General features: G+C 41.6%; 1 protein-coding gene across 1 annotated transcript; it reads right to left on the bottom strand.

Moving 5' to 3' along the window:
• Positions 1–35,597: 35,597 nt before the first annotated feature.
• Positions 35,598–64,349, bottom strand: LOC124775558 (glutathione S-transferase-like). The gene is made up of 5 exons (XM_047250388.1): positions 64,217–64,349; positions 40,477–40,624; positions 37,002–37,169; positions 36,439–36,581; positions 35,598–35,916 (listed from the first exon to the last, which is right to left on the bottom strand). Exons 2-5 carry the CDS (start codon positions 40,610–40,612, stop codon positions 35,749–35,751), a joined length of 615 nt encoding a protein of 204 aa, XP_047106344.1. The 5' UTR covers positions 40,613–40,624; positions 64,217–64,349; the 3' UTR covers positions 35,598–35,748.
• Between the last annotated feature and the right edge of the window lie 7,740 nt (positions 64,350–72,089).

Below are 72,089 nucleotides of genomic sequence, written 5' to 3'. Positions count from 1 at the left end.
TGTTTCTTTAAGAAAAATGAATTCAGTTCTTTACGTTTCAAATACACAGTCCCTGAATTTTCATAACATTTGTCAATTAGTCACTGACATTACTCATTATTTGTAGTGTAATAATCATAATTACATTGAAATGTCTTCGCATAGCAAATTATTTTGTATGACAAATTTTATAGCATATCTTTTCTGTAGCACAGTCTATCACCCACACTATGGTCTTTCTTAATGCAATAATATCACTTTCTGTTTCCCTGAACTACTTTCCCTGTGTTGCTTCGCACTGGCACTCTACCCTTCCTCCATGTGTGCAAGGTCCTTCATAATAATTCCTTTTTGTAGTGTCCGTTTCGTTTACATTTGAAACGAGTCATGCCTATTACTCTGGAGCACAGTACACCACAGTTACCCAGTAGATTACACTTTGGCTGTTTACATTCGTACAGTGAATGCGATCATTGACCTCTTTACAATTCCATTTTTACGTGCTGGGATTTATTTTCGTCACTTTCGTCGTCCAAACCACACATTCTGCACCTGTACGACCTGGTTTGTCGCAGCCATTGCAAAAATTTGTGAACAGTTTTGCCATCATAGCACGTATCCTTCCTACCACCCTATTTCTCCTACATTTACTTGCTACACTCAGGGGCTAAAGAAACTGTTACACCTCTCTAAAATCGTGTGGTGCCCAAGCGAGCACGCAGAAGTGCCGCAACACGACGTGGCATGGACTCGACTAATGTTTGAAGTAATGCTTGAGGGAACTGACTCCATGAATCCTGCAGGGCTGCCACAAATCCGTAAGCGTACGAGGGGGTAGAAGTCTCTTCTGAACAGCACGTTGGAAGGCATCCCAGATGTGCTCGATAGTGTTCTGGGGAGTTTGGTAGCCAGCAGAAGTGTTTAAACTCAGAAGAGTTTTCTTGGAACAATTCTGGGCGTATGAGGTGTCGCATTGTCCTGCTAGAATTGCCCACGTCCGTCGGAATACACAAAGGACATTAACGGATGCAGGTAGTCAGACAGGATGCTTACGTATGTGCCACCTGACAGAGTCGTATCTACACGTATCAGGGGTCCCATATCAGTCCAACTGCACACGTCCCACACCATTCCCGAGCCTTCACCAGCTTGAACAGTCCCCTGCTGACATGCAGGGTCCATGGATTCGTGAGGTTGTCTCCATACCCGTACACGTCCATCCACTCGATACAATCTGAGACGAGACTCGACCTAAGAGGCAACAGTTTCCAGTCATCAATGGTCCAATGCCAGTGTTGACAGGCCCAGGCGAGGCGTAAAGCTTTATGTCATGCAGTCATCAAGGGTACACGAGTAGGCTTCGGCTCTGAAAGACCGTATCGTTGATGTTTCGTTGAATGGTTCGCACGCTGACATTTGTTGATGGCCCAGCATTGAAATCTGCAGCAATCTGTGGAAGGGTTGCACTTCTGTCACGTTGAACGATTCTCTTCCGTTGTCATTGGTCTCATTCTTACATGGTCTTTATCCAGCTGCAGTGATTTTGGAGACTTAATGTTTTACTGGATTCCTAATATTCACGGTACACTCGTGAAACGGTCGTATGGGAAGATCACCAAGTATTAATCTAATCTAATCTAATCTATCGCTACCTCGGTGATGCTGTGTCCCATTGATCGTGAGCCGACTATAACACCACGTTCAAAGTCACTTAAATCTTGATAACCTGCCATTGTAGCAGCAGCAACAGATCTAGCAACTGCACCCTGCACTTGTTGTCTCATATAGGTGTTGCCGACCACAGCGCCATATTCTGCCTGTTTACATATCTCTGTACTTGAATACACATGCCTATAACAGTTTCTTTGGCGCCTCAGTTTATATGCCTCACAAGCCATACGTAAAATATCTCAAGCCTTTACTGTCCTTAGATGATCTTACCGATCCGTTTGCACACTGAATCCTTTTTCTGGGGCTACTTCCCAGTTTCTCATTGATGACAGTGTACATTCTTCCTGCACTGCTAATGCCGTCACTGCAGCTAACCCGGTTTTATCACCATGACTTTTAACTATCGTTTGAATTCTACAGTTATTTAACCCTTGCATAAAATACGCTTTTCCGAAAAATCTACCAGCTCTATAGCACATTTCTGGTTCTCTCTACTTGCAGACATGTTTACAGTTCCCAAAAGTGTCTCTGCATTTCGTGAATCTTATCTGTTCATAACGAGATTGGTACCCCATGGCCTTGTCTCGCCTGAAATATTCTGCAAGCATAATAGTCTACTGTTCTCTGCCCAAACGCACTTTACTTCTTTCCAGATGCCTGTTCCCTTGCGTACTTGCAGTTTCGATCGGGCTTCATCCATAATGTTTGCTTTAATAAATTTAAACAGATTAACAAATATAAACTGGTTACAGTAATTCAAAAACGGACCTTACGTTTTTAGTAAATTTCCTTACATCCCTTATGTTACCATCAAAAGATTTCCCTCAATACACCATGCCTCTCGTGAATGTACATTACAACGTATTGCCAAAATTAATTCGGTTGGAGAGCCAATTTAATACCTTACAGTTAACAATTTAGGATTACACTTACAACTGTTACAAGTTGCTTCAGGTATGTACTGCCTTATTATGGTGTTCTGAGGCAAGTCTTCTGCACTGTGTCGACCTCGTCACTTTCTCTGTTCCTGCTGCTACTGAGACCATGCCCCATAACCTCGAAATCGTGGGCCTCTGGCTGCCAGGAACGCCTTTGTGCCTGCAATCTGCAGTGTGTCGGCCTTTTCCCTGCTTGGCTGTGTTGACCCCGTCGTTCACCCTTGATTCAACCTCTTGATCTTCAACTACTCAGGCACACCCTTGTGGCTGTGTCTGCAATGCGTCTCCCTTGTCATTCCTTGGCTCTGCCGACCCCATCACTTGCCTTGATACCACCTCTGCAACCACTGCCCACTACCAGATGCGACTCCATTTCGAACTCTGCTGTTGTGGCACAGAATTCTACAAGGCTGAAAGCTGTGAATCACCACAACTTCCTGCCTTTTTCCACAGTCGCTGTAGCAACCTGAGTTAGTAGATTAGCTACCAAATGCCTTTGTAAAAACCTTTTTCCTACCCCAACCCAGTAGCAAAAATTATTTCTTTATGTCACATATCATGCATGAGATTGGGCACCAAGGTATATGAGAAGGCAATTAGCCAGCTGCCCTATTTGAGGGGAGTCTTGACCTGACTATAATTTTAAATCCTTTATTACAAAAGTTAAGGATTGGAAAGTGACGAGAAAAGTTTTACAACTTCTAAATTTATTCAGAAAAGAAGAAGTTGTACGCACGAAAAGTCTTAGTACAGAGACAGTGACTCGCCAGCACCGTTCCATCTGTTTTGAAATGAGACAGTCAGTATTACACTACTGGCCATTAAAATTATGACACCAAGAAGAAATGCAGATGATAAACGGGTATTCATTGGACAAATATATTATACTAGAACTGACATGTGATTACATTTTCACGAAATTTGGTTGGATACATCCTGGGAAATCAGTACCCAGAACAACCACCTCTGGCCGTAATAACGGCCTTGATACGCCTGGACATTGAGTCAAACAGAGCCTGGATGGCGTGTACAGGTACAGCTGCCCATGCAGCTTCGACACGATACCACAGTTCATCAAGAGTAGTGGCTGGCGTATTGTGACGAGCCGGTTGCTCGGCCACCATTGCCCAGACGTTTTCAATTGGTGAGAGATCTGGAGAATGTGCTGGCCAGGGCAGCAGTCGAACATTTTCTGTATCCAGGGTTTCGCAGTGATCGAATGAAGGGTAGAGCCACGGGTCGTAACACATCTGAAATGTAACGTCCACTGTTCAAAGTGCCGTCAATGTGAACAAGAGGTGACCTAGATGTGTAACCAACGGCACCCCATAACATCACGCCGGGTGATACGCCAGTATGGCGATGACGAATACACGCTTCCAATGTGCGTTCACCGCGATGTCGCTGCTGTTTGTGATGCAGCGTCAAGAGCAACTGCAGCGATGGTCACCGAGTGGATAGTCCATGCTGCTGCAAACGTTGTCGAACTGTTCGTTCAGATGGTTGTTGTCTTGCAAACGTCCCCATCTGTTGACTCAGTGCTCGAGACGTGGTTGCACGATCCGTTACAGCCATGCGGGTAAGATATCTGCCATCTCGACTGCTAGTGATACGACGCCATTGGAATCCAGTACTGCGTTCCGTATTACCCTTCTGAATCCACCGATTCCATATTCTGCTAACAGTCATTGGATCTCGACCAACGCGAGCAGCAATGTCGCTATACGATAAACCGCAGTCGCGATAGGCTACAATCCGACCTTTATCAAAGTCGGAAACGTGATGTTACGCATTTCTCCTCCTTACACGAGGCATCACAACAACGTTTCACCGGGCAACGCCGGTCAACTGCTGTTCGTTAATGAGAAATCGGTTGGAAACTTTCCTCATGTCAGCACGTTGTAGGTGCCGCCCCCGGCACCAACCTTGTGTGAATGCTCTGAAAAGTTAATCATTTGCATATCACAGCATCTTCTTCCTGTCGGTTAAATTTAGCGTCTGTAGCAGTCATCTTCGTGGTGTAGCAATTTTAATTGCCAGTAGTGTAATTGAGCCCACTCCCACTGTATGACACATAGTGTTCCCCAGCTATTTGCCTATTATTTCACTTATTTCACTGACTTCTGCTACTGCCCTGACTTTCTTCCTCGTGGCGTCCTGCCTCCGACTTTTGTTTAGCTTTCCACTTTTAGCGCGCCTGTCCCTGATGTAACGTGACGCCGAAGGCCTCTCGCCACCTCAGTGGCTCTAATTGTGCACTGCTCTTCAGTAGTTTTCCAGAGGCTGGGTAGAGGGAGAGAGGCGTCTCTTCCTCTACGGCCACACAATGCATACTGAGCCTGCCACTGGCATTTCATGACGTCCAGGTGTCCCTATGAAAGACCCTCTCTCTCTCTCTCTCTCTCTGTCCTTCTCCTCCCACACTTTCTGTCAAGCCAGGAAATGGTGGCCTCAATGTTATCATCGGTATGTGTACTGAGTATACTTGGAGCTATGCCTGTCAAGGATACTCTGTAATGGCCTTTGGTCACTCTGTATTCATAGCTTATAGCGTTATCGCTGTACATGGCCACCCGACGTGCTGGTATCTAGCTGAGCCATTAGTTGCTCTGTGCCTTTTCCTTGCTACTCCCTAAGACTTGATGTTATTTTCGTTTTGTTACTATTTTTCTACAAGACTTGGCTGTTTTCTGTGGGTACGACAGTCACCTTTACCTCTACCGCTACAATTTATCATGCAACATAGCTGCTTTACCGTAATTATCTTAATGAGCATAATGTATGACCCAACCCCAACTGTAAAAAATAGTGGTTCCAGTTTCCTTGGCGTTGCAATCGCCTGCCTTCACCACCCACCCAGGCTTGCTAACCATCAGATGGACCTGTCACTCATGTTCCGTATGCCTTAATGAAATTTCGATCATCATGAAGTATCAGTAGAGATTAGTCACCTCCAGAGATAATAAAAAAAAGACTCACAAGCTGTAATACAAGAATTATGAGCCCTTTCCTCTCTATCTCATTCCTCATTATTATTATTATTATTATTAATATTATTATTATTATTATTATTACCCTATGTATATATGTATTTTCATTTACTATTATTTTTCCGTCAGCACAATGACTCCCTGGGTTTAACAGAGGTGCGAAGGAAGCAAAGCAGCTCAGAAGACTTGTACTTTGTGTGGAGCAAGTTCTTTTGGGCAAAACACGTCAGCAAAGGATTTTACTGTTTCAAGAAACGTCGTTGTTTCTGTCATGACTCATTTCCTGCATTCAGGAAGTCTCTATAACTGACATATCTGATGACTTACAAACATTTAGCCACAGTACGCCATTTGCATTCAATAGACAAAGTTCAGAAGTCGCGTGCAGGAGTACAACAGGCTGTAACTGAAAAAGACAAAAATCAAAGGGATTAAATTACTGCATTTAACTTAAACGTCATCATTTCGCTCTTTGAGAATTTCCAAGTGGTATTGTTACTGGTGTCTAGTTATGACGCCTTTATGTTAACTTCGTAAGAGGAAATTGATGACTGAGCCATAAGGAAAGACATCTCCTCGAGCAAAGGACATTGTTAATATAATATTTTGCAGCTGCTGGCACAATAAGGATGTTGTGCACTACAAAACCCTCCCCAGGACCGTGTCTATCGCAGCTGGTATTTGTTCCCAACGCCTAAGAACTGTAATTTAACTTATTACCCTAGTAACCTTACGAAGAAAGACTATTTTAATAAAACAGAAAGTACTCTAAAATTAGCGTGGTTTGATGCGGCCCGCCACGAATTCCTCTCCTGTGCCAACCTCTTCATCTCAGAGTAGCCCTTGCAACCTACGTCCTCAATTATTTGCTGGATGTATTCCAATCTCCGTTTTCTTCTACAGTTTTTGCCCTCTGCAGCTCCCTCTAGTACCATGGAAGTCATTCCCTCATGTCTTAACAGAAGTCCTACCATCCTGTCCCTTCTCCTTTTCAGTGTTTTCCACACATTCCTTTCCTCTGCGATTCTGCGCAGAACCTCCTCGTTCCTTACCTTATCAGTCCACCTAATTTTCAACATTTGACTGTAGCAACACATCTCAAATGCTTCGATTCTCTTCTCTTCCGGTTTTCCCACAGTCCATGTTTCACTACCATACAATGCTGTACTCCATACGTACATTCTCAGAAATAAAATTAAGACCGATGTTTGACATTAGTAGCCTTCTTGCCATTGCTGTTTTGCCATTGCTAGTGTGCTTTTGATGTCCATCTTGCTCCGGCCGTCACTGGTTATATTTTACTGCCTAGGTAGCAGAATTCCTTAACTTCATCTGTGACCATCAGTCCTGATGTTAAGTTTCTCGCTGTTCTCATTTCTACTACTATCTCATTACCTTCGTCTTTCCTCGATTTATTCTCAGTCCACACTCTGTACTCATTAGACTGTTCATTCCGTTCAGCAGATCATGTAATTCTTCTTCACTTTCACTCAGGATAGCGATGTCATCAGCGAATCGTATCATTGATATCCTTTCACCCTGAATTTTAATTCCACTCGTGAACCTTTCTTTTATTTCCATCATTGCTCTCTCGATGTACAGATTGAACACTAGAGGTGAAAGACTACATCCTTGTCTTACACCGTTTTTAATACGAGCACTTCGTTCTTGGTCGACCACTCTTATTATTCCCTCTTGGCTGTTGTACATACTGTGTAGGACCCGTACCTCCCTATACCTTACACCTACTTTTCTCAGAATTTCGGACATCGTGCACCAGTTTACATTGTCGAACGCTTTTTCCAGCTCGAGAAAACCTATGAACGTATCTTGATTTTTCTTTAGTCTTGCTTCCATTATTAAACGCTACGTCAGAATTGCTTGTCTCGTACCTTTATCTTTCCTAAAGGCAACTGATCGTCATTTAGCGCATCTTCAATTTTTCTGTATATTATTCTTGTAAGCAAGTTCGATGCATGAGCTGTTAAGCTGATTGTGCGATAATTCTCTCATTTGTCAGCTCTTGCCGTCTTCGGAATTGTGTGGATGATGCTTTTCCGAAAGTCAGATGGTATGTCACCAGACTCAAATATTACACACACGAACGTGAATAGTCGTTTTGTTGTCACTTCCCCCAATGATTTTACAAATTCTGATGGAATTTTAATGTTATCTATACCTTCTGCCTTATTTGATCTTAAGTCCTCCAAAACCCTTTTAAATTATGATTCTAATACTGGATCTCCTATCTCTTCTAAATCGACTCCTGTTTCTTCTTCTATCAAATGAGACAAATCTTCACCCTCATAGAGGATTTCGATGTATTCTTTCCACCTATCCGCTCTCTCCTCTGCATTTAACAGTGGAATTCCCGATGCATTCTTAATTTTATCACGCTTGCTTTTAATGTCACCTAAGGTTGTTTCGACTTTCCTATGCGCCGAGGCTGTTCTTCTTACAGTCATTTCTGATTCGATGTCTTCACATTTTTCCTACAGACACTTCGTCTCAGCTTTCCTGCAATGCCTATTTATTTCATTCCTCGGCGACTTGCATTTCTCTATTCCTGAGTTTCCCGGAAAATTTTTGTACTTCCTCCTTTCATCTATCAGTTGAAATATTCATCTGTTACCCATGGTTTTTTTCGCATTTACCTTCTTTGTACCCACGTTTTCCTTCCCAACTTCTGTGATGGCCCTTTTTAGAGATGTCCATTCCTCTTCAACTGCACTGCCTACTGAGCTATTCCTTATGGCTGCATCTATAGCCTTAGAGAACTTCAGCCATACCTCGTCATTCCTTAGTACTTCCGTATCCCACTTCTTTGCAGTCTACTCTTCATCACTACCATATTGTGATCTGAGTCTATGTCTGCTCCTGGGTACGCCTTACAATTCAGTATCTGATTTCGGAATCTCTGTCTGACCATGATGTAATCTAACTGAAATCTTCCCGTATCACCCGGCCTTTTCCAAGTATACCTCCTCCTCTTGTGATTCTTGAACAGAGTATTCTGTATTACTAGCTGAAACTTGTTACATAACTCAATTATTCTTTTTCCTCTCTCATTCCTTGTTCCAAGCCCATATTCTCCTGTAGCCTTTTCTTCTACTCCTTCCCTACAGCCCCCATGACTATAATATTTTCATTTCCCATTACATATTCTATTACCCTTTCAATATCCTCAAACACTTTCTCTATCTCTTCATCTCCAGATTGTGACATCGGCATGTGTACCTGAACTATCGTTGTTGGTGTTGGTTTGCTGTCGATTCTGATAAGAATAACCCTATCGCTGAACTGTTCACAGTAACACTCTCTCTGCCCTACGTTCCTATTTATAACGAATCCTACTCCCTTTTTACCATTTTCTCCTGCTGTTGAGATTACCCTATACTCATCTGACAAGAAATCCTTCTTTCCACTTCACTTCACTGACCCCTACTATATCTAGATTGAGCCTTTGCATTTCCCTTTTCAAATTTTGTAGTTTCACTACCACGTTGAAGCTTCTGACATTCCACGCCCCCACTCGTAGAATGCTATCCTTCCGTTGATTAATCAGTCTTTTTTCTCATGGTAATCTCCCCATTGGCAGTTCCCTCCCGGAGATCCGAATGGGGGGACTATTCCGGAATCTTCTGCCAATGGAGAAATCATCACATGTCCTGTGGATACACGCTGTGTGTCTTTAATGCAGTGGTTTCCATTGCATTCTGCATCATCATGCTGTTGATAATTGCTGATTCTTCCGCCTTTAGGGGCAGTTTCCCACCCCTCGGGCAAGAGAGTGCCCTGAACCTCTGTCCATTCCTCCGCCCTCTTTGACAAGGCCACTGGTGGTGTGAGGAGTGACTTCTTATGCCGGAAGTCGAATGTTAATCGAAATTTAAGCGGCGGCGGGATTCCAACCCGGAACCGAAGATGCTTTGATTATGAATGAAAACGCTACCCCTAGATCACATGTGCCCAAAACAACACGAATGAATAAGATATTTACTCATTCTGGACTTCGAAACGGTCTGTGTTTACTTGCCCATGACCAGACTGTTACTCATACTGGAGAGTGCTACTTAACGATAAGTTGTCTTAGCACACAACTGGTTTGTTCACTGTTCGCCGCTGGAGTGGCAGTTGGGAGTATTTGAGGAGAAACAGTGCCAGTGAGTGGCCAGAAATCAATTGCCAGCAGTGTCTTCTGTTGGCGTGGAGCTGCGGCTCGTATTTGTCGTGATTGAAACCATGACGTGCACGGATTGCGGAAAATGTTTCTTCAGTTGTTGTGGTGCGACATCGTGTAATACACTTTTTGGAAGCCAGTTGTTCACCTACATTTATGGCATCCCAAACTTCTTCTGCATCCATTACACACTAGATGAGTGGTTTATGACATTACACTACTGCACTGCTTAATCTGACACCTTGTAAGCTAGGTGAAAACGTTAATTTTCCAATGCTCTATTGCTTATTATGCACGAAATATTCTGGCAGCAGAATTCCAAACGAACATGTAGTGAACGACGGTAATTCAGCTCCAGTCCTGTAAGTCCTTCGTTTGTCGCTGGGTTGTCAAGCACTTTTCAGACAGCATTTTATATACGACTGTTTCTGTAATGGGAGTTCAGTGGCATCCTTCCTTTAGGCATTGTCTTATGATGTGGCTAAAACATCTGAAGTATATGAGTTTCGAAGTGAAACGTCTATTGATTCAAACAGCTAATGGGTCGTGCTTTTATAACAGTGGAAGCAATACTGCAACAAACTTACTACTTAAGCATCTGTAACTTATGGAACCTGCGTAATGACTGTAATTTCAGTTGCATAGCAGACGGTAACTCGCCTAAGCAGTTATCTGCAGAATTAACATATTTTCTATGAGAATTAATTCTGTGTCTGCTTAGTACTAATCAGACAGGTGCTTCGCGTATTGGCCTGAGTAGATTGACGTGTTTCCCTTCGAACGTTAAGCGTTTTTGGTTTCATTGCCTACTTGTTCCTGTTGGAAATATGGGGTGGTGTAGCAGTGAAGGCGTTCGTAGTCACACTGCAGTGCATACATACCTTGTGGAGTAGGATTATATGAGCAGAGCCTTATAAGAGCTGCTGGTCATAAGAAGGGAAGACAACACCACAGTAAATATATTTAAGTAGTCAGCGCTAGATTAAGTGCACCAACACGTATGTCATGCAAAGCCGTTGACACCGCATGATGCCACTTCATTCTTTGAGCACCCGTACCAGTCTGATTGCACAGCTGTCACTGTCATCTGTTAGCGATCCTTACAACATAACTGCTGCTGATGCTATCCAAGAAACATGAAAAGCGCCTTAGAGATGAGAATTTACGTTTTCAGTGTGCCTAGATTCTTGCATCTGATCTTTATAAATTCCCGGCAGTTTCACACTAACGGGCTCTTTTGGCTATGATATTATACATATGGGAACTGTCTAAGCGTAATTACTGGACCACTCGACTGCTGTTAGTAGTACTCCATCCCAGGATGAGTATGACTCAGAAAGTGACGTTAATTTGATTTGCAGTCCATCTCTTGTAGACTTACTGAAAGCTGTCCGGATGATTTGACAACTGAGGTGCCACGTGCATGAATTCTGTAAAGTGTTGTGACGACTGTGAGTCAGTGTTGAATGCACCACACATTTGCAAAAATGCTCAGTGCAGTAAAGGGCAGGGGGGGGTGGGGGGGGGGGGTGGAGGCGGGTGCGGTACTCTCGATCCTTACATGCCCCCATACCATAATGAGTACACTAACACAAGCTTCGTTCACAAGAAAAACTCGATGTCCGCAAATACATAAATAAGATTTAGTGAGCGATAGCTACGCATGAAAGAAAAGAAACTCTTGGGTTTCCTAATGTTTCCAGTCAGGACTGCAATTAGAATATGGTATCATATTAAGCTTGACGACCCTAAAATGTTTATTTTGTGCCTTCATACTAAAATAAATCCTGTGATACGAGAGAAGGTAATAAATTGTATGCTTCACAGAAAACTTTTTACTTGCATACTACTATCGAATGCAGAAAAGCTCTTTCTTTGTGTGTGTTACTAAATTCTGATGTTACCTCATCTTACTCTGCGAGTATATTCTGATGACTAATGACATGATACTGGTTCCACATGCTTCATCGAATTTGGGAATAGAGTTACACTTTGGCTAGGCGAAAAATGTGCTATAGTGATGTCGGCACACTGCGTTCACAGCCAAAATGATGTGTTCCTGTTTGTATATGAGCGTGTGTGAAGTGTCAGTCGGTGAGCCAATACAAACAAATTGGGTATTGTTTATCGCTGCACTTGTCGCGAGTCTCGATATCCACAGCGCGCTATCTTTCCTAAATATATTACAGACGTAATACAGCCCTCAGGAATTTAATAGGCGTAATGTGGAGGGCACAGGTTGGGTAGATATTAATTTTGTAGCTTCCCACTGCAATAAAATACTTCACAGTGATATTTACAGTCATTTGTATTGTCTCAGTAATTTTGCCTCATAATATTTATTTATGCAATATTGTACCTGGGCTATTTTCCTTCTTGTTAAATACCTGATAAACCATTAATTTGTATTGAATAAATTTATGTTCCTCCTGTCAGCAGTAAATGGTCTTCTGTTTAAGTGAGGATGTTGATAACGTTGCCGCAGGCACTCTAAACCCACAGAATGTAATCAGTGCATTACACCACATTTGTTTCATTCATCATGGCAGCACACTGGAATCACGAGGCTAGAGTTCGAATTGTCTCACTGATAGAGGTCGGGAGTTAATGCCTGCCCAAGTGGGTAAGAGAAACGGCATACCAAAAGTGACAACGAGGCGTTAGTGGAGAGATGTCGTCACTGGCCTCATGCGGCGTAAAGGTCGATTCCCACTATAGGACCGATTCCCACTATAGTCGTCAGCCCAACGCGCGGCAACGGCAGCGGCAAGCGTTTTATAAGGCCGGTTCCCACTAGGGCTGCTGCGCGTCAAAACCGCGCGTCAGTGGTGTGGTTGCCATGGAAACGCCATCAACGACGCGGCACAGCAGGGTCTGCGTCTCGGTTTGCCCATCTCGAACCGCTGCCGCTGCCACATGCCACGCTCCAGGTCCGCGCCACCAATCACAGAACGCGCTGAGCGTGACGCCAGGTACGGAACCCCTGGCCACACGAACTTCCGGCGAACTGCTGACGCGGACGCGGTGGCAGCTATGAAATGATTATTATCTGATTTCAAGGAAACTATTCGATGGAAAAATTTGATTCTTGTGTATATTATAGCCTGATATCTTCTCTCGATAAAGGGCCGAATTTCTTTTCGTTATTCGTCGTGGTTACTTGCTGTATCGCTTTTACGTAAACTATTACACGAAATTTTAATGAGTGTGCAGAGGTAAAAGCGAATTGTGTGGACTTTGTGTACAGTTCATTTTAAGTAATACACTATTGCGTATGAAATCCAGTCAACCAATCTAAATTGTTTTTAAAGCTGAGAGCAGAACAATAGGTATCACCGTTCTCGAGATATTGAATGATATGTCGGCAGATGGGCTGTGCGGTGAGAGCGCACGGGTTGCTTGCGATGCGATCGATACTTCGTCCTGCTCGTTGCATACCATGTGATTGTATCGACTGCAAATTTCGTAAACGGTTCAAGAAATCGAAACGTATTTTTTTGCAAATGATAACTTGTAAAAAGCCATGTATTTCCTCGCATGATAAATATCCAAAATCTATTTATCTACTGAGATATGAAAGTAAGTACAGTTTTTCAGAATGAATAGATAAATTTTTTTAAACGGCATTTAATAGCATGTGGAATGAGAATTACAGTGACATGGAACACGTTAATATTTACAATATTCTTTATAGACCAGTCATAATAATTGCTGTCACAATTACCACTTTAGGCATTATAATCCAATTGCCGATTCCATATTTGGTTGCCAAAATACTGTATTTATTTTTTGTTTAACTTGCTTTCCCTGACAAAAACGGTAATTGAAAGTAGTTTCTTACGACGTTCGTGCATCCTATAATATGCCTGAGAATGGTCACATGATATCTGAAGTCAGCAGAAAACCCTCCACTGCCCTAAAAACGTATGCCAGCACATGTAAAAGTGCATTACAATACATTTGCCACTGATGGCACCTACACAGTTTGAGAACTGCCAGCGCATTTTAAAGTCATTAACACATAACCAGTCAATGGTTGTTATTTCATGAAGGAATACATGACTTATGGAAAATACTACAAAAGGGAGAGTGACCATAACAGTAATTAAACGTCGTCATTTGCTGACAGTCGCCATAAGAATACTGCATTCATGTTGTAACTTTTCCCTAACATAAGACTGTTTCCAGAGACTAATAGAGATGTATACACAAATACATTGCTGAAGATTAGATACGAGGAGTGTGTAACTACAGAAGAGGTACGGAATTAAATAGAGGAGGAAGAGGAAATTATGGCTCAACTTGACTACAAGAGGGGTTAGTTGACAGGACATATTATGAGACGTTAAACAATCGTCAGTTTGGTAATGGAGGCTAAATGGTAGAGTGAGACCAAGGGTTACCAACGGTAAGCAGATTAGAATGGATGTAGGATGCAGCTGTTACGCAGAGATGAAGAGGCCTGCAGAGGATAGACTACTGTAGAACACTGTATCAACACACAGACGAATTGTATTTCTTGTTAATGCAGCCCAAAAGCAAATAAGATCATTCTTGAATGAGATTTTCACTCTGCAGCGGAGTGTGCGCTGATATGAAACTTCCTGGCAGATTAAAACTGTGTGCCGGACCGAAACTTGAACTCGGGACCTTTGCCTTTTTAACATCATTCTTCGTTAGATAGGTCAGTTGGGCGTTTATTGCCAGAAAATTTGTTTAATGTAGCCTCTAGCATTAATCAAATGCACCAGGCGTTTCAGTGGGTCCTGCCCCATACCTCAGTGGCTGTCCGTCATTTGCTACCGCTAGTGTCTGCCACTTCCAGATGTGAACGCCAATTCCGCAAGCCATGGCGTCAAAGCGGAAAATGCTTGCCACTGCCGTTGCCACATGCCGTGCTGCAGCACTGTAGTGGGAACGGGCCTTTCCTCTTGATGTGGCGGGTCGCAGAACTGGTGTTCCCATCTCGAAGCGGCAGATGCTAGCAGTAGCCAATGATAGACTGCCACTGAGGTATGGGGTGGGCCCCACCGAGACACCTGGTGCATTTGATTAACTGTACTGTGAACCTACATAAAGGAAAGATGAAGTTGGGTGAAGACATACCAATTTTTAATTTTCTTTTTGGTGTAAACTTTCACATATTTCATTATTCATGTTTTCTTATTTCACCATAAATAAATTTTATGATTACCACCCACGATTGTTGACTACCTCATTTAGAAACCCGATCGCCCCAGAGTAGAAACTTATTGTTACTTCCATAAAAGCTTTTAGTATTGCAAATTGCAGTACCTAAACGCAGTTTACTATAATGGTAGTACAAACCTGTTATCTGACAGTCATTTATTTATAATTAAAAATGTCTGACAGTGATCCTCAATACTTTCTATGTTAAGATTATATATTTTAACCACTGTGTGAGTGTTAGCTATTGAAATTACCAATGAAGTAGTATCACAACACTCAGCTCCATCTCTAAACTGCCATTAACATTATCATTACCAAGATAAACATAACGCTAACACTCATACCACAGTGATACAAGTTTACATGCCTACCTACACCACTGATGATGAACAGATTGAAACAATGTGTACGATAAAAGTGGCTACTCAGATAGTTAAGCGAGACAAACGTTTAAAATGTGATGAGAGACTGGAATATAGTTCCAAGTATACGAAGAGAAAATAGTAAGAAAACATAGGCTTGGGGGAAGGGACGAAAGGGGAAGCCACCTGAGAGAATTCCGCACAGACCATAATGTAATCATCGCCAACACTTTGCTTAAGAATCATGAAAGAATAATACATATTTGGAACAGAGTTTTCGAAACCAGATTTTAAAATGTAAGCCATTTGCCGGTGCAGACGCATACCGAGGATAATTTATTGGTTATGAACTGCAGTTCGCAACTAACGTGACAGTAAACGGTAGCAGATTAAGAACATAGAACCTGAATAAGTTAAGGCGCAAAGTTTTTCCATAATCTTAAAGGTACCATTAGGCAACGACTGACTGAAACAGAGGAAGGAATCCATTAGAATACGAATGGATATCTTTGAGAGAAGAAGTGGCGAAAGCAGCAGAAGATGTAAATGGGAAAAAGGTACAGTAGAAATCCTTGAATAAAACATGATATATTTAATTTAATTGACAGGAGAAAATATAAAATGCAGCAAATAAAGCAGATGTCTAAAAATGACGATGACAGAGAGTCCAAAATCGCAATAGCCGACATTAAATAAGAAAGAAGAAAGAAAACTTTGATCAACGGAGAAGCAGCTGTCTCATTTGGGAAGACTAGAAGGTGGAAGGGACATGTGGAGAGGAGATGGGGAGGGGCTATACTAACTAACATGAGCACAATGTTAGATTCCTGTGAAATGCCTGAACACAAGAGACAATACTGATCCTACCACTAAGCTAAGTAGACAGACTGAAGAAAGGCAAGCCTGCGTTTATAGCATTTGCATAGTTACAGAAAGGTTTTGACAATATTTACTGAAAAACACTCTTTGAAGCTCTGTAGGTGTCAGTGATAAAACACAGGGACACAAGATTATCTACAACTTGTACAGAAACCAAACTGCAGTTCTAAGACTTCAGTGACTTATGAGGGAAGCAGTAATTGAAAAGGCAGAAGTAGAAAGGGTATAAAATACAAACTGTCAATAGCACGAAAAGCGTTTCCGCAAAAGAAAATTTGTTCACATTGAATATATAAAAAAATAGAAAAATAAAACGAGTGTATGGCATCGTTGGCAGGGAGGCACCATCCGGGGAAGTTCGGCCACCAATTACGTGTCTTCATTTCGATCGATGGCACATTGGGTGACCTTATTTCAGTCGACGGAACATTGGGTGACTTGCCGATGGGTAGGGCAGGGGTCGACACCCGAGGCCTGGCCATCCCACCGCCATGCCCAAGCAACGTTTTCTAGGATCGAAGGATCAGGGAGAGGATGTAGTGGGATTGTCGATGTTGTTTTATTTATTTATTTGTTCAATTTTTACAATTTTTAAATTCATTTTTTATTTTTATTTTTTAAATTGTATTTATGGATTAATTTTTGTTTCATTAAAAATGTTACCATATCCGAGTATCTGAGTCGTCTTCTCGTCTTCTCTGATCCGTAGAGGATCAATATGCTGGAGGATTCTTCTTAATTTTCAGTGTCTCATACCCGGAACACACCAGTGAGCGGGAGGATACACAAATAATGAACCTAAATAATTTTCGAAACACTTTCTGTACTTCAGGTGGCGGCTGAAAGCTGCATGTGTCATCATCAGTAGGGACCAAATGTCGAGCATGCCTTTGTGAGCATCGCAAAATATGTAGAAAAGGACCATGCCTTTTAGCCAGTTAATGGCGTTCATCCTGGACGATGGAAAGTATACACTGTCAGGGCGCAATATATCATCAGGGGAGATAGACTCCAGCAATCGCTGCAAGAATAATGCCAGCATGCGCTACATCAGTATTCAGCACTCACTGGTCGTGGCACAAGTCAGGCTGTGTGCATCCGAGTCAATGACTGAGTACCGAGCGAGGTGGCGCAGTGGTTAGACACTGGACTCGCATTCGGGAGGACGACGGTTTAATCCCGCGTCCGGCCATCCTGGTTTAGGTTTTCCATGATTTCCCTAAATCGCTCCAGGCAAATGCCGGGATGGTTCCTTTCAAAGGGCACGGCCGACTTCCTTCCCCGTCCTTCCCTAATCCGATGAGACCGATGATCTCGCTGTCTGGTCTCCTTCCCCAACCAAACAACAACAACAATGACTGAGTATGTCGGACACAAGGGATCGTCTGTCAGATGAATGGAATGTAGCCTCTGACGAGTAACGGACTTCCCATTCACAACCACGTACCACAATGAACGCAACGTCTTAGGTAGAAAAGGCGTGTGTACCGCTTGCCACACCATGTTCCAGGCATGTTCAGGATGTCTTTGTTGCATGGATATGCTCATCAGAACACGTTATGTCAACACCTATCTTGTCTCCAAACTGAACTATTTTGCGCATGTCCTTCCCTGCTCTTGATAGAGGCGATAATAGTCTTTCATGCTGAGTATCTATGTCGTCAGAAGGTCTGACCGTCAGTAGCTGAGGTCAATAAAGAACTCTCTGGTGGGGGCGAGTGCCGGTGAAATGTGTCCTACAGAAACTGGGGGATGCAGAGAGTGTGGTGCCACTTCAGCTATCAGGGTGCCCATCAGCGTGCGTGGGCAGAGGTCCACGTGCAAAGCATGGTGTTGAGATAAAGCGATCTTGCACGGTTATAGACATGAATTAAACCAATACCGCCCGCCCACTGCAGCAGTGTCAGGATGACATATCGGACTTTAAAAACAGGGTCGGCGCTCATGAAATGTCCATATGCTGCTTGAAATCTGATGGCCATCGCAATCGGCAAGGGAAGGACATGCGCAAAATAGTTCAGTTTGGAGACAAGATAGGTGTTGACATAACGTGTTCTGATGAGCATATCAATGCAACACAATTTGGTGTCTCGTATCAGAGCATGTTTCTGGTGTAGGAGCCGGCGGTATGTAGTTGCTGCCGTGTGGCGAACATGGCTATAGAACAGCACTCCTCAACATTTGAGTGCGGGCAACTTCTCAAAGGGTACCGCCATTGCGTGGGAAAGCCCCCTCCGACATCCATGTATTTTCTCTTCTTCACGTTGATGATGTTCCCAGCGACTGCCCCATACTGGTGTAGCCACTGAATTGCCATACGCATCTCATTCTCTGTTCTGGTCAGGAACACCACATCATCTGCGAATGCACCACAACAAAATGTCACGTCCGTCAGGGAAATGCCTGTTAATCACTGCCGTAGACCATGTAAAGATGGTTCAAGCACTGCCGCAAATATTATAACCGACAAGTGGCACACTTGTCGCACTGACCATCCAACAACAATGTGACCAGACTGGTAACTGTCGACCACAACGCGAGAGCGTGCTCCATGGACCAGTCAAAGGACAACCTGTGCAGACTCTGGAGAGAGGCCCATGTGTTCCAAAACTGCGTGTAGGAAGCTGTGGTCGACGCGGTCGAACGAGTGATCAAAATCGACGGCGACAAGGGCACCTCATATTTTGCAGGCTGCCATAAAAGCAATTACGTCGTGGTATGCTCCTAACGCTGTAGAATGTTGCTGACACCACCTAAACTTGTCTGATCGGTGTAGACGGCTTTCCCGATAGCGGTGTGGAGACGCATGCAGAGGATACGAGCGGAGATCTTGTAGTTGTTGTTGAGGAATGTGAGTGGGTGAAAGTCCTGCCACCTACAACCACCATTTGGTTTCGATACTGGGATCAAGATGCCGTCTGTGGATTCTGTGGGGACAGTGAAATCAGGGCAGATCAGGTCTTGAAACATTTGGAGCCACTTGTCACCCATAAAGTCATAAAAACTGCGGTAGAATTCCAGGGGCCAACCGTCTGGCCCAGGCAATTTGTTTAGTGCTCCACACGCCAAGACCCATAACAGCTCGTCGGATGTAATGGGCAACAGCAGAGTATCATCCGGTACCACGTCCCTAGGGGCGCGAAAATCGTGCAACAGCTCGTCATAATCATGTACATTTCGCGTATCCTCCATGTACAAGGTACCATAGTGTCAGGCGAACGTGTGCGCCATGTTCATTTGCGTCACTGCGCGGCCGCTCTCCTCCGTGTTTACTGCCGTAATGAGCTGACGTTCGCAGTGGCGCCTCTCATGAACAATGTGATATACTGATGCCGTTTAGTTGCGGATGCAGTCTTGCACTTGCACACGGATGCGGGTACCTTTTGCTGCTCTGCCCTGATGCGAAGTAGATGAGCTTTGATGAGTTGCACAGGCATCTGACGTTCGGGAGATGGCGGTTGCGTCGCCAGCTCACGTAACGCTGTATAGTAAAATTCCGATGTCATCGTTTGCCAGTTCAATCTGTCACGCCCATAGGCCATCAGGGTCTTCCGGACTGCAGGTTTGACACATCCCAGCCACCACAGAAACGAGGAAGCATACATGGGCAGGCGCCTGAAACAACAACGCCACGTGTCAGTAACTGCTTGCCAGCACACTTCCTCGTGAAGGAGGGTAACATTCAGCGTCCACGGGCCTCTGCTGCGTGTTGTGAGTTGTCGGGGTAAGGTGATATTGCAGATATAAGCGAGATGATCCGTGAAGGCCATTGGACAGAGTTCTGCATCACGGGTTGCTGTGCGGAGGGCATGCAAGACGTATATCCGAACCAGACGACTGATTGAGTGTCCGGTAAAGTGCGTATATCCGCGATGGTTCCCAGGATATAACAGCCATGTGTCGTGAAGCGCGAGGTCACGTACCAGTGCTTGTAGAACCGGGCATGGGATGTAATGCCATATCTGGTCCTTGGCCCGCAAAGCACTGTTAAAGTCGCTGCCCACTATGTAATGGTCCAGATTTCCTTGCAAAAGTAGGGCTACCTCCTCCGAATAGAAGACATGCCTGTCACCACAGTGCGAAGTAAAGGTGGGAGCATACACCTTAATGAGGTGGACTGCGCCAAGTGTGAGAACGATGCCTCGCCCGTTCAGCAAGTATGTCACGTCTGTCACTTCCATACCATCTCAGAGAAGGATGGCCGTTCCTCCTGCGCCATCACCAGAGGGTAGGCTGTAGGTGGGTAGTCATGTAAGTCTAAATGCAGCTCAGGACGGACCTCCTGGAGAAGAGCAATGTCCAAGTCTGCCACTCTGGTCATGTCGTGTAACATGCAGGTCTTGACAGTGGAGTGGACATTATTGACATTGACTGTTCCCAAATGGTGTGATTGAGACATATTAAGTGGTGGAGGCAGTGTGCAAGTCCATGGTGAGCTCACACCACACAGCCATCCAGCAGCATGATGTAAATTACTGTGCCGTATGATCCCCTGACTGGCAGAGCCCTCTAGGCTCAATCCCAGCGATGGGCTCTGTAGGAGGTATAGATGTGTGCTGTGCATCATCAGCCTCCATGTCGTCTGCCCTATCACCAAGATAGGATTGGGAAGTCAGTGGTGGCTGTTTACGTTCACAGGAGCCCACATTTTGGGAGTCGACCCGATGCACCTCGTTTTCAGGGCCACCAGATGTAGGAGAGTATTCCTTATCGTTAGGCACGTTCTGGTGAATGAGGCTGCTGGAATCCATTGCAACTGTAGGCAGATCAACGGAGTCAATGTCTTCCACCATTCTCACATCCCTGTCCCATTCTTCAGGTGACAATCGCCTCTTCTTGTGTTGCTTGCTTGGGTGATTTTGGCTTGCGGGTCCGAGACATCCATTGGAGGGTGGGGCTAGACACGGTCTCAGTCATTGAGAATCCCTTCGTCCTGATGACGGCTGGGTGCCCGCGACGTCGTGGTGGGCAGAGGCTGCAGGAACCTCTAGACCGTTTGGCTGCTGTGACGTCGTCGTCGGCGGCGGTAGCGTCGCTAACTCTCCAATGGAGCTCGCAGCGGCTTGAGGTGATAGCAGGTTTTGATCATCTGTCACATCATGTCGTACCACCCCCACATACGTTAGTAGGAGAGAGGTCATCGTTGATCGTTGGGGGAAGTTCATTGCAAGACACCTCAATGAGGCCATGCTGCAGACACTCAGTTCTAACATGGCCCTCCTGGCCGCAGCCTGAGCAGGTCCTCAGTGGCCATCATATATAACAATTACGTCACAGCCACCAACTAAAACATATGATGGAACATGCTTCTTAAGTTCTATGCACACTTGTCGTACCCCATTAATGACAGGCTACGTTTCAAATGTATTCCATTTCTCCTCTGTGTGGCTCAGAACTGTGTCACATGGCTGCAGCGCATCAACGACAAGGTTGACATTAACTTCGAACGGTAGTTCAAAGATGCGCACAGTACACAGCCCCAGACCAGCATGGCCAACTGCTACCACGCTCACATTACTGTCTGTGTGGCAGAAACAAAAGCTGTTTGCAGATTGTTGGAGTAGTCTGTTGCTGGTTGCTTCGTCAATCAGTTTGAGGTACACTGTGCTAGATACAATAGACAAATGAATGCCTATGAGTTCTTGCGGTTCTATGTGCATGATGTCTCGAAGAAACTGTTCGATTACATGGGCCTTCAGTCTCGGGTATGATGCGTTGAACGTTAGTTCGATTGTAGCTTGTAGATATGAGAATGCTATGTCGGGTTGGTACCAGTACTATAAGGCAATGCAACGACGCAACCGCCCACTAGCGAGTAAACAAACAACAGCTGTGGAGCGCTGCTCGGCGCGCCGAGCCCGTCCACATGGTATCAAGGCCGATAGCCGACTGGGCTAAGGAGGCGGACACATCGAATATAAATTTTAATGGTTGAATAGTGTTTCACAAAGGTATTTGTGTTGAGTGTAGCCTTGTATGTAAGTGAAACCTGCGGAATGAACAGTTCTGTCAAAAAGACAATGGCACTTTCAAAACGTGGTGATAAATAAGAATACTGAAGATTAGATACGAAGATCGTATAACTAAAGAGGAGGTACAGAATTACATAGAGGAGGAAGAGGAAATTATGGCATAACTTGTTTACAAGAGGAGTTAGTTGACTTTGGTAATGGAGGCTAGATTGTAGAGAGAGACCAAGCCTAGCCAATGGTAAGCAGATTAGAATGGATGTAGGATGCAGTAGTTATGTAGAGATGAAGAGGCCTACACAGGATAGACTGCTGTGGAGCACTGTATCAACACACAGACGAATTGTATTTCTTGTTAATGCAGTCCAACAGTAAATAACATCACTTTTCATTAGGCTAGTCAGTTGCTTATTTATTACCAGAATATTTGTTTAATATAGCCTCTAGCACATATACTTGTGATGTATTAGTTTATGCATCTGTTAGTGCCTGCAAACAGCCTTATGTTAAGGAAAAGTTACAACTTGAATACAGTTTTCTTATGGCCACTGTCAGCAAATGATAAAGTTTAATTACTGTTTTGGCCACTCTGCCTTTTGTATCATTTTCCGTAAGAAAGGTGTTCCTTCACGAAACAACAACCAATGACTAGTTACGTTTTATCCATGACTTTCGATGCACTGGTAGTTCTCAACCTGTGTAGAAGTCATCGGTGGGAAACGTATTGTAAGGCAGTTTTACGTGTGGTGCCATACGTTTTTTGTGCAGTGGACGCTTTTCCGCTGATTTCAGATATCATGTGACCAATCTCACACACATTAAATGATGCGCTAACTATTTTTAATTACCTCTTGTGTCAGGGAAAGCAGGTTAATCAAAAAGTAAATAAAGTACTTTGGCAACCAAATATCGAATCGGCAATCGGATTAAAACGCCTAAAGTGATAACTGTGAAACCAGTTATTATGACAGGTCCTTCAGAACTATTTGCAAGACTGGGATCAGTGAGACTTTATGGATATTGAAAACGATTCATATAATATTATATTTGGTACTTTACGCAAAACAAGGATAATGGAATGTAGTCTAATTAAGTTGGGTGATGCTGAGGGAATTAGATTAGGAAATGAGGCACTTAAAGTAGTAAAGGAGTTTTGCTATTTGGGGAGCAAAATAACTGATGATGGTCGAAGTAGAGAGGATATAAAATGTAGGCTGGCAATGGCAAGGAAAGCGTTTCTGAAGAAGAGAAATTTGTTAACATCCAGTATTGATTTAAGTGTCAGGAAGTCATTTCTGAAAGTATTCGTATGGAGTGTAGCCATGTATGGAAGTGAAACATGGACGATAAATAGTTTGGACAAGAAGAGAATAGAAGCTTTCGAAATGTGGTGCTACAGAAGAATGCTGAAGATTAGATGGGTAGATCACATAACTAATGAGGAAGTATTGAATAGGATTGGGGAGAAGAGAAGTTTGTGGCACAACTTGACCAGAAGAAGGGATCGGTTGGTAGGACATGTTCTGAGGCATCAAGGGATCACCAATTTAGTATTGGAGGGCAGCGTGGAGGGTAAAAATCGTAGAGGGAGACCAAGAGATGAATACACTAAGCAGATTCAGAAGGATGTAGGTTGCAGTAGGTACTGGGAGATGAAAAAGCTTGCACAGGATAGAGTGGCATGGAGAGCTGCATCAAACCAGTCTCAGGACTGAAGACCACAACAACAACAACTTTACGCAAAGTTGTTTGACCCAAAGATTCGATCAGGGATGTAAAATCTTTCAGTAAAAGAAATCGAGTTATCAAAGGCTATACATCCTGACTGTAAAGACATGCTGGAAAGAGTAATTGGCAATCTGGTGTTATTACATGTAATTATAAAGTATTCTAAACATTGCAAATAAACAAAATGACTTAAGGCAAAACGAAATAATTAATTAGAGGTTATTTACGTGGCCATCACCTGCAGCAAGCACAGAAATATTCGTTTTGTAAATAACAAAAGCGATTATGTTTCTGTGATGTATTTTACTTGTTCTAGATGCTTTTTGCCTCTTACTTTAAGATACTTCTAGTGGAATCTTTGTGATATTTGTAGATTATGGAACAGTTCATGTCTTATTTTTTACGCAAAAAAGTAATTACTTACAGTTAATTGAATTTTTGGCAGGTATCTGCGTTTCCTCTCATTTGGTCGCAGGCTGTAGCTTGCACTATAAAATCACTTACTAGACATATGCACATTTTCATGTTACAAACTTTTTTTCTTCACAATTTTCATGTTCTTTGCGCTAATTGGTGTGGAGCACCATTCTTCTTCTGTCATGAGCTGCGGATATTTTACCAAAAAGTGGTTTAGGGTCGTAACTAGTGTGTGTTCAATTTATGTCTCTTCTTATTTTGTTTATGTACACGTTTCCAACCTAGTGAAGTAGATGCTGGAAACTAAAGTCTGTTCATTCTGTTCCCTTTATATCTGTTTATGTGCGTGTGTAGTTAGTCAGGGTGAATTGTAGAAAGTTGAATGCAGATGTAATATCTGCCAGAGTGTAGTTGAGAGTTTTCGTGTTTTGGTTTAAATATTTTATGGAGGGTTTCATATAAGAGTGAGGACAAAGGGGTTGGGTGCTAGTATTCTGCTAATAATCATCCTTTGAAATGTTATTCTACTATTTTTTCTATTAATGTAAGCAGTGCATTTACTCTTACATGAACTCCTCCAAAAAAACTTTTAAACCAAAACTTATATCAGTTGAACACCAAACCTTTCAACCACTCTTTGACAACTATTGTCTTCATTTTCAACTTTCTATAACTCCCACTGACTAGCCACACATACATATAGATATAAGGAGAACAGAAATAAACAAACGTTAGTTTTCAGCATATAATTCGTTAGGTTGGCAAAATGTACATAAAAAACCAAACAGGAAGAGACATGAAGTGAACACATTGTAGTTACAACTTTAAATTAGTTATCGGTAACATGTTTATAGCCAGCGGCAGAAGAAAAAAGGAGCGAACATAAAAATGTGGTAACCAGATGAGAGGAAACGCAGATGTCCGCCAAAAACTCTATTAACTGTAAGTAATCACTTATTCACGTAAAAAAATAAGATTTGAACTGTTTTGTCATCTGCAAGTATGACATATGAAAACAAAATTGAATCATTCTAGAGTCCACCGAAGATGGCTTAAAGTAAAAGGCGAAACGCATCTTGAACAAATAAAGTACACTGCAGCAAGAAAAAAGCGTTTGTTACTTAACAAAGGAAATAATCAAAAGCTGTAGATACTTGGCAAATTACGTCTTATGACGTATCAGCAAATTTGTTTCAGTTTAACTTCTGTAGGTCAATATAGAATATTGTAAATATTAACATTTTCCATATCACTGTAATTCTCATTTCACATGCTATTAAATGCTGTTTAAAAAAATTCGTTGATCCATTCAGAAAAACTATGGTTACTTACACATCTCGGTAGGTAAACAGATTTTGGATATTTATCATGCGACGAAATACATTACTCTTTACAAGTTATCATTTGCAAAAAACCGCACAGCGATTTCTTGAACTGTTTACGAAATTTGGGGCCGATACAGTTACATGGTTTATGACGAGTAGGGCGAAGTATCGGCCGCATCACGAGGGACTCGCGCACAGCCACCACACAACCCGACCGCCGACATATCATTCAATATCTCGAGAATGGTGGTACCTATCGTTCTGCTCTCAACTTTAAAAAGAATTTCGATATGTTGACTAAATTTGATACGCAGTAATGTATTACCTAAAATGAACTGTACGCAGAGTCCAAGCAATGTGCTTTTACCTCTGCACGCTCATTAAAATTTCGTGTAATGGTTTACATAAATACGATACAGCAAGTAATCACGACGAATAACGAAAAGAAATTCAGTCCTTTATCGAGAGAAGATATCAGGCTGTAAGACGCAGAAGAATCAAATTTTTTCACAGAGTAGTTTCCCTGAAATCGAATGATAAGTATTTCATAGCTGCCGCCGCGTCTGCGCCAGCGCTTTGGCGAAAGTTCATATGGCGCGGGGTTGTGACCCTGACGTCACGCTCAACGCGTTCTGAGATTGACGGCGCGGACCTACGGCGGGGCACGAGGCATGGGCAAACCACAACGCAAAGCCGGCTGTGCCGCGCCGCTACCGGCATTTCCATGGCAACGTAGGTCCTGCTGCGCGGCATCCCGAGTGAGAACCGGCCTTAAAAGTGAGAGCAGAGTAACGACCGACATCTGTCTGCTCAGCAACCTACACACACATCTGTTCCTCAGTTGACGGTCCATGGGAGAGATTTCTATTTCCTGGCAATGCAAGAACTTGATAGACAGTGGATATTTACGCTGAAGAGCTGCTATAAAGCAATGTTTGACTATGTATCAGAAGATCAACCACATGGCTTTTTCGGAAGAATACATTGCTTTTGACTGAAGCAGAGTCGAATTATTCTGACAAAAAAATATTTTCTTTCATGAGTAATGTCCCAGTTCAGGTGAGCAATCAATAAACTGATAGTATACAGTATCATATATGCAAGCCTTTTATGTAAAACTGACTTTGTTATTTCAGTGCAAAACAGCCTTTATAAAATCGATACAATATTGTAGTGCCAGAGTTATTCTGATGACGATGCACTGTGGCAACCACAGCCATTACTAAATACATCAGATGAATTTGCACTTGCGAATAATGACTATCGTCAGCTGTAGAATGGAATGACAACAATGAAAATTTGTGCTGGACTGGGATTCGACATATGGAAGTTTGGGTCTGGCCACGAGTCGTGCAAGGATAGCCAAATAGTGAGGCGACCAATTGCTATAAGTGGCAATGCAGGTGTGAGTGCCAGTCCCGCACAAATTTTAATTGTCGTCATTCTATTCTACCGCTGATGGTAGTCACCATTTGCAATTGCGAATACATCTGACGTGTTTGTAAAATAGGTTTCCCTTCTTTTGTAGTCACATTTTTATGATGCTGCATTTGTTCAATAAATGTTATCTTTGAATTTTTGAGGGGTTATATTAACATCAAATGATGTTGATATAACTACGTGTACAGTCTGCGATGAGAGCAGTTTAGTCTGAGGTATCTTGTGGAAAGAGAAGGAAGTGGACGCTGTTCTGTGGCCGTTTGGGGCTATATCTTAACTTGGGGAACAGGACCCCTGTGGTAGGTTGAGGCTATTCTCAACACAGAAGCCTATGTTAATGTTCTGGAGAATGCCAGCGTTAAGATACTGTATCCTCAAGGTGACGTCTATTTCCTGCAGGTACAGACAGCAAATAACATAAAAGTTTATTCTTAGTTCTCAAATAATCATTTATTATTATTACAATTTTTGTAGTTATCAACTAGGATCGCGTAACAACGTCAGTTCCCTTCTTACTTTGTTGTTGTTTCTAATTTTTTCAAGTATCCCATCATTTTCTCCCATGTTTTCTTTTCCTTCTTCTGTCCGTGTTGTTCCCAATTTCTTATTTCTTCTGCTTTGAAAGCCTTTTAAATTTAATCTTTTATTCTTAAAAATGTTTATTTCCATTAGTTCCAGTTCTTTGGTGTTGTTTGTTTCTAGTTCTTTGCTTACTTCTTAATCCATGCTAATGTTCATTTATTCTTCTAGAAGTAAAGGAATATTTGTTTCCTTAGCCTGTTCATATTCATTTGGTAGATATGTCCAACAAAGGTTAATCCTCGTTTTGCCATTATGTCTGATATTTTGTCTATATTTTTGTAGATTTCCTCATAACTACTCATTTTCCAATCATATATAGACTGTATTGCGTCCACTTTTTTCCAATAATCCCTTTATTGTGATTATGATTATTGTTTTTATTATTGTTGGTGTTACGTCGTCTGCAGATCTGGCACTGTGTATATTCGCACCACTGAGACAGGTATTCAATGTTCATTCTGGTATTAGCGTTGCATAAACGTAATGTATGAGAATTTTTACAGTGGTGTCATTAGTCATACTCCTCAACTTCCCTTATGCGGTTGCTGCCTGTTATGCCATTAATGGGATTTATTTGGGCAGCATTGTTACAAATGCAGAAGTTCGAACTGTCCAGTGGTTTCTGTATCTCACAAGGAGACCATTAGACCTGTAAATCAGAAATTTTGATAAGTCTTACGTATATTGTAGAGGCACCTATTCTGAGAACATGGCTAGCGGCTTTCCATCCAACGGCTCCTAGTTTCCGAGGAAACCGATTTTAAAGTTTTTGCGTACCTCCTACACCAGTAACGCGAGCTTTGTTGAAAGGTAGTGAGAGTAAAGCAGTGGCTATAGTTCATGGTCATCATGCAGATGGTATGGCTTCAAGTCCTGTCAATGTCCTTTTATTTTCAGTTTCATCATACAGAAAATCATTAAACAGTATATGAAATGCAAAATTATTCCAAAATAGTGGTTTTTGCCATAGTATTTCTTTAATAAAACTTGTACCAGAAATGTACTTCAAGCATGTATTATTTACGTGGCATGTATTTACAATTCGAAATATTTGGATAATGTTCGCTTGATTTATGTGGAGGGCAGACTGATCACCACTTTCAGATCAAATCTTTGTAGATGAAAGGAAAGCAGGCACTTTCACTATAAAAATTATGCCTCGAACAGCTACTCCACTTTGCCAAACCTGTGGTATTTATTTTTGCAGGCAAGTTACGAGATTCACAAAAAGAATTCAAAATCCACCAACTTCCTATAGACTAACAGAGAAATTGTTTCGAGGGAAGATTCCATAAAAATACAACCTTCAATTCTGTCCCAGTTTAGTGCCCATGCTTTCGCAGTAAGTAATAACAATTTATGGAATTTAAATGAACTTCTTCCCGATATCACTTCTCAAAAATCTCTGCGCCTTGAAGGCAATACCTTTCATTAAATGTGCGTGATACTCTACGAATTTGTGTTTCAGTTGCTTCTGCGATAAATCACATCACTAATTCTGTACTAGTACAGCAACCGATAGTGACTAATAAGATTCCGTAACAAACGAAGTACACATCTGAAGAAATTTTGCTGTAATGATTGTTTTATTAACGAAATTACTACGTCTAAAATGACTATTTTTTAATAATTTTGCGACTGATGACCATAGATGTTAAGTCCCATAGTGCTCAGAGCCATTTGAAACATTTAATAATTTTGCATGACATATTATTTAATGATAATCAGTAAAGATTAAATTGGAAAAAAGTACATGGGCAGGATTTGAACCTGTACCATCTGCATGATAACCTCGAACTGTAGCCGCTGCACTTCTCTCAGTTGCTTAACACAGAGATCACGGAACTAGTATAGACGGTATGCTAACTACTTCAACTAGAAGCTGGTGGATGAAACGCTGCTAGACAGGTATTCAGGACAAGTTCCTCCACAACACACCTAAGACTCATCAAAATTCATGACCTCTCAGCTTTGACTGAGCCTGAATTCTTCAACACTAAAAAAACTTTAATGCAGTGTGTAAATTACAAATACGTTCTTTTAAAAAAAGCGACTTTTGAGAGGATATGGAAAACACGCGGTGAAAAATAAACCATCAAGAATCACTTTCAAGGTAGTTATTTGAATCAGTTCCAAGACGATTTGGAGAAAACCTTAGCAGTGATGGTGGATGGGTTGGCTACAAGAAGTACACGCTTTCCTAAAAGCCATGCAGTCGCTGTAATAATCAGTCAAGCGTTGCTTTATATCAGATCATCGTCTTAAACTGTATTATCTTCCAGCTTCCATCATGCAGTTCGTGTACCGCCAGGAAACTGAATCTTCCCTAGTTGACGGCAACTGAGGAAAGAAATGTCTGTTGTCGAGCAGACGTTGGACATGTCTCTCGCTGGACACAACTGCTCTGTGTGTGTGTGTGTGTGTGTGTGTGTGTGTGTGTGTGTGTGTGTGTGTGTGAGAGAGAGAGAGAGAGAGAGAGAGAGAGAGAGAGAGAGAGAGAGAGAGAGAGAGAGCGATATTAAAAGACGAGCAACAATAAAAATTGTGTTAAATATCACTGTGGACTGTTTTAATGCGTCGGAAACAAAATTAATATTTACCCTCCCAAACATATCCTGCACATTGCATTATTAAATTCGTGGAGAGTGTCTTACATCTGTAATATACTTAGAAAAGACAGTGTGCTCTGAACATCGTGACTCGTGACAAGTGCAGCCATAAACAGTGCCCACTGTGTTTATGTTGACTGATAGAATTGACACTTCAGCACACGCTAAGATACAAACTGGAACACATCGTCTTGGCTGTGATCGCAGTGTGCCAACACACTATCTGCACATTCTTCACCTAGCCAAAGTGAATCTCTTACCAAATCTGAAGTCTCATGTGGAACCAGTATCATGTCATTAGTCATCAGAATATTAACGTCTTCATAATATTAACCAGTGACACGACTCTCTTCCTACCCCCACACACAAAACAAACTAAACGGCTTTTCTGCACTCGATAATAGTACGCAAGTAGACAGCTTTTCTGAGAAGCATACAGCCGGCCGCGGTGGCCGTGCGGTTCTGGCGCTGCAGTCCGGAACCGGAGGACTGCTACGGTCGCAGGTTCGAATCCTGCCTCGGGCACGGGTGTGTGTGATGTCCTTAGGTTAGTTAGGTTTAAGTAGTTCTAAGTTCTAGGGGACTTATGACCTAAGATGTTGAGTCCCATAGTGCTCAGAGCCATTTTGAGAAGCATACAATTCCTTTCCTTCTCTCGTATCACAGCACGTTTCAGTATGAAGTGAGAAAATAAACATTTTAGGGTCATCAAGCACAATATGATACCAGATACTAATTGCAGTCCTGATCGGAAACATAAAACTCAAGAATTTCTTTTCTTTCATGCATAATTACGGCTCACAAATTTTTGTTTACGTGTTTGCGGACATCGAGTTTTTCTTGTGAATAAACCTTGTGTTAGTGTACTCATTATTGTATTGGGGCATGTAAAGATCGAGAGTTCTGCAACCCCTCCTCCCCCTTTACTGCAGTGAGCATTTTTGCAAATGTGTGCTTTTAGCACTGACTCACAGTTGCCACAACACTTTACGGAATTCATGCATGCGGCAACACAGTTTTCAGATCATTCGGGCACCTTTCAATAAGTCGACAAGAGATGGACTACACATCAAATTAACGTCGCTTTCGGAGTCATACTCATCCTGGGATGGAGGACTACTCACAGCAGTCGAGTTGTCCAGCAATTACGCTTAGACAATTCCCATACGTATAATATCATAGCCAAAAGGGCCCGTTAGTGTGAAACTGCCGGGAATTTATTAAGATCAGACGCAAGAAGCGAGGCACACTGAAAATATAAATTCTCATCTACAAGCCGGTTTTCACGTTTCTTGGCAAACCAACAGCAGTTATATTGTAACCATCGTTAGTAGATGACTGACAATTGTATAATCAGAATGGTTACAGGTTTTCAGAGAATGAGGCGGCATCACACGGTCTCAGCGTCTTTGCACGACATTAGTTAATATACCTCTGACTGCTTAAATGGAGTTAGTGTGGTGCTGTCTTCCTTTGTTACGAGCAGCGGCTCTGCCTGTATCGTTCTGCTCCACAAGCTGTGCACTGCTGTGTGGCTACGAACACCTTGCTAGCATACTGCCTCACCAAGTTTCCATCAAGAACAAGCAGATAATGGAACAACGTTTTAATGGAGACACCTGGCTATTTGCTCCATCCAGTATGCAAAGCACCTATCTCATTAGTACTGAGCAGACACAGAATTCTCATCGTAAATACATTTGCAGTTAACTGCAAAGGGAAATTACCAGCTGCTACACAACTGAAATTAGTCATTACACAGGTTCTATATGTTACAGTCAAGTAATCAGTTTGCTGCACTATTGCTACCACTGTTATTAAAGTACTGCCAATTTGTTATTTGAATCAATAGACATTTCACTTCGAAACAAGTATTTGACATTTTTAGCCGCATCACAAGACAATGACTAACGGAAGCATGCCGTTACGTGTGTTATCTTTGAAAGTTATAGACTATATAAATGTTGTCTGAAAGTGTTTGGCAACCCAGCGACAATCAACGGACTTTCAGAACTGGAGATAAAGTACCATCGTTCACTAGATATTTGGAATTTTGCTGCCTGAATAATTGGTGCATAGTAAGCAATAGAGCATTGGAAAATTAACGTTTCCGCCTAACCTACACGGCTGTCATTTCTCGAATAAATTACAATGTGTCTCGCAGTTTCTGTAGGAAAAACCTTTTTCTGAATTCATTGTTGCCATGCTGGCTAAGTTTAAGGACCGCGACTGTGTGGAATAACTACATCTAAATTAGAGTCAGATTAAGCAGTGTAGTAGTGTAATGTCGTAAACCATTCATCCAGTATTCCATGGATGCAAATTAAGTGTGGGATGCTAAAACTCTAAGTGAACAACTGACTTACAAAAAGTATATCAGACGATATCGCACCACAAACTTAAAACATTGTCGGCTACCCGCACAGCCATAGTGTAAACTAGGTCTTGACACATCCACGAATTGTGCGGCGAATTACTATGCAGATTTACGGTATTCAGGTGCGTTAGAGAGGTAAGGCCAATGAACGATTCTGTTGTCTGAGACTAAGTCTGGCGAGGAGTGAGAAAAACGTAGAAACCTCCATATCGCTGATACCATTGAAGGCATGTATTGTTTAAGTACACAGGAAGTTACAGTGTGTATCTGTCTTCATGTTTCTTAGAAGCATAGTACTATTAAGCTCAATTTGTCATATTCAAAGCAAAATTTTACTAATGTGATTTGAGGTTTTCCCGGCGTAGAGAAATCTTGAAAATTTTTCGGGTGTTCAGCCGCGTAGCGTCGTCCAAAAGCTGCAATATTTCGGCAAGCCAACTTCTTCCCATCTTCAGGCGTTCTTGGTGTCTGATGGATGCCGACTTTGTATAATCTCCAACCCTCTCCCGCAGTTTCCTTCAGGGCGCTTCTGAGCGGTCCACGGCCGGCGGCGGTGGAGGGGGGGGGGGTGGAGGGTGGCGCTGGGTGGTGGGGGAAGCGCCTCTCACATGGACATGACAAGAACTACGATGTTACAGCAATCAAATACCTTCTGGGGTTGTCTCCTCAAAGAGGCAGTGGAGATCTGGCTGCATGACGAACTAAAAAGACAGCAGTTTCCAGTTAAGCAAACCCTAGGCTCAAGCTTAGAGTATGATTAAAACACAACGACAGTCTACACGGACATCCGCTCGATTTCCGCAAGCCCATGATTTGTCGTAGGACGCCGCCCTTCCCCCACCACCGACCGCTCGGAAGCGCCCAGACGGAGGCTGCGGGAGAGGGGTGGAGATTATATAAAGTCGGCATTTCATCAGACATCAGACAGACAACAAGAACGCCTGAAGAAGGGAAGAAGTCGGCTTGCCGAAATATAGCACCTTTTGGACGACTACCCGGCTGAAAACCCGAGACATTTTCAGAATTTTACAAGTCTTTCTAGATTTGCTTTCGAAGGTACTGCTGAGACACTTCTATAGCCAGAAAACCAACTATTATAATTTTATTTTTACTTGCAGTTTCTAATTAATGAATAAATATTCTAGAATTACTTCAATTTGCAAAATTAATTTTCACTGTTTTAAAATATTACATTGACTACACAAAAACTGAAAATGATGGTAATTGCAATTTGTTAACTTACATAAACCTTTGTAGTGTTGTTGGTTTGTTTAAAGTGATGCTTATTGGGAGATCACAGCAAGTTGTTCCCTGACTAGCATTATGAACTGTTGCAGTTGTATCATGCCAAGAGGTAAGTAAAGTAGTGGCAGAGCAAGCTAAGTGGAAAGGTACTTTTCGGAAGTTTCCAAAGGCAATTTGACTAAATGGAAGAATTAGTGAGTTCAGCTGTCTAAATTTATCTTAGACATCACTATTTCCCCATGTGTGTAAGTCAACAGTTGTAGAGCATCAACCCATAGAAGAGAGCACAGTGTTTCACTTCCTGCTCTGGAATGATTTTAAATACATTACACTTATTTTTCTGGAGCACTTTACACCAAGTAAAGTCATTAATTCCAGAACAGCACAAATCTACCCTTTGACACTGAATTATAGGTATCAATGTATGTATCCCATGTTGGACCATTTTTATTGACAGCAGCCCATGTAGCCCATGTCCATGAAATAATGGCACTTACACTTGCCTTGTGACTGATTTTCCCCATATAGAGCTGAAAGAAAGCAAGATACTGTCTACAAACCTAATCAGTGTGTTAAGATAATCCAGGAAAGTGCTGTGTTTTTGATGTGGAGCACTCCATGAATAAAGATTCCAGAACCAACTCCAGTGTGAAAGAACCTGTCCTGGCAAATAATTAGGAAAAGTGAAAACATAAAATCGAAAGTAATGTAAGATTCGTGTGACAGATTGGTACTCAATATGTCTTCTCACAAATATATTTCCGTTCCAACAGAAATGGAGTTTTAATGCTAGATTGCTCAAATATGAAGATGACATACCAGTAAAAGCTAAGTCAAATGCCATCAGGACGCAGCAGGTCCTCATTATTGATACTTTAGTCCACCCCAATAGCTGAATGGTCAGCATTACAGACTGCCGTCCTAAGGGTCCCAGGTTCCATTTGTGGCTGGTTTGGGGATTTTCTGCACTCAGAGACTGGGTGTTGGGTTTTAATAATCATTTCATCCCCATCCAGCACACAGGTCGCCCAATGTGGGGTCAAATGTAATAAGACCTCCTCCAAGGCGGCTAGACCTGCCCAGTAAGGGGAGTCCCGGCCAATAACACCAAACGCTCATTTCATTTCGTCATTGATACTTTGAAGAACTGATGCAGAAATATGAGACATGATAAGAGAAACTTGCTAATTCAAAAAATAGCCTGGGATTAAGATAAAATATATAAATGTATTATTCACAGTATTTTAAACATATGTAAGTGTAAATACTGTTTGTCTTGCTAACTTGGGCACTCTTATTGTGAAGCTGCACAACCTGTAATGCATTGACTTCCAAAACAGCACACAACAACAGATTTTAACATTTCTTCATACTTTAATGATTCATTGTATTTCACTGTCTTATGTACACACATTCATTAGCTGCAGACAAACTACCAATACAAAAAACTTAACTATATACAAAAATAATTGATTTTCTCTAAAGTAAGGTTGGCAGACTTCTGCTGCTCTGGGAGTCATTACGATTACATATAAATTTTCTGAAGATCTTCATTAACATTGAGAACAGGAGGATAAGAAGTAACAGATATTGTCATGAATCTTATTTATCATCTTTCAGTCTGTCAAGACAGTGGCTTGTGAGTGTACAGATCTGTTTCCACATAGCTTTTGAACATAATTCACACATATGAAACATTTCCAGGAACAAAAGATATTCAATTTGGTAAGAAACTTTATTGTACTTTTTTTGCAAATACAAAAGTGTTTATCACAGTTTTAATAAGACATTCTAGAAAAATTTAATGAACAAATAATTCAGTATTATAAACAAGGAACAGATATCTTTTAAATAAAACAGACTGAATTCACATGTCAGATTTTGGTCTCTTGTCAACCCACTCTTTAATAGCCGGTATTTCATGTACTTTATTCTTGAGTGCAGCAAGGTTTGAATGATCTTTTGTTAGATCAAATCCAACCATAAAGTTCAGGTAGTCCAATATAGCTATGAAATACAGATCTGCCCATGAGAGCTGAAAGCAAAGATTTCACATTAACACTGCAGCATAACATATCTTATATCAAAATCGTGTGGTCAGTTGTGAAACAAGTCTATGAAGTACAACATATTACCCAACATTCTTTCAAAAGAATTTATCAACTTAATAATTCCTAGCAATTTAAATCATGATTTTGAAAAATTCTTGCAATTCTGTAAAACAATGTGTGCAACAGCTAGTTAGTCACAAATACTAAATACCCTCCTTAGTATAGTAAAAGCCTTAGTTCAGTTTGTTAAATTACTTTTTTTATGTAGTATTAAAATTGCGAACTACTGTTTCTTGATCTGAATGCAGATGAAAGTATTATACAATTTCATATATGTTATAGATTTCTTTTTCAGTTTTTGTGACTTCGCAATTTAACTGCATGTGACTGAGTTATTGTTGACAACCATCTCTGTCTGAATGCACCTGCAGATAACTACTATTTTTAAGATTACCACACTTTAATCAGTATCACTACTCCACAAATTTCAATATTGTTCAGCTCACCTTGCCATTTGCCAGATAACCTCCATTTTCCTTCACGAGATTATCAAGTCTTGGCAATAAAAATGGTAGAGTTTCATTGAAGAGGGGTTCTTTTTTCTTCTCCTTCACAGCTTCATCAGTCTCATATGAATAATTTGCTATTTCTACAGAAATAAACCAACATCAAATAAAATTAATTTTGGCAGATACTTGGTTATTTTTATCTTAAAAATATGAAACTAGAAAAATGAGTATCAATTTATTTTTACAATGGAGAACATACTCACTGATCATCATCTCAGTCACAGCTCAAATGTTTCTTTAAAATCACATATTACTGCATAGTGTCATTTTTGCTGGGCAAATTTATGTCTTTAGACAATTTAAAGTGTGATACTTCAGAGGTTGAACTATGGTGTTTGGCATCTTGTTTGCATCTATCCATCACACACAATCTCCACTGAATGGTGCACAATTGACTGTATTTACTCATTTTGGTGTTTGTATTTCAGGCAGGAGCCTTCTTACATATGTAAATGTAAATACAAAAACAAATGGCTTCAGTGTAAAGAAACATAACTTACTCAGTCTTAGGTCTGTTACTGTATCAATAGCCATATCAATCTGGAGATCTTCCCAATCATTAGCACCAGCCAAGCCCATCTGCTTGCCTAAGTAACGGCATATAGCAAGAGACTGCCATGTCCTCTTCCCATCAATTTCAAGAACTGGAACCTGCCCGAAGGGCATTGCTAGTTAAAAGGAAAAAAATGTTAGCAAAATCTCTACCGTATGAAAGATAGAGCTTTCTTTTGCAATCTTAACAGATACAAGAAAGCACTCTTGCTTTCTATAGATCAAAACTGTGTCCGAGTATGGCACTTTCACCCAAATACTGTAGAAAAATTTTTCTTTAATATTATTGAATATTTAGTAATGAAACATAAAACTTTTGAGTGTGAACAGTGGAATTCAAACCTGATGTGAGACAATAAGTCAAAATTATTGCACACCTGAAAAATATATGTACAAAAGAGACTAGATTAGAATCAGCTTTCCTTCCATAGACCCAAAAATGCGATGATTCTCGTGTGTGTGGAATATGTCCGAAAGTACAACACAGAAACATAAAATATTTGTATGTAATACTCACTACCCTGATCACTTGTCAGGAGACTGTCAAAATAGGTGAATACAATGCAGTAAACTGGAACAGCTAATATTTACAGAATTAACATGCTGTCAGAATGAAACATTGTTATGCACTATTAATAAATTTATCATACACAAAATACCTAATCTTGAGTGTTGTGACCAACTGCTGTCAAAACTGAAATCTAAAATATTTTTACTTAAGCTGGCTTAACAGTCCCTGTTAAGATATTCATCCATGGAGTAGGAGGAGTTGCCTATTGTAACGTCTCTTAGCAAAAGACATTATGTAATAAAGATAAAGCATTGTGTGTGTCATGTTTTGTTCTTGTATAAAATTATGTACTTTTTTATTTATTTTAGGTAATATCTGTGTCGGCAAGTACTGAAACCGCCACAGACGATACTTATTAAATATCAAACAAAGATGAGAATATGTGCCTAGTATAAATAATACAGAACGAACATTAATTTCTCTGTAGTCTTCTTGTAGTTACGTGAGTAGGAAGAGCCTGTGACGTTATATTGTACGCTTGCGTAGCATTCTTTTGTCAAGATTGTGAGAGGGACGCCATTAGACATCGCTTGGGAAAGGTGTGTAATAACTTGATTTGTTTAAATGTTTTGAATGAGTTACTTAGTGAAACCTTGCATTATGATTTGTAATAAGCTTGCCTGGTATTTTATCCCATCCATTTAATAAACTTTCAGTTATTTAAATATTATTCGTGGTGCAGAGCTGCGCTACGAACGAACGAGCCGCTGCCGTGGCACATTCAAACTGCATTAAATGAAATCAATCATACCACAAAGAAGCGGGCAGGTAATAGTGAACAAAATTATTTCTTTCAGCTTCCGGAATTGCACAGCAGAGCAGCAGATTTTATTATGTGTTTTACAGGTTGACACGGGCTGCTGATAAAATAATTTTAACAGTGCAAAAAGATAATTTACCTCCATGACATAAAAGAAATCTTGCTGTGCATAGTTCTGGTCTGGCAAACCTAATAGTAAAAACATCTTTTTCTATGACAATAGTCTCATGTTCTCGTGTTAGTCATGGTACTTATTGATGTTTTACTGTTAACAAAAATCCACTGCAAAATTTTGATGTTGAACAATCATTGTGTACTGTAACATCAGTATTGATAATGAAGTAATTTTCACTATCCCTTTCAATAACTATAAAGTAAGGAAGATATGTTGAACTTTACGGCAAGTTACAGTAACGAAAAAATGTTCCTTTAATAGAAAGCCAGATCCAGAACAATAAGAAGATAATCTATTTTGTTTTGTTGAAAATTAATGATTCAAAGAAAGTCACAGCACAGCATCACTAAAAGGTATTTCAGGGCTCTTTTCGTAGCAACGTATTTTATCTCATATATTAGTTGTTACGCGAGTAATGATAAAACAAAGCAAATAGTAAAGAGCCAGGAAAACTATCAAAACTCTTTCAAACTCTGTTTAAACTATGTTTTATCTGAAACCAAGCTTTTAATGGGAAATTTATTGAAAATGTGTGTTCCTGAATATTGGACCCTTTTTGGACCAAGGTAAGTGATTTTAGGTATGTATGTAGATTGTTCTTATTCCTGGTATTGATAATATGTCTTGAGCTATCTGTTGGAAATAAAGATGTATTACTTGCAACAAATTTCATTAGGGAAAAAATATAATGAGAAGCAGCAGTTAGAATACAAAGTTCCTTGGACAGGTTTCTACATGATCTTGAATTTACACCACAAATGATTCTCATCACACACTTTTGCAACCTAAAAATGTTTGCTCAGTTTGGTGAGTTGTCCCCGAACATGATCCCATATGACATAATATAATGAAAATAAGCAAAGTTTTTCTATATTTATGTCTCCTACATCTGACATTCTAATGGCAAATACAGACTTGTTTAGGCACTTAAGCAATTCTGTGGTATGCCCTTCCCAACTGAATTTATTACCAAGTTGTAATCCCAGAAATTTAACATGACCTGCATTTAGTGGGTCTTAAAGTTTAATGACAGTGAATTAGCTTAAAACCACTCAATGTCATTCAAAATTTGATTAGAAGTTATTTCTAAATCTGTATTTGACTTGCTACTCTGAAATATTTGTATCATCTGCAAACAAAACAAACTTAACATCTGGCAATGTAGTAGATGAGAGGTCATTAATGTACATGAAAAACCAATGGACCGAAGATGGAACCTTGAAGACCATCACACATAATTAATTCCCAGTCAGATTAAGACTGACTGCTTACTGCACAGGTGTTTCCCAATGACGCCCTTTGTTTCCTGTTAGATAGCTAAGACTTTAACCCTTTTGCAGCATTGTCGGTGACATCATTATAATATAATTTACTTGAGAGAATGCTGTGGCTCACACAGTCAAAGGCTTTTGACAGGTTACAGATAATGCCAGCAGCCTCTAATTTATTTAACGAATTAAGTACATTCTCACTAAGTTTAAATAGCTTTCTCTGTATCAGAACCCTACAGAAATCCTAACTAAAGCCAAAAGAGTTTAAAAATGTCAAAATCCTGGACAAAAAAATTAGATATTGCAATGTGTACCCTCCTTTTACAGAAATTGACTTTGTACATGTTACAAAAGAAAATGTGGTTGTAACTACATTTTTAAATAGTTACAACTACTTGTTTCTCACTATTAGAATAACTCACCGAAACAGATTTCAATATTACATAAACTACATTTTTACACAACAGGTTTTTTCTTTGTTTTTCAGTATCACCTACCCAATATCATCTCACTTTACTATTTTTAGTGCACAAAATGTCTCATACAAAGTTTTACTGTTTTGGAGAGCAATTATTTTGCTAATTTTATATGAGATCAGGGATTAAATTTATTAATCCCATATGCTTAAACAAGTGTTTTTACTTACATTCTTTCACAGATGGCCATTTCTCGTTCTCACATCTTTCATCTTCAAATTCAGCTTTGCCATATGATAGAAGAAAACGAATTGGCTCACCCAGAGCCATTATAGGGAAGTAAGTTAACTTATATTTTGGTGCCATCTCTAGATCAAGCTGAAAATAAGACAGATGTTAAACATTTGTGCCTAAAATTGCGATATATGCATAGTAGAAAGTTGGACGTTAATTGTTAGAGCAATTTATACACTATTAGTCAATTGTTATTTAGGACTCTTCCAGTTCACTACTTTAATTCCACAGAAATCATTGATGCCATAATAAAAAAGGGAGCAGTGCCACATTAGCCTTTGTGAAATAACTGAGAAGAGGTGGTCAATTACAGTGGAACTGATGGCACTACAAAAGAAGAATAAAAGTGAATGGACTAAACACACGAAAGCATGCAGAGAAAAAAATAAATATAAAAACTATCGACGGATAACGATGATTAGAAGTCTCCAAACTGTAACATGTTGAAAGAGGGTTGAAATGGTCAAAGGCAAATCCTTGAGTAAGTCTTTAAAGACTTTCGACTAGATGAATGTGGGAAATCCGCCAATATCCTCAAATTGCCTGTTAGGATATCTCTTTAACAGGCTAAGACTGACCAAAGGCAATCATCTTCAGGTTGTCAGATTGCAGAATTTGTAATTCTGATAAACTATTACTGTTTGGAGCTGTGTTGCACCCCAGATTTGATAGCCATTTGACTTAAATTTCACACTTTTTCCTCTGTTTTTCCGCAGGAAACGATAGTTCCGCTATCAGAGTTCAAGACAATGAATCACGGAACACTGTTTCATCGCTACTGCAGCACCACACACAGCTGTCTTGTATAAACTACTATGAAACGGTTGTGTGTTGTGTATATGGAGTAGATAAGACTTCATCTGCATTTCGAAAGCGCTTATTTCGGACCTTATTTTGACGCTATAAAATATGGGCAGTTGTTTTATAATGGGGGGGGGGGGAGAGTGATGAATTAAAATGGTTTTCTTGTTTTCCTTCTCAGTCATTGTGGTATCGTGAACAGAGATATCTGGAGATCCACTTTCTTCAGAGCAAACTTTTAAAATAATTTGTACCAACAGAGTAAGACAAAAAATCGAAACCGAGGAAACTGATGAAAGGATGGTCATTGTCACCACTGGTTTTCATTTTTACACTGAAATGGAAACAGGGAAGTAGAAGTCTTGTTTGTCAAGTACAAAATTTAGTACAATACAAAAGATTGATGAGGCAGCAGTGTTCGCTGAAAATAAATAAATATTAGGTTATGTACTAACTGTAATGGAACATGTGCTAGCTGTAGGTTTAGTTATGTGCATCAATAAAAAGGAAGCGACACAAGTGGACATGCTGGAGGACTAAATGTTACATCTGAGAAAGAGAACCTTTAAGAGAGACTCATTTCGATATCTGGTATGCAAAATAGATAAACGAGACTCAGAGGGCCATAGACACGGGTTCCCAGGTAGATGCAGTGTTTCTTGACTTCCGCAAGGCGTTCGATACAGTTACCACAGTGGTTAATGAACAAAGTAACAGAATATGGACTATCAGACCAACTGTGTGATTGGATTGAAGAGTTCCTAGATAACAGAACACAGCATGTCATTCTCAATGGAGAGAAGTCTCCCGAAGTAAGAGCGATGTCAGGTGTGCCGCAGGGGAGTGTCGTAGGACCGTTGCTATTCACAATATACATAAATGACCTTGTGGATGACATCGGAAGTTCACTGAGGCTTTTTGCCGATGAAGCTGTGGCATATCGAGAGGTTGTAACAATGGAAAATTTTACTGAAATGCAGGAGGATCTGCAGCGAATTGACGCATGGTGCAGGGAATGGCAATTTAATCTCAATGTGGACAAGTGTAACGTGCTGCGAATACTTAGAAAGGAAGATCCCTTATCATTTAGCTACATTGTAGCAGGTCAGCAACTGGAAGCAGTTAATTCCACAAATTATATGAGAGTAGGCATTAGGAGTGATTTAAAATGGAATGATCAAGTAAGGTTGGTCGTCGGTAAAGCAGATGCCAGACTGGGATTCATTGGAAGAATCCTAAGGAAATGCAATACGAAAACATAGGAAGTAGGTGACAGTACGCTTGTTCACCCACTGCTTGAATACTGCTCAGCAGTGTGGGATCCGTACCAGATAGGGTTGATAGAAGAGAGAGAGACGATCCAACGGAGAGCAGCGCGCTTCGTTACAGGATCATTTAGTAATCGCGAAAGCGTTACGGAGATGGTAGCTAAACTCCAGTGGAAGACTCTGCAGGAAAGACGCTCAGTAGCTCGGTACAGGCTTTTGTTGAAGTTTCAAGAACATACCTTCACCGAGGAGTCAAGCAGTATATTGCTCTCTCCTACGTATATCTCGCGAAGAGACCATGAGAATAAAATCAGAGATATTAGAGACCACACAGAGGCATACCGACAATCTTTTTCCACGAACAATACGAGAGTGGAATAGAAGGGAGAACCGATAGAGGTACTCAAGGTACCCTCCGTCACACACCGTCAGGTGGCTTGCAGAGTATGGATGTAAATGTAGATATGTAATGAGTGTTTCAATAAATTTATCAATATATTTCGAGGGTCTGTCCTCATATCCTACGATTCATTCTTTGTACAAAATACATTAAAAATAATACAAACTTCCTTATAAGACAAAGTAAAACCAAAACTTTATCCTATTGTTAGTGTCAGCTATTACACAGTCGTTTTAGTATGATGTATAACAAAGGTTTCATTTGCTCCTCGTAAGTCAGCATCAGTAAATATCCTAAGTCCTCGGTGAAATTGGATATTTGCTTCAGCAGCAGCATGCTGACCTTCGAGATTCTAAGTAACTAGGGAAAGTACCAGCAAAGATTCCAATGCTGAACATGAGCGAGCCGTGTAGGCAGCAACTGTGCACACAGACGTCTGTTCGATAGTAGTAGTAGTAGTAGTAGTTTCCTTATGGTGCTGCAATGCAGAAATAACCTGCTGGAATATTGTGCGTTTACGGTTGTCAGCCCAGGAAAATGCTGCTTCTCGTAAATAGATGATAGGAATACAAAGGTTGGAGAATTCACGTATCTCTTCAGGTTAACTGTTAAACAATCTTATTTTTGTGTCAGTTTTGCGTATCTTTTATACCTGAGCCCTTGGCATCTCATACCTAGAAGTGTTCCGATGTGTGACAAAATCTGTTCAATATTTTAGTCATCGCCGGTAGTACAATTTCGCAAATGTGTGCTTACAAAAACGTATCTGAAATATATATTCCTGCAGTGTTTACTTATTTCTATTGAATATTATGAATTACTATCACGTAACTAACACTGTAAAAAGGCGAAACAAAGGATTTACCATGTCGTATGGGCATTGTTGTCATGTAGGTCATGAGGTCTAGGCTTAGCTGCATAGTTAGATTTTCTTTCTTCACGTACAATGACATCTTGTTAGCATAGTTGCGGGAGTCATGTGAAGCATCAGTGTGGGTAATTGCTCACTGCGTTCCGAGTCAAAATGACGACGACCGAGGGAAGGGAAAACATGAAACTAGGTTCTGGCACGTAGCCTACTCACTAATATGCTTCAGGAGTACCTTAAGATATGGCCAGAGAGTCACTGACGGTGTGATTTGTTCTCTCTCCGACATTTAAGAGCATTTACGACCTAACGTAAGGTCATCAGTGGTTCAGATCCTCGTGTCTCCTAGTCTTTCACAACAAATGGTAGCCATGAAAAATTTTTTTTCACTTTTAGAATTCGAACAGGCTATCTCCAACTTCCTGGCAGATTAAAACTGTGTGCCGGATCGAGACTAGTTCTGCAAGGTTCGCAGGAGAGCTTCTGTAAAGTTTGGAAGGTAGGAGACGAGATATTGGCAGAAGTAAAGCTGAGGACGGGGCGTGAGTCGTGCTTGGGTAGCTCACTTGGTAGAGCACTTGCCCGCGAAAGGCATATGTCCCGAGTTCGAGTCTCGGTCCGGCACACAGTTTTAATCTGCCAGGAAGTTTCATATCAGCGCACACTCCGCTACAGAGTGAAAATCTCATTCAGGCTATCTGCACTTTGAGGGCTATCGAATGAGCATGCGTTAGTAATTGTTTTTTCTCGTTCTCTCTATCACACCGGTAGAGAATTTGACTGAAAAGCAAAGGTTTTGGTCCACTGCCCTGAGCAATATGCAGTTTTAATCTGTCAGGAGGTTTCTGTATCATACATGAAAACGTGACTGAAAACTTGATCCCCGAAACAAAATTATCCTTATTTAAAGGATGAAACAGCATAAAGTTCGTTTGGATAATAGTGAAAAGTGATTTATATTTATCTTGTCCTGTTCATCCTCAATTTCATAATACTATTTTTTTATAGTAACTAATTCTGGGAAGTGTCAAAATTATCATGCAGGTATCTAAGAATGATTTGACAATATTGTAGCGAGGAATGTATATAAAATCTTTACTTTGTGGGTTGACAGCAGTGAGCAAAATGTGTATCTGGTGTTCGTTAACCTCGCGCAGCAGTAGATGTCACACGCTCGGCTCTAAAATGTGATTTATATTGATCGTATGTGGTGGTATACGTTTCATGAACACCAGTTTTGTTCTTGAGAAGTTCCGTATGGCAGTGTGCTGTTTGCACAGAAACCTACTGAGCTGCTTACACAATCGCAAAATGAGCTTTGTGCTAGGTTGGTCTTGACAGTATTCTGTTTCTTGGAGACTGTTTCTGTAGCTACAAAATAGCTTCTGCTATGTAGCCGCGAAGTGTGTAAAGAAATATCAGTACCATACCGTCTCTGTCCGACGAAATTAGTTTTATAAACAGAATGAATTTTTACTCTGCAGCGGAGAAAGTGCCGATTTGAAACTCACTCTCAGATTAAAACACCTGGTACCTTCTCGTTTCGCGGGCAAGTGCTGTACCGACTGAGCTACCTAGGTGTGACTCACGACCCATCCTCACCTCCGCCAGCAACTCTTCTACCTTCCAAACTGCACACACCTGATCTCCTGCACAACACGCAGGACTACCGATAGCACTCCTGGAAAAAAAATTATGGCAGGAAAACGGCTTAGCCGTAGCCTAGTGGATTGTATCCAGAATGAACTTTCGTTCTGCAGCCGAGTATGGCCTTGAAAACTTTTAGTTGTGTAATGACTCCCTAGGTTCTTGCCATGTTACGTCCAGCAAGAAAATCCAGGGAAAAACGATTTACTATGCAAGCAACTTTTGAAGACTTCATTTAAACAACCAACTAAAAGGTTCAGGAGCATACCCAGGATCTCAGGATCTGAACTCAATGGAAGTTGAATGAACAGTTTCGACATTTAATGCCAGATGCAGCTGTTTACAATGACTCGTTAAGATCCATTACATGTTCAGAAATGTTCAAATGTGTGTGAAATCTTAAGGGACTTAACTGCTAAGGTCATCAGTCCCTAAGCTTACACACTACTTAACCTAAGGATGGGGAAAACATGCTATGTCCGATGTAAAGAAAACACATTATCTGCAAAAAGTTACCTAGGAAAACGGGGACAAAATGATCTGGTGACTTGAAACTTGTTTCTAATCGTTGCGTCCGGTGTTCGAATGATTTTCATTATGTGAAAAAACTGGTTACCAAAAGCATCCTAACCAATGTTTTGAGAGTTCGCTCCCTATAGCATAATCAAGTAAGTTTCCCAGTACTAGACGCAGCACGTATCTTTGTAGTGAGTACATCACATAGTTCCGAGAAAATAGATAAATTCTAGTGTCCGATACCACCCGTTGGCTTTGACCAATGATGTCATACGTAAGGCAAAGATGCTGCAATGGACAATCTATGAATGGAACGGATTATACACGTAAACAAATGGATGTAGTATGCCATAAAATAATACATTTAATGCCACTATTATTTACGCGCGAATTTCATTTGAACAAGTTTAAGATGACTGAAATAAATAAGAACATGAGAGCAATCACGAGCGCATATATTATGTAATATAATAGAACAGCGTTGTGTAGAACCTGTTGCCAGCGATGTGGAAGCCGGAGTATACCGTTAGCAGAGCCTGTTCTATTATATTTTCCACACGTACTGCAAAAGCGATCTAAATAATGAATTCTCGAACAGTTGGAATCGGTAACTAGAAGCAACCTATGTAGGAGGTCATTTCTAATTACAGATTCCAATATTATTGTTTGTTGCGCAAAAATCTTATATCAGAAACGTGGTAAAAATGATCTTGTTACTGAACTACAGAATACTACTATACTTTTAAAAAAATGAAAATCTTTACAACATTACTGCACATGGAAAGAAATAAAATGCAGAAAAGACCAAACCTTGCAACCGATAACTATACTACACGAAAGTCACACCAACTACAGTAGCTCCAAATAACACTCAGTGAAATCGATACACCAGGAGTGACAGTAAAATTAAGACAAGTGTAGCAAAAACATGAAAAAGGAAAACATAATAGTGGCTACATAAAAAGAAAGATACCGCATATGAAATTCCAAAGGAGTCAAAGATCGAGGCTGACAAGAACGAAATAAGAACATAAGAAGTAATAATGTTAGAAGGTCAAACTGTTACGAAAGAAGCAAAATCCAGAATAGCTAATGAAAAAATAATAAACACAAACTCCAGACACGAATGAGGTACCACTCAAATCAGTTCTTCCCGCCCTCCATCAGACGCAAAATTTTAAAATAATCAAAAAAATGAAACCACGAGTCAATCACAAACCCTCCGGCAAAGACACAGCAATACCCCTCGGCCCACCATTATAATTAGAAAATATTACAACGACACAAAAACCTGCCTCCAGAGAAACCAAAAAAGTAGCACTCGCACAATACAGTAACATAAAAAACGCATCTTAGAACAAGAAAAAAGTATACGACCCACCAACACCTAACTAACGAAATTAGGCCTGCACATTTTGCTGACTACTTTCACAAATGCAAGAAATAAACAATAACCCATAGGAATACTCTTCCTCCAACAATATTCATCTAAATGGCCTTGCAACACTGAAATCCTTCTCTTTCCCCGCAATGGCGCTCGATGATTGCAAAAAATTTGTAGTTGATTTACAGTCACCCATTTTCTGAAGCAGAATTTTCACAGTAAAAACTGACTCATCCATTACGAACAGCGTGGGCAATAAAGACCTTATAAATCACGTCTACTTATAAATCACGACTACTTTCATTAACAAAAGATGCCGAAAACAAATTAAGAGACGAAAACAAAACAATGTACATCGAATTTTTAATATACGAGCGTAACGAGGAAATCCATAGAAATCATTTAACGTTCATCGACAGCAATCTGCGGCACAAACAAAATAACATCACACATTACGTCATTGGTCAAAGCCGACGGGCGGTATCGGACATCATCGCATGTAACGCAACAGCGTCAGAGTATGTATGCTTCGACTTCCCCGAAAAGAATGCTTTATCGATGAATGCAATGTGCGATCTTATGAACTTAATCATATCACTTGGATATAAACATTTGAGAAAATGTTAGATTCTATATTTACGGAACATTTTCCTTTAGTAACCGTTTATGTCCTGTTGTAACTCGCGCGCATATCCAGTATATGCAAGTCACACAAATTGAATACGTGCTTCAGGCTGAAAGTCAACATAACAAACCCAAATTCTATTGTGTAAATTCAAGTCCGTTAGTATGAGAATAGTAACCAACGTCTAAATCCCATATAAGGACATGCCTGGAAAAATGTGCGTTTACTTACGTAATTTCGTCCGAGTAATCTGAACAGCACTTCAATGACGCTGTTACTTTACAAATATAAGATCCTTCGACGCACGCAATAGCTTCCTCAAGTTTCACAAATAACCAACAGCTTTGAAAATGTTTCGTTTGTCTTTCAAAGAAATGCAGATTGTTTTGTGTTGCATTAGTCTATTGTTTCAGCATTTTTGTAACTAATTTCGGAACTATTCAGAGATCTATCCAATATCTATATCGGATATTGCGCAAAAGAAATCGAAAATAGCATCTGAATGCGATATAAGTGAACGTCAATAGTCTTGAATACATTTCGTCCGAAGATTTAAAAGTCAAAGATAGCCGAATATTCTAAGTCTTCAATAAAATCAGTGATCGCTCTATTGCTTGGATGCACATTTCTGATCTGAGAGCATGAACGTCGACGTGACTGCAGATTGTCATCTGCATTTGCCGCGATCTTTCAATTCGTCAAAATTTCCACCAGTCTGTGGGTGATGAATTCTTTACTTATTTATGGCTTTGAACTTTATATCAATATACAATGAATAGGATGATGTGGGAGCAAAATCAGAAAGTAATTTCATTTTGCATTCTTGTGAAATTTGCCGGCCGGTGTGGCCGAGCAGTTCTAGGCGCTACAGTCAGGAACCGTGCGACCGCTACGGTCGCAGGTTCGAATCCTGCCTCGTGCATGGATGTGTGTGATGTCCTTAGGTTAGTTAGGTTTAAGTAGTTCTAAGTTCTAGGGGACTGATGACCTCAGACGTTGAGTCCCATAGTGCTCAGAGCCATTTGAATCATTTTTTTTCTTGCGAAATTTCGTGGGAACCATGTTGTAACTAGGCAAGGAATGAAATATGAGTATCTTTGGCCGGAACGTTCACTTCACACAGCCGAGTTCGCCACTCAGATAGTATAGGGGTCACTGAATAAAATGCACAAACACCCTACAAAACTGAGCACGTTTTAACAGATTTGTATAGCGTTACTACGTGTGCGACAATTTCCCTGACTAAAGGAACCCATTTTTCCTTCATCTTTAAAATTTGCCTAATGAAACAACCATTGCACTTTCATCTGGATACAAACTATGGTGACTTTTCTGTAGTAAAATGTGTTCTAAGAAGAAAACAAGTCAATTATGTCACTTTTCACGCATTTATACAAAATACAGGGTGACAATTTTTAACTATGTTGTTGTTGTCTTCAGTCCTGAGACTGGTTTGATGCTACTCTACCCTGTGCCAGCTGCTTCATCTCCCAGTACCTACTGCAACCTACATCCTTATGAATCTGTTTAGTGTATTCATCTGTCTCCTTATATGATTTTTACCCTCCACGCTGCCCTCCAATACTAAATTGGTGATCCCTTGATGCCTTAATATGTCCTACCAACCGATCCCTTCTTCTAGTCAAGTTGTCCACAAATTTCTCCCCAATTCTGTTCAATACCTCCGCATTAGTTATGTGATCTACCCATCTAAACTTCAGCATTCTTCTGTAGCATCACATTTCCAAAGCTTTTATTCTCTTCTTGCCTAAACTATTTATAGTCCACGTTTCACTTCCATACATGGCTACACTCCATACAAATACTTTCAGAAACGACTTCCTGACAAATCTATACTCGATGTTAACAAATTTCTCTTCTTCAGAAACGCTTTCCTTGCCATTACCAGTCTACATTTTATATCCTCTCTACTTCGACCATCAGTTATTTTGCTCCCCAAATAGCAAAACTCCTTTACTACTTTAAGTGTCTCATTTCCTAATCTAATTCCCTCAGTATCATCCGATTTAATTCGACTACATTCCATTATCCTCGTTTTGCTTTTGTTGATGTTCATCTTATACCCTCCTTTCAAGACACTGTCCATTCCATTCAACTGCTCTTCCAAGTCCTTTGCTGTCTGACAGAATTGCAATGTCATCGGCGAACCTCAAAGTTTTTATTTCTTCTCCATGGATTTGAATACCCACTCCGAATTTTTCTTCTGTTTCCCTTACTGCTTGCTAAATATACAGATTGAATAACATCGGGGAGAGGCTACAACCCTGTCTCACTCCCTTCCCAACCACTGCTTCCATTTCATGCCCCCTTGACTCTTGTAGCTGCCATCTGGTTTCTGTACAAATTGTAAATAGCCTTTCGCTCCCTGTATTTTACCCCTGCCACCTTCAGAATATGAAAGAGTATTCCAATCAACATTGTCAAACGCTTTCTCCAAGTCTACAAATGCTAGAAACGTAGGCTTGCCTTTGAAAATAAAATCGTCATAACATCTGAACAGTTTGCGTTAGGACGTTCAAACTGAAGGGTTGGCCGCGGAGCGTGATGGGAATTAGTATCGTTTGGTTTAGCGACGAAGCCCACCACTTGGATATGGATGAGTTCATCAACAAGCAAAATTGGCGCATTTGGTGGGCTCGGAATCAGCATTTCGCAATCCAGAAGTCTCTTCATCCTCGACGGGTGACTGACTGGTGTGCAATGTCCAGTCAGTGAATAATCGGCGCGATATTTATTGATGGCACGGTGACTACCGAACAGTACGTGAAGTTTTGGAAGATAATTTCATCCCAATTACTCAAAGTGACCCTGATTTCGACAAGACCCCATCGAAGCAGGAGTGAGTGTGATGTCCTGGAAGAGCACTTTGGAGACTGCATTCCGGCTCTGAGGTACTCAGAGGCCATAGGCATGAGCTCGATTGGTCGCAATATTCTCCGGATTCGTTTTGGGAAGCTATATTAAAGAATAGGTGTACAGCAATAATCTCAAAACCACTGCTGAGCTGAAAACAGCCATTAAGGAGGTCATCGACTGCATCGATGTTCCGACGACTTCAGAACTTCGCTATTCGTCTGCGCCACACTATCGCAAATCAGGGCAGGTGTATCAAACAAGTCATAACTTAAATCCGAATGTCTGTAGTGACGTTTACATGTTGAATAAAGTGTGTGCACGCCGTAGTTTGCAACTAATTTACTTTTTTCCATATAGTTCAATAATTGTCACCCTGTACTTCGCGTGCTCTTATGTGGTGGCGTGTTGCACAAGCCTATCATTCCCATTACCGATGAAATGTTCTAGTTCTTGTTCAGTCACACTTCAGTCAGCTCTTGGCGAGAAGTTATCGCACTTATAACTACACTACTGGCCATTAAAATTGCTACACCAAAAAGAAATGCAGATGATAAACGGGTCTTCATTGGACAAATATATTATACTAGAACTGACACGATTACATTTCCACGCAATTTGGGTGCATTGATCCTGAGAAATCAGTACCCAGAATAACCACCTCTGGCCGTAATAACGGCCTTGATACGCCTGGGCATTGGGTGAAACAGAGCTTGGATGGCGTGTACAGGTACAGCTGCCCATGCAGCTTCAACACCATACCACAGTTCAGCAACAGTAGTGATTAGTATATTGTGACGAGCCAGTTGCTCGGCCACCATTGACCAGACGTTTTCAGTTGGTGATAGATCAGAAAAATGTGCTGGCCAGGGCAGCAGTCAAACATTTTCTGTATCCAGAAAGGGCCGTACAGGACCTGCAACAGGCGGACGTGCATTATCGTGCTGAAATGTAGGGTTTTGCAGGGATCGAATGAAGAGTAGAACCACATCTGAAATGTAACGTCCACTGTTCAAAGTGCCGTCAATGCGAACAAGACGTGACCGAGGCGTGTAACCAGTGGTACCCCATACCATCACGCCGGGTGATACGCCAGTATGGCGATGACGAATACACGCTTCCAATGTGCGTTCACCGCGATGTCGCCAAACACGGATGTGACCATTACGATGCTATAAATAGAACCTGGATTCATCCGAAAAGATGACGTTTTGATCTCCGAGCTGATAGTCCGTGCTGCTGCAAACGTCGTCGAACTATTCGTGCAGATGGTTGTTGTCTTGCAAACGCCCTCATCTGTTGACTCAGGGATCGAGACATGACTGCACGATCCGTTACAGCCATGCCTGTCATCTCGACTGCTAGTGATACGAGGCCGTTGGGATCTAGCACGGCGTTCCGTATTACCCTCCTGAACCCACTGCTTCCATATTCTGCTAACAGTCATTGGATCTCGACCAACGCGAGCAGCAATGTCGCGATACGATCGACCGCAATCGCTATAGGCTACAATCCGACCTTCATCAAAGTCGGAAACGTGTTGGTACGCATTTCTATTCCTTACAAGAGGCATCACAACAACGTTTCACCAGGCAACGCCGGTCAGCTGCTGTTTGTGTATGAGAAATCGGTTGGAAACATTCCTGGTGCCAGCACGTTGTGGGTGTCGCCACCGGCGCCAACCTTGTGTGAACGCTCTGAAAAGCTAATCATTTGCATACCACAGCATATTCTTCCAGTCGGTTAAATGTCACGTCTGTAGCACGTTATATTCGTGGGGCGTAGCAATTTTAATGGCCAGTAGTGTAAATTCAGTCGCGTCAAATTGAATCGTCTCGCTACTTCGCATCACAAAATCATTCTTACCTAAACGAGCATTGGAGTGTTGTTTGACAAAAGGCGTTTTAAATCTACCCAGAATTTTGCATTTGCGGAGGTGACAAATTTAGTGGAATGAAGGACAACAAAAAAATTTACGAACATTCATACTTAACCCGTTGACTTCCGCTAGCCAGTGATTGACGTTTCACTGCCAGGGGAGGCCAGGCACACGGCAGTCGACGCGTTAAACGTGTTAGCGCCCTCTGTTCCTCTCTCCAGATATACAGGGTGTCCGAAAAGTCTTTCCCTGATTACATAAATTTGTAACTCAGGCTAGAAGTAAGATACAAATACGAAACTTGTGTCGAATTGTTTGCAACTATCAGAGTTTTTTTTCTGTTTTAGGTTCGCAGTACGTAAGTAGTGGATGAGGTGCAGTGCCCAAGAAGCCATGTTAACCAATCAGGAGAAGGCATAGTGTGTCCTGTGGTACCATGAGACACGATCACCAACCACAGTGCAGAGACACTTCCAGACAACATCTGGAAGGAATCCACCTGATGTCAACAGCATTAAAGCCTGGTATGAGAAGTTGAAGAACACAGGATCGGTTGCTGACCTTGTGAGGTCTGGTCGACCAAGAACCTCAGCAGACAGGGTGGAAGCTGTAAGGCAGTCTTTTCTGCGAAGTCCGAAGAAATCTGTGCGCAGGGCCTCACGTGAATTACAGATGCCAAAAAGCTCTCTCAATGATATTTTACACAAACGTTTATTGTTTCGTGCATATAAAGTGCAAATCCTTGTTGCCCAATGACAGTACACGTCGATATGACTTTGCGGTCGAAATGCTACCACGTATTGAGGACGATGATGGTTCTCACACGAATTGCCTTTTCCGACGAAGCGACCTTTTTTGTCAGTGGAGTAGTGAATCGCCATAATGTGCGCATTTGGGGGTCACAACCCCCTGGCGAGGTCATGGAGTGCACCAGAGGCAGTCCAAAGGTGAATGTTTAGTGCGCTATTGCACGATCGAATTATCGGACCGTTCTTCGCTGAGGCTACCATCACATCTGCAGTGTATCTGGACATGTTGCAACTGTTTGCTGTCTACATCTAGATTTATACTCCGCAAGCCACCCAACGGTGTGTGGCGGAGGGCACTTTACGTGCCACTGTCATTACCTCCCTTTCCTGTTCCAATCACGTACGGTTCGCGGGAAGAACGACTGTCAGAGCCTCCGGGCGCGCTCTAATCTCTCAGATTTTACATTCGTGATCTTCTCGGGAGGTATAAGTAGGGGGAAGCAATATATTCGATACCTCATCCAGAAACGCACCCTCTCTAAACCTGGACAGCAAGCTACACCGCGATGCAGAGCGCCTCTCTTGCAGAGTCTGCCACTTGAGTTTGTTAAACAAATCCGTAACGGTATCACGGTTACCAAATAACCCTGTGACGAAACGCGCCGCTCTTCTTTGGATCTTCTCTATCTCTTCCGTCAACCCGATCTGGTACGGATCCCACACTGATGAGCAATACTCAAGTATAGGTCGAACGAGTGTTTTGTAAGCCACCTCCTTTGTTGATGGACTACATTTTCTAAGCACTCTCCCAATGAATCTCAACCTGGTGCCCGCCTTACCAACAATTTTATATGATCATTCCACTTCAAATCGTTCCGCACGCATACTCCCAGATATTTTACAGAAGTAACTGCTACCGGTGTTTGTTCCGCTATCATATTATCATACAATAAAGGATCCTTCTTTCTATGTATTCGTAATACATTACATTTGTCTATGTTAAGGGTCAGTTGCCACTCCCTGCACCAAGTGCCTATCCGCTGCAGATCTTCCTGCATTTCGCTACAATTTTCTAATGCTGCAACTTCTCTGTATACTACAGCATCATCCGCGAAAAGCCGCATGGAACTTCCGACACTATCTACTAGGTCATTTATATATATTGTGACAAGCAATGGTCCCATTACACTCCCCTGTGGCACGCCAGAGCTTACTTTAACGTCTGTAGACGTCTCTCCATTGATAACAACATGCTGTGTTCTGTTTGCTAAAAACTCTTCAATTCAGCCACACAGCTGGTCTGATATTCCGTAGGCTCTTACTTTGTTTATCAGGCGACAGTGCGGAACTGTATCGAACGCCTTCCGGAAGTCAAGAAAAATAGATCTACCTGGGAGCCTGTATCTAATATTTTCTGGGTCTCATGAGCAAATAAAGCGAGTTGGGTCTCACACGATCGTTGTTTCCGGAATCCATGTTGATTCCTACATAGTAGATTCTGGGTTTCCAAAAACATGATACGCGAGCAAAAAACATGTTCTAAAATTCTGCAACAGATCGACGTCAGAGATATAGGTCTATAGTTTTGCTCATCTGCTCGACGACCCTTCTTGAAGACTGGGACTACCTGTGCTCTTTTCCAATCATTTGGAACCTTCCGTTCCTCTAGAGACTTGCGGTACACGGCTGTTAGAAGGGGCAAGTTCTTTCGCGTACTCTGTGTAGAATCGAATTGGTATCCCGTCAGGTCCAGTGGACTTTCCTCTGTTGAGTGATTCCAGTTGCTTTTCTATTCCTTGGACACTTATTTCAATGTCAGCCATTTTTTCATTTGTGCGAGGATTTAGAGAAGGAACTGCAGTGCGGTCTTCCTCTGTGAAACAGCTTTGGAAAAAGGTGTTCAGTATTTCAGCTTTACGCATGTCATCCTCTGTTTCAATGCCATCATCATCCCGGAGTGTGGATATGCTGTTTCGAGCCACTTACTGATTTAACGTAAGACCAGAACTTCCTAGTATTTTCTGTCAAGTCGGTACATAGAATTTTACTTTCGAATTCACTGAACGCTTCACGCATAGCCCTCCTTACGCTAACTGACATCGTTTAGCTTCTGTTTGTCTGAGAGGTTTTGGCTGCGTTTAAACTCTTTGCTTTCGCAGTAGTTTCCTAACTTTGTTGTTGTACCACTGTGGGTTTTTCCCGTCCCTCACAGTTTTACTCGGCACGTACCTGTCTAAAACGCATATTACGATTGCCTTGAACTTTTTCCATAAACACTCAACATTGTCAGTGTCGGAACAGAAATTTTCGTTTTGATCTGTTACGTAGTCTGAAATCTGCCTTCTATTACTCTTGCTAAACAGATGAACCTTCCTCCTTTTTTTATATTCCTATTAACTTCCATATTCAGTGATGCTGCAACGGCCTTATGATCAGTGATTCCCTGTTCTGCACATACAGAGTCGAAAAGTTCGGGTCTGTTTGTTATCAGTAGGTCCAAGATGTTATCTCCACGAGTCGGTTCTCTGTTTAATTGCTCGAGGTAATTTTCGGATAGTGCACTCAGTATAATGTCACTCGATGCTCTGTCCCTACCACCCGTCCTAAACATCTGAGTGTCCCAGTCTATATCTGGTAAATTGAAATCTCCACCTAAGACTATAATATGCTGAGAAAATTTATGTGAAATGTATTCCAAATTTTCTCTCAGTTGTTCTGCCACTAATGCTACTGAGTCGGGAGGTCGGTAAAAGGAGCCAATTATTAACCTAGCTCGGTTGTTGAGTGTAACCTCCACCCATAATAATTCACAGGAACTATCCGCTTCTACTTCACTACAGGATAAACTACTACTAACAGCGACGAACACTCCACCACCGGTTGCATGCAATCTATCCTTTCTGAACACCGTCTGTACCTTTGTAAAAATTTCGGCAGAATTTATCTCTGGCTTCAGCCAGCTTTCTGTACCTATAACGATTTCAGCTTCGGTGCTTTCTATCAGCGCTTGAAGTTTCAGTACTTTACCAACGCAGCTTCGACAGTTTACAATTACAATACCGATTGCTGCTTGGTCCCCGCATGTCGTGTCTTTGCCCCGCACCCGTTGAGGCTGTTGCCCTTTCTGTACTTGCCCAAGGCCATCTAACCTAAAAAACCGCCCAGCCCACGCCACACAACCCCTGCTACCCGTGTAGCCGATTGTTGCGTGTAGTGGACTCCTGACCTATCCAGCGGAACCCGAAACCCCACCACCCTATGGCGCAAGTCGAGGAATCTGCAGCCCATACAGTCGCAGAACCGTCTCAGCCTCTGATTCAGACCCTCCACTCGGCTCTGTACCAAAGGTCCGCAGTCAGTCCTGTCGACGATGCTGCAGATGGTGAGCTCTGCTTTCATCCCGCTAGCGAGACTGGCAGTCTTCACCAAATCAGATAGCCGCCGGAAGCCTGAGAGGATTTCCTCCGATCCATAGCGACACACATCATTGGTGCCGACATGAGCGACCACCTGCAGATGGGTGCACCCTGTACCCTTCCTGGCATCCGGAAGGACCCTTTCCACATCTGGAATGACTCCCCCCGGTATGCACACTGAGTGCACATTGGTTTTCTTCCCCTCTTGCTGCCATATCCCTAAGGGGCCCCATTAGGCGCCTGACGTTGGAGCTCCGAACTACCAGTAAGCCCACCCTCTGCTGTACCTCAGCTGCTTCAGTATCACCCCGATGTGTCTCGCGATAGAACCTTTCCTGGGCGATGGACTGGTCGTGATGGGCCAACGGTTCTTTGGTTCTTTTTATGGGGTTATGTCAAGGACGAGGTCTACCGAACACGTGTGCCAGATCTTAAAACCCTGCGGCAAAGGATAACCACAGTCGTTGAATCGATCCCTCCAGTGATGTTGGCTAATGTGTGGCCGGAATCTGAATATCGCCTAGATGTGCTACGTGCTACCAAGGGTGCTCATGTGGAAGTTTACTGATGTGTGAAAAAAAACTGAAAGTTTGTAAACAATTAGACACCAGTTTCATATTTGTATCTAGCCTGAGTTATCAATTTATGCTATCAGGGCAAGACTTTTCGGACACCCTGTAATTTGAATCTTACATAAGCTCTTTTGCTCTGGAGCTGCATTTGATGTGAATATAGCACTTGCAAATGTTTAAATTTCTCTACCTCATCTTGGTGATGTGCAGAGAATTTTGCTTCGACCAGTGACTGGCATTTGCCAGATAGAGGCGTACACCAATGAGAACCTGGCGGCTCCTAGTATGCTGCTACTTCGGCTGTGCAGAATCTTATCCAAACAGGAATATTCCCAGGACTCGAAAATTTCTAATATTTGAAGGTAACACCAAACACCATCCCTAATAAAAATAAAGAATAGTTTTGACAAGCTTGGACACTGTAGCAGGGCTGCCATACGTTCGGGTTCCCTGATTAGTCCTGGTTTTGAGGGAGTCTAAGGCGGGGAGCGGGGGAGAGGGGGGGGGGCTATAGTATTGTTCGCTATATCCCTACACTGTTTTCCTTTTTTTTTCATCAGAAAAAATTCGACTCACTGAAAACTGATTTTAATAAATCTTAGAGTTAGTTTCGATCGTTAGTTTTATGTTAAAGACCACTGACAAGCGTGTTGATCCTATACAAATATTCTGCACACTTATTTATGGAGGATAATGAGAAGCCGCCGAAAACTTACTTCAGCATCGCCACGCCACTGCTCTGGACGCTTGTATGCAGTATGAGAGTGTTTCAAGTAAGTTTCACCCCACCCATCCCTGTTACGAACACATGTCTCGATAGTGCTGTAAACCAACTTCCGCGAGTTTTGAGCACTGAAATACGAGAAAACATTTTCCTCTTTATGTTCCCGATCACCACAGGAAACCGGCCGTCAGCCAATTTCTCGACGACAGCCTGTATGTTTACCGGAAAATATTTATGAAATGATACATGGACACCCTAGCTGCAAACAGGCGTTGATATACTTCATTGGGGACATGTTGAAAATGTGTGCCCCGACCGGCACTCGAACCCGGGATCTCCCGCTTACATAGCAGACGCTCTATCCATCTGAGCCACCGAAGGCACAGAGGATAGTGCGCCTGCAGGGACTTATCCCTTTGCACGCTCCCCGTGAGACCACATTCCCAACATGTCCACACCACTACATTCGTAGAGCGCCTAATAGATGTTTGCCCATCATACTCACTACTCGTGGCAGATTAACCTACCAAGTCCCGTACGAGTTCGGGCATAGCGTGTGCGTGTGGTGTGGACATGTTGGGAATGGGTCTCACGGGGAGCGTGCAAGGGTATGTCCCTGCAGGCGCACTATCCTCTGCGCCCTCGGTGGCTCAGATGGATAGAGCGTATGTCATGTAAGCAGGAAATGCCGGGTTCGAGTCCTGGTTGGGGCACACATTTTCAACATGTCCCCAATGAAGTATATCAACGCCTGTTTGAAGCTAGGGTGTCCACTTATTTCATTTCTAGCAAAGCTGTTTGGTCATCAACGGTAACTGTTCTTTCGGGAACAGACACTACCGTCATATACAGGGAATGTATGTATTTCATATTCTACATCTATACTCTGCAAACCACCGAGAGGTGCCTGGCCGAGGGTGCGTTCCATTGTACCAGTTGTTAGGGTTTCTTCCAGTTCCATTCACGTATAGAGCGCGAGAATAATGATTAAAGGCGTCCAGTAGTTATTCTAATCTTATCCTTACGATCACCAGCTGGCCGTCCGCCCCCTGTAGCTGAGTGGTCAGCGTGACAATGTCAATCCGAAGGGTTCGATTCCTGGCTGGGTCGGAAATTTTCTCCGATCAGGGACTGGGTGTTGTGTTGTCCTAATCGTCATTTCATCCCCATCGACACGCAAGTCGCCGAAGTGGCGTCAAATCGAACGACTTGCACTTGGCGAACGGTCTACCCAACGGGAGGCCCTAGCCACACGACATTTACATTTTAACAGGTGGCCAAATGTAGGTGGATGGTTGTATATTCCTAGAGTAATCATTTAAAGAGACTGTCTCCGGATAATTTACGTCCCTCTTGAGAAGTCTCCCAATTCAGTATCTCCCACGGATTAAACAAACCTGTGACCATTCGTGTTGCCCTTCTCTCCATACGTTCAATATCCCTTGTTAGTACTATATGTTAGCAATATTCTACAACAGACCACACGAGTGACTTGTAATCAATCTTCTTTGTAGATTGATTCCATTTCCCCAGCATTCTAACGGTAAACCGAAGTTGACCACCTGCTTTACTCATTCCTGAATCGAAGTGTTCATTCCATTTCATATCCCTACAAAGCATTACAACCAGGTATTTGTATGAGTTGGTTGATTCCAACACTGACTCATGGATACTATAGTCACAGGACATTAAGTTGTTTTCTTTTTGGGAAGTGCAAAATTTTGCGTATCTGAACATTTAAAGCAAGCTCCCCATCTCTGCATCACTTTGAAATCGTAAAATCTATTTGTGCAGCTGCTTTCGGATAGTACTTCGTTATAGATAAACGCATAATCTGAAAGAAATGTGATTTTACCATTAATATTGTCTGCAGGGTCATTAAGATACAATATGAACAGCAAGACACCCGAAGTTACTTGTACATCTGACGATCCTCCATCCAAGATAACATGTTGAACCCTCCCTGTCAAAAAGTTCTCGATCAAGTAACAAATTTCACTTCATGCCCCATATGATCGTGCTTTTGATAAGCGTAGGTTTGGTACCTAGTCAAATGCTTTTAGGAAATCAAGAAATACATTGTCAACCTGATTGCCTTGATCCAAATCTTGCAGTATGTCAGTTGAGAAAAGTGCGAGTTGGGTTTCACATGATCGAGGTTTGCGAAATCCTTGCTGGTCGGCATTTAGGTCATTCTGTTCAAAGTACCTCATTATGTTTGAGCTCAGAATATGTTCTAAGATTCTACAATAAATATATGTCAAGGATATTTTACAGTAGTTGTGGATCATTCCACTAGCCTTTTTTTAGCGCTGTGCGACCTGTTCCTTTTCCAAGAACTGAGCACTTTTTCCTGTTACAGGGATCTACGATAGATTTTAGTTAGAAGAGGGGCTAACTCAGCCGCAAATTCAGTGGAATCTGGCAGATTCCGTGAGGCCCTGCAGCTTTGTTCAATTTTAACGATTTGAGCTGTTTCTGACCACCACTGTCACGTACTTATTTCATTCATCTTTTCAGTGGTACGAGGATTACATTGGCGCAATCCTCCTGGGCTTTCCTTTGTAAAGGAACGTTTTAAAACTGAGTTAAGCATTTCAGCTTTTGCTTTGCTACCCTCAATTTCAGCTCCTGTCTTATTCGCTAGGGATTGGACACTAACTTTGGTGCCAATAACAGCCTTTACTATGAGAACTCCTTTGTATTTTGTAGAATCAGTTGACAATATTCTGGTACGGTAGTCCCTGAAGGCATCACGCACTGCTCTCTTCACAGCCAAATGCGCTTCACTCAGCATCTCCATTTATGGTACAACGCTTTGTTTTACACCTATTACGCAGTAATCTGTTTCTTTCGAAATTTCTTTACAGAAACAGTGTATCATGGAGGTTTCCCTCCCACTAGGAATTTTTCTTCCGAGTACATGTCTATGCAGTCCGTGGTCAACTATATATCTAGCTTACTGAACTTGACATAGTTGACAACTAGCAAATATGATAAAACCTATAAAACCGGCATACTAAAAATAGGGACTTCATTACTAACAGTTTTTTTACAAAAAAAACCGAGTAGTTTTTCCGTACGAACCAACAAGCACGATCACCTGGTACTTCGGGAATAACCCGTAGCAGCTTTAATAAGGAAATGTCAATAACTAAAACGAGGGTTTCAGTATGATTAACAACCGAAAGTCTAACAATACGAACGTAATTACTGATCACATCAGTGCAGCATTTAATCAATCCCTAACTTAACTGTAGCTATACTTTTATAAGCCAGCGTCGTGCAGTCCTAGTTTGCGTCCCGTCTCATATCGTCTACAGAACATTAAATCTCGCAATAACTCTAATTTTATCCATCATACAAAATGAAGCCAACAGCCTTCACCCACACAGAATCAAATCATACCTTCTTGGGATGAAAATCGTTTGAACATGTAACACGCCAGCCTCAGTTGCAAATAGAAACCAAACTTTACCCAGGTTTCAGCCAAAATAGTTTGGCCTTCTTCAGAAGCGAGAGACACTAAACTACTGCATGCCAAAGTTTGGCCATGTCAAGTGTAAGACTGTAGCACCGTAATAACTAGTCATAATCTACATTACTTGGGCTGAAGAAAAAGAGCAGGCCCCACTACGCGGACGAGGTCGATAGGCCGCGAGAGCTGCAGCTCGTCCGCGCAGTGGGGCCTGCTGTTTCTCTTCAGCCCAAGTAATGTAGATTATGACTAGTTATTACGGTGATACAGTCTTATACATGACAATGTGGTTTGGGACAAGCTGGCGACTATAATGAGGGGAAAAGAGTGGACTGGAAAACCAGAAGACTTTTAAACTCATATCTTAATCAAGAAGTTTCAATCAAAGTGAGAGGAGAAAGGACAAACTGGATCGGACTAGGAAAAGGAGTAAGAAAAGGATGCTGTCTATCACCTACTCTTTTCAACCTCTACTTGGAAAATATGATTGACCAATGCTCATTAGATGACAAAGGTGTAGAAATTGGAGGAAGAAGAGTAGGGCGTTTGAGGTTTGCTGATGACATGGTCCTTCTAGCTACAGGGGAAAAAGAATTACAGGATTTGGTGGACACCATTGAAACTAACGGAAAAAAATGTGGAATGAAAATTAACACAAATAAAACAAAAGTATTGGCACTAGGAGGAAATAAGGAAATAATTATGCTGAATGGAGAAATACTAGAACAGGAGCAAAATTTTAAGTATCTTGGAAGCAGGATAGACACCGACTGGAAGTGCACCACAGAAATTAAAACAAGGATAGCAATGGCAAAAGGGGCGATTTATAAGAAAAGGAGATTTTTCTGCAGCAGTCTGGACAGAGAACTCAGGAAGAGACTCATAAAATGTCTTGTGTGGAGTGTTGTTCTATATGGCGCTGAAACATGGACTATGAAGAAGAAAGACAGAAAGGCTGGAGACTTGAGATCTGGAGATGGCGGAGGCTGGAAAGAACAAGTTGGATAGACAGAGTAAAAAAATGAAGAGGTATTGCAAAGAGTGGGAGAGAAAAGAGTTACTAGATGTAATAAAGAGAAGAAAAAGAAATTGAATTGGGCATATATTAAAAAGAATGACGGACTGATAAAAACAGTTTTAGAAGGTTATGTAGAAGAGAAAAGGAAGCGAGGAAGGAAGAGATTCCAGATACTGGATGACATGATTGACGGTACAACATAGAGCAGCCTTAAGAAGGAAGCAATGGATCGCAGAAAATGGAGAGGCAAAGGACCTGCTAATATAGCAGATAACTGATGATGATGACTTGACATGGACAAACTGTGGCATGCAGTAGTTCAGTCTCACTCGCTTGTGAAGAAGGTCAAATTATTTTGGCTGAAACCTGAGTAAAGTATGGTTTCTATTTGCAGCTGATGTTGACGTGTTACATGTTCATGTATCACAGATGCTGACAAGGCTGCACGGTGTTAAAAATTCTTAAAAATCGTTTGAGGTATGTAATAGTCCGCCCCTAACGCAAGGCTTTGACGTTATGTACAAATTTTTTTTATAGAATTTCAGAACAAACTTTCAATACAGACAAATAGTGTGTGTCCAGTGGGATCATTTTGCATTTTAGTGTAGAAAGTGTACCACGAAAAAAAGCAGACGAACATTTTCATTGTTGCATATACGATTTTATCTGTGGTCTGTGCACAGCGATGTAATTCTCTACTACATTGAGTAGTCTTAAGTCTGTATTTTTGCCTGTAGGCTTATCTCGGTGCTGTTACCCTTGTGCTCAGCCAAGTATATTTTACATATTACATTGCTTGCTTTTGCTGAGCAGTTAGAAACAACGTATGAATATCGTAGAGCCTAGTATTTGTTTACAGGGAAGTGAAAAGTTATTCAGTACGTTGTTTCAAATTTTGTATACAATTCTAGTTTAGTTAATGGAATATACGTGTAGGTCGTTTAACGCAGCCACCATTGACAGTGTAACGTCAGCTACGAGTGCATGCGAAGTGATAAGCTTCCGAATGGGTTAGATGAAAACGGAAATTACGTAAACAGAGGCAGTCAACAGCAAAGAATGCATTGCATGTGAAACTTATGGACTGCATTTGAACTAATGGTCTACCACCGCTAAGTACGACCACAATATACGTTATGTACGGCAACGCACATATTTCCAGTTAGCACATAAGTATAATACTTCATATGTAAGCTGGAGCCGCAACAAACGAAATATTGATCACGATCGAATTTCAGTTACAAAGCAATCATGCACTCGCTTGATTTGACTGTAATGTGTTCCCTCCTACGATTACGATAGCGACTGTAGGGTAAAACATTTTGCATTTTGACAGCGTTACAACGTTTGTGCAATGAGTCGCCGTGAGATGCGTAGGTGGTTAACAAGAACGTCAAGTTTCCGAAGCCGTTATTGTGATTAACTATAATGATGTCAAAGACTAGTAAGACACTTACCTGCTTGTGCCGGGCGACTTAGGTGCTCCTTGCTTCTGCTGTGGCCTGAAACTGCAGCGCTCGACTAGTCAACTGTCCGCAGCAATATAAAGCCAGCTGTGGAGCTGTCCGGGAGTGGAGGGGCGGCGGAATGTTGCAACGTTAGCGTAAGAGGGGTGGGGAGGGGAGGGGAGGCGAAGGGAAGGGGAACAGCCGTACCTACCGCCATCCAAAGATGACCTACAGTTGTCCCACACTCCCGCGCCGTGCTGCGTGGCTATGCAATGAATCGCACTTGTAGACCACAATCCCTCAGAATTATTGAGATCCTTGGTAAAACCTATAATGACAGACCTCTTCCACCTAATATGCAACATACAAGGGTAATCCCAAAAGTAAGGTCTCCTATTTCTTTTTATAAGTACATAGACCTGTTTATTTCTACTATTTTTCGACATAATTACCATTTCTGTCGATACATTTTTGTAGACGCTGTGGCAGTTTTTGTATACCCATGTCATACCAGCTCGCCGCCATGCTGTTCTTTCACCTCGTCGTCGGAGCTGAATCGCTTTCCGGCCAAATATTCTTTTAACCTAGGGAAAGGTGATAATCACTGGGAACCAAGTCAGGACAATAGGGCGGGTGGGTGATTATGTTCCACTGAAACTGATGCAGGAGAGCAACGGTTTGCCGAGCGATATGTGGGCGAGCGTTGTCATGAAGAATGTGTACGCCCTTGCTCAGCATTCCTCTTCTCCGGTTCTGAATTGTCCGTTTGAGTTTTTTCAGTCTCACAATACCTGTGAGCGTTAATTGTGGTCCCAGCGATTCAGCTCCGACGACGAGGTGAAAGAAGAGGTTCATAACTTTCTGAACAGCATGGCGGCGAGCAGGTATGACATGGGCTTACAAAAACTGCCACAGCGTCTACAAAAATGCATCGACAGAAATGGTGATTATGTCGAAAAATAGCTAAATGTTCAAGCTGTAAACTGATGTAAACTATTATAGAAATAAACAGGTATGTACTTATAAGAAAAAAGACCTTACTTTTGGGATAACCCTCGTACGTCGGGTATTTCAAAACGAATATAGAGGTTTTAAGGCTTTGCAGCATTTAATACATTAAAATTATAGTTATAAAATAATACGCCAAATGAAAGAGCAGCTAAAACAGTTTTCTCACAAGAGTTCAATGTGAGCACCAGTCGTCAGACGGAACACATCGAGTCGATGGACGAATTCCTCTCAAACGTTCATCAGTGTGTCTGGAGTAATTCTTGCAACAGCTGCCTCGGTGTTGTACATTTACACTTACTTAACACAAGTCATGAGATACCTCCTAACATCGTGTCGTACCTCTTCTTGCCCAACGCAGTGCAGCTACTCGACGTAACATGGGCTTAAGTTGTTGAAAATCCCCTGCAGAAATAATGAGCCATGCAGCCTCTATAGCCGTCAATAATTGCGAAAGCGTTACTCTATCTGATCTCTCAAATGTTCGATGGGACTCATGTCGGGCGATCTGGATGGCCAAATCATTCTCTCGAATTGTGCAGTGTTCTTTAAACCAATTGCGATGAATAATCGCCCGGTAACATGGCGCATTGTCATCTAATGGCTCTGAGCACTACAGAACTTAACAGCTGAGGTCATCAGTCCCTTAGAACTTAGAACTACTTAAACCTAACTAACCTAAGGACATCACACACATCCATGCCCGAGGCAGGATTCGAACCAGCGACCGTAGCGGTCGCGCCGTTCCAGACTGTAGCTCCTAGAACCGCTCGGCCACCCCGGCCAGCACACAGCGGTTCTCGAATGGCTCCGTGATCAAGGAGCGGTTTTCTATCTCCGAGGAACTGAATTGTGGGTAAGACGTTCCGACTAGAGCTGTTAATAAAACAGCGATATATAGATATTTTTTCCACGAAACGGTGACATTGTAACTAACCTGTTACTACGGGTTATTACGTTATTTTTGGGAATGGAAATACTTATTGCTTATGAAATTAACGTGAGAAGATTAGGGTCGCCACCGACTCTAACCATACAACTAATCAAAGGTTTGGTCGAGTCGGAAAGTAAATTAATTTGATCACAGACCAAAAACTCACAAAAATGCGTACGTTGTGATGTCGCTCATAGGGGATACGATGTAATTAATAGTATTCCCTGTGCACTGTTCACGACAATCAAACATTTAAAATAAAATAGAAAATGCATGAACACTGTGCAGAAGATCAGCTCCCAACAACACACCTGAAAATAAGACTTAATCTAAGGCATTTGTCTTAAAATAAAGGGAAACTAATCACTGGACCTGTGCGTAAGGAAACGCATTGTATGTGCTAACGGGAAAGCTACGAGGTGAGTGGCTTAGGTGCAAAAACGTAATGTCGGAACACAAGAGAAAATTGTAGATAAAATCATTTATTCCTAAGATAAGGATGTGAGGCATGTACACGATTCCTGATAACACGTGGTTTGTGGAGACAACTTCTAGGTATAGTGCCAAATTCCAAGAATATCACATCACACAATCATGTTAACATTATCTAAAACAAACATGCGATCGGACAGTTAGTGATGCCGGTAGCCCAACAACTATAATGTTCTACCACGTGGTTGGCTGCCCACGGACGAAAGACACATAAAGCAAGGAAAATTTACGAGAAGGCAAAGCTCTAAATATTTAGAAAGGTGAAAGCTTATGCAGGCACAGCTGAAGGGAAACAGACATTCATACAGAAGCGAGTGCTCACTTCTTATCGACACCTTTGTGTGTCGCTCTTCCGGTGGATCCAAGTCTGCTATAGAAATTTACTAAATGAAACATCTGCCAAAGTTTTGCATTCCTTGCTGCGACAAGGCAAAGCAATCTTCCAGATTTGAAAAGCGAGACCAAAAGCTAACAGCTCTCCCCTCGCCAAGTAACAGCGCGCCACGCGGTCAGTCTAACTCACCCTTCTTCGACTGGAGCACCGCTGTGGACGGTTCCCGTAACGGCGGCAGACTGCCTCCCGCTTCTCCAGCCTCTTCCACGCTCCGCGTGGCCCGGAAAACCCAAAGATGCCATTTCTGCCACCAACCTAACGCAGGTGGATTTCTCACAAGTAGCGAAAACCTCTTTGCCAACTTGACCACTACGAGAGTTGGCTATTCTGTACCACTGCTGCTGAATCTGTACGACTATCGCAGACTTTCTGCAGCAGACTACGCCACCGTCTAGCAACGTGACACACAACCACGTTCATTCAATCACACCACTGTGATAATTATGGGAAAAGAGAAACAAGGAAGGAAAGAGAAATACTAGTTCAAATGGGCTGCCGGACTAATGAAAGCTGGCTACAGGACCGTTTCAACATATATCGGCGGTATATTTTCCCCCCGTATATCGATATCAAAACGGCAATACTGAATGCTGATATTTTTATTTTATAATATAATTTTTACCCAATTTTCGGAAAAAAATTTGAAGTGGTTCTTTTGAATTTGTAGTAGGACATAATTTTACTTTCACTATGTGAAGGAGTCTTACTACTTTTTGGGCTTTCATCATATCCAATGTTTCTCGTTGACATTGTGAAGCAAGAAGATGTGACGCAAAGGCAGAACTCCGATTGCCCTGAGGAATGGCGGTGAGTAAGTAGTAACAAGAATTCTGATGTGAAGAACGACTAGTGTGCTATTTCTGCACATCGACATTCTTCAAATGTAGTTGCTCAAAATGATGAACAAAAATCTAAATGACGAGATCGGTCGTTGCGGGGGGGCGGAGACGTGTGAGCGGAAATGCTGACGTAATCGGTGCTCGGCGGTGCCAACAGAAAATGCCATATTTAGCTTCACCACGCTGTTTTGACACTACACATGATAGGTCGCTGGCGTTTGCAGAAATGAAAAGACAGGGAAGTCGACATGAAGTTTTCCGGATAAATACGGTATGTGACGAAACCGAACGATGGACCTATCAGACACCTTTTATTGTGCTACTTACATGCAGTTACAATTGGTAGCAAAGCGGTTATCGCCAAGCGTAAACGTATATCGTTTTCCTTTCAGATCTTGCTTTGAGGGGATAGGCAGACTGTTAAATTGTTTATTTACAGAATATCTAAGAATGAATCAATGCATAAATATACAACTCTAAGACAGGCAGTGTATTTACAATGTGTAGCCGATATTTTTATAGCCAGTTACGTCTATATCTTTCTTCGGCATATATACATATCTATATTTTTTACGACAATCGAGAGCCGACAAATAAATTATTAAATGTCGAGATATCGAATTCCCAATATTTGCTAAAATATCATCAGTCCTTGTTCCGGCTGTTTGTTTACAGAGACTTGGTAACTACATTGATAACCAATGCTATGTACCTGTGTTACTTCGAATTGCAGTGCAGCATTCAATTAAAGTTACTTGGGCTGCCATCATAATGCGCAACTTACTTTTTGAAGTCCCCTCGTACTTACCTGCCTTCTGTGAAATGTACAGTTTCATATGTCTAAGCATTTAGTACAAACTGCGGATCGTTACAACACTTTGATATCTTATCAAGATCTGATCGGATATTTATACACCTTTTTCCAGATAGTACTTCATGATACGTAACAGCATCATTTGCAAAAAAATGTTTGAGGTTACTATTAATATTGTCTGCCAGGTCAGTAATCATAAAGGGTCAACCCAGTTACAAATTTTGTGTGACACCATATATAATTGTACTTTTGTTAATACACGTTAACGTGGTATCGAGCCAAACACATTTCAGAAGCAAATAAATACTGCATAAGCCCATTGCCTTGATCCATGGCTTCAGGATATCATGTGAGAAAAGCGCACGTTAAGATTAGCATGATCGGTGTTTTCGGAATTCATGCTCGTTGGAACGGAAGAGACTATTTTGTTTGAGACGCCTCATTGTGTTTGACCTCAGAATATGTTATAGGATTCTACAGCCGATGGAAGTCAATGAGATGGGACGTTAGTTTTATGGATCACTTCTGTTACCTTCTCGTTGACGAGTGTGACCTATGCTATCTTCCAATCATTGGCCACAGTTTTTTTGTTCACTGTATCTGCGGTATTATCATGGTTAAAATTGGAACTAACTAAGCTGCATATTCCGTATAGAATCTCGCAGGGATCCTATTGAGCCCTGGAGTCTCGTTTAATTATAGCAGTTTTAATTGTTTATCAACGCAACTAACACTAATATCCAGTAATGTAAAACTGAGCATGTAAAGTATTCCACTAGGAATGGGCAATGTTCTGGGTGACGATTCAATCATCAACAGATCAAGTAATGTCAACGAGCGGACTGTCCTGAACGGTTGACAGGGTTTAATTTTTCGAATGTAAACGTTACCATATTAGGATCAAATGGCTCTGAGCACTATGGGACTTAACAGCTATGGTCATCAGTCCCCTAGAACTTAGAACTACTTAAACCTAACTAACCTAAGGACATCACACAACACCCAGTCATCACATTACCATATTAGGGCTACTATTCATTCCTCATGGTGTTTTCTGCCAGACACGCCTTCTTTAGTAATTTTTTTCATATGTCATATTCAGTCTGTGAAATGATAGCTACTGATAGCAAATACGCTTGTACCTTGGCATACATACACAGCCTTCATATTATGGTGTCCATGGAAAATTTGTGCACGTAACTATAGAACCAACAGTACCGTTGAGAAAACGAATCTGTCTCTTCGGAGGTGGCTGCAAGTGTTTACTTAAGAATGTGGAATGGCCTTGATTCCATGTATCTGAGACAGCAACACAATGCTAGTCCAGCGATCAGAATCGCTTAAAAGCGTACGTTGCAAATCTTAATACCTTCGAAATTGGTAAGAAGTATCGTCTTGGATTTTTTTTTTTCGAGTCTGTCTTCGTTGTCGTTTCATTATACTCTTTTACATTTTGTTAATACACGTTAATGCGGCTGTAAAGGTAAATGCACCAGAGAGGCAGTTATGATGTTGCGTTTGAATCTGAAACCAAGACTTAAGAAAAATCAAGACACTTGGGTAAGACTTGTCGATCTAGAAAAAACGTTGGACAACGTAAAGTGGTGTAAGATCTTTGGAATTCTCAGAAAAATTGTTATAAGCTAGATGATGACGATTTTTGAGTTTGTGGGGCGCTCAACGCCGTGATTATCAGCGCCCGCACGAATTCTCAAGCTCTTCACTTTCCAGGCTCGCCATTTCCTGAATGAAATAATAATTAAATGGGCACCCTAGCTGCAAACAGGTGTTGTATACATCATTGGGGAAATGTTGAATATGTGTGCCCCGACCGGGATTCGAACCCGGAATCTCCTGCTTACATGGCGGACGCTCTATCCATCTGAGGCATCGAAGGCACAGAGGGTAGTGTGACTGCAGGGACTTATCCCTTGCACACTCCCCGTGAGACCCACATTCCCAACATGTCCACACTACTACATTCGTAGTGCGCCTAATAGATGTTTGTCCATCACACTCATTCATTACTCGTGGCAGATTAATCTACCAAGTCCCGTATGAGTTGGGGCATAGCGTGTGCGTTCCCACAAGAAGGTCAATGGCCGGGTAGCCGTATTTTAACTATGTATGAAGGTAGTATCTGTTCCTGAAAGGACAGATACCATTGATGACCGTGCAGCTTCTCTAGAATGACGGATAGAGCGTCTGCCATGTAAGCAGGAGATCCCGGGTTCGAGTCCCGGTCGGGGCACACATTTTCAACATGTCCCCAATGAAGTACACAACACCAGTTTGCAGCTAGGGTGTAAATTTAATTATCATTTCATTCTAGAGAAGCTGCACAGTCATCAATGGTATCTGTCCTTTCGGGAACAGGTACTACCTTCATACATTTCCTGAATGATGATGAAATGATAAGGGCAACACAAACACCCAGTCCTCGGGCGGAGAAGATTTCCAACACGGCCGGGTATCGAACCCGGGAGCCAGTGATCCAATAGCAGCAACGCTAACCACAAGACCACGAGCTGCGGACGGCATGAGCTACAGGAAGAGAAGTGTAATATATAATACGTACAAAAACCAAGAGGGAACAATAAGAACGGAAGTCTACGAACGAAGTCCTTGGATTAAAAATGATATAAGAAAGGGTATAAGACAGCGATGCGGTCTTCTTTCACTACCGTCCAAACTGTACGTCTAAGAAGTAACGCTGAAAATAAAGATTCAAGAGTGGAATCAAAATTCAAGATAAATCCCAAGATTCGCTGATGCATTGCTATCGTCAATGAAACTGAGGAGGAATTGCAGGACATATTGTAGGGAATGAACAGATAAATAAAAACAGTACGTGGAGTGGGAACGAAACCTAACGAGGAACAGCAGTAAGGAGATTGTTGATAAACTTAATATGAAAATTGGGGATCTAGAAGTAGAAGAAATGAAGGAATTCTCCTGCCTTGGACGCAAAATTACGCATAATGGACGAAGAAAGGAGGGTACAAGAAGCAGATTAGCACAGACAAAGAACAAACTCCTCTCTAACATATATCTCCTAGCATCAAGCACAGGCCTTAGGCTGAAGAAGAAATTTCTGAGAATGTACGATTCAAGTACATCACTGTATAGAAGTAATTCAATGATTGTGGGAAAACCAGGAAACAAGAGTTACGAACAGTTTGAGATGTGATGCTATCGAACGGCAAAAAACGAAAAGAAAAGAGGTTCTCTGGAGGATCGATGTGGAACGGAGTACGTGGAAAACACTGATGTCAAGAAGGGACTGACTGAGGACACATGTGTTGAGTCCTTGTTGATCTTATAATTAACATAAAGTTCTAAACTTCTCACACGTGACCCGCTTAGATTTCTCATACTTTCTGTTTTCCCTTTATGAACAG

The sequence above is a fragment of the Schistocerca piceifrons genome, chromosome 2 (genome assembly GCF_021461385.2).
Source record: "Schistocerca piceifrons isolate TAMUIC-IGC-003096 chromosome 2, iqSchPice1.1, whole genome shotgun sequence".
NCBI lineage: Eukaryota > Metazoa > Arthropoda > Insecta > Orthoptera > Acrididae > Schistocerca > Schistocerca piceifrons.
This window is presented reverse-complemented; position numbering and strand designations above follow the sequence as displayed.

Coding starts and splice junctions, on each gene's coding strand:
- LOC124775558 (XM_047250388.1), bottom strand. CDS start 40,612: ATGGCACCAAAATATAAGTTAACTTACTTCCCTATAATGGCTCTGGGT. Junction 36,582..37,001: donor AGTAACAGACCTAAGACTGA/GTAAGTTATGTT, acceptor TTATTTCTGTAG/AAATAGCAAATTATTCATAT. Junction 35,917..36,438: donor GTTATCTGGCAAATGGCAAG/GTGAGCTGAACA, acceptor CTTTGCTTTCAG/CTCTCATGGGCAGATCTGTA.